At 40.8% G+C, this 72,089-nt stretch overlaps 2 protein-coding genes and 2 long non-coding RNA genes across 6 annotated transcripts in view; 2 read left to right on the forward strand and 2 right to left on the reverse strand.

The window, feature by feature from the left end:
* Positions 1-18,029: 18,029 nt before the first annotated feature.
* Positions 18,030-31,624, forward strand: LOC129768120 (uncharacterized). 2 transcript variants are annotated; one of them, XR_008741634.1, is made up of 5 exons: positions 18,030-18,235; positions 18,300-18,712; positions 18,766-18,888; positions 31,243-31,294; positions 31,351-31,624. It is a non-coding gene; the product is annotated as an uncharacterized LOC129768120 (long non-coding RNA). The 2 variants fall into 2 exon arrangements; XR_008741635.1 differs by lacking the exons at positions 31,243-31,294; positions 31,351-31,624 and adding an exon at positions 20,023-20,468.
* Positions 28,822-30,277, reverse strand: LOC129768119 (syntaxin-18). Of its 2 annotated transcripts, XM_055769552.1 has the most exons (4): positions 30,117-30,265; positions 29,451-30,061; positions 29,276-29,395; positions 28,822-29,217 (listed from the first exon to the last, which is right to left on the reverse strand). In XM_055769552.1, the coding sequence occupies exons 2-4, from the start codon at positions 29,961-29,963 to the stop codon at positions 29,029-29,031; spliced, it is 822 nt and encodes a 273-aa protein (XP_055625527.1). In that variant the 5' UTR covers positions 29,964-30,061; positions 30,117-30,265; the 3' UTR covers positions 28,822-29,028. The 2 variants fall into 2 exon arrangements, with proteins under 2 accessions (XP_055625527.1, XP_055625526.1); XM_055769551.1 differs by having other exon boundaries at positions 29,451-30,277.
* A 20,997-nt stretch (positions 31,625-52,621) lies between the features above and the next one.
* LOC129767260 (uncharacterized) lies at positions 52,622-53,317 on the reverse strand. The gene is made up of 3 exons (XR_008741499.1): positions 53,220-53,317; positions 52,924-53,163; positions 52,622-52,869 (listed from the first exon to the last, which is right to left on the reverse strand). It is a non-coding gene; the product is annotated as an uncharacterized LOC129767260 (long non-coding RNA).
* Positions 53,318-54,830: 1,513 nt separating this feature from the next.
* The window catches only part of LOC129767254 (transketolase-like protein 2), an 18,905-nt gene continuing 1,646 nt past the window's right edge, over positions 54,831-72,089 (forward strand). Inside the window, exons 1-2 of the mRNA XM_055767953.1 lie at positions 54,831-55,043; positions 71,427-72,089. The exon at positions 71,427-72,089 is cut by the window's right edge and continues 709 nt beyond it. Coding sequence (XP_055623928.1) covers positions 54,937-55,043; positions 71,427-72,089 — 770 coding nt within the window. The 5' untranslated portion in view covers positions 54,831-54,936. The remainder of the gene's footprint in view (positions 55,044-71,426) is intronic.

Below are 72,089 nucleotides of genomic sequence, written 5' to 3' on the forward strand. Positions count from 1 at the left end.
TACTCTCGACGTGTGCTAGGTAGGTGGTTGTACTTTTGCCTCTTCTAAAAGCATGTTGTCTTTCGTTTAACAGGTTTCTGTACTCTAGCTCATCAATGAGTCTTCTGTTGACCATTCTTTCTAATGTTTTGCCCACACAACTAAGGAGGGTTATAGGTCTATATCCATCTGGGTTCATGGTGTTGCTGCCTACTTTGGGAATGGGTATGATAATACCTTCTTTCCATTTTCTTGGTATTTTGCCGGTATGCCATACTTCGTTAAGTGTTTTTAGTAGTATAGCTTTACCCTTAATTGGAAGATTTTGTAGTAGTGGATAGGTTATATTATCTTCACCTGGGGATTTTCCTGTGGCACTGTTCAGTGCCCATAGGAGTTCTTTCATGTCGAAGCTTCTGTTGTAAATTTCATTATTTTCACTTATTTTTATATCCACTGTTTTCTCCTCGTTCTCTTTGAAGTTTCTGAAGGAGGTCTCGTAGACCTCATCTGACGATACTTTAGTGAAGTGCTTGGCAAGTTCTTCTGTTATGATGTTATTGTCATCTGTTATTTTTTGGTCAATATTCATTATTATTCTCTCACATTTGTATCTCCTTTACATGCTCTAACTTTAGCCCACATGCTGGAGCTGCTTGTGTTTGGGGAGATCCCTGCTAGGTATTCCTCCCAGCTCTTTTTTCTTGCCGCCTTTATTATGGTTCTTGCTTTTGCTCTCTCTATTCTGAACTTTTTCGCGTTTTCCTGGTATTCAGGTGAGGAAGGGTTGGAGTTCTTCAACTTCCTGAGTGCCTTTTTACGGCTTTTTATGGCTTGGTGTACTTCGCTGGTCCACCATGGAACCTCTCTCTTTGGCTTGTAGCCAGTTGTTTTCCTCATGCTTTTACTAGCCGCAGTTGTTATGATATCTGTTAGTCCCATGGGGTCTATACTTTCTATACCTGTTAAGGCACGTTCGATTTCACTCTCATATTTGTTCCAGTTAGCTGCTTCTGTTACCCATCTTTTCCTTCTTGTGGGAAGTACTGTTGTTTGGCCATGTTTTTGTAGTAAAATAGGGAAGTGGTCGCTTCCTCTTGTGTCTTCGTCAGTTCTCCATAAATAGCTGTTGGGCAAATTATGCGAGGCTATCATCAGGTCTATTGCCGATGGTTTACCAGAGGTTGGGTGCATCCTAGTCGGATTACCTTCGTTTAGTATTTTCCATCGATGTTTATCTGTCTCCTCAAGGAGGAGATTGCCTCTTGTATCGTTTTTGTATGATCCCCAATTTTCGTTGTGGGCATTGAAATCGCCCACTAGTATGTACGGTTGTGGGAGTTGTCTCGCAATGTGTGTTATTTCTGCAATTATGGCCCTTTCATATTCGATGTTTGTATAGTGTGGCGATATGTATATGTTTGCGATCGTAAGTTTTAGTGGGAGGTGTATAGTTACTGCTACGACTTGCACCTTATCGATCCCACTTACATCTATCCACTTATGAGGTGCGTCGTGGAGTACTCCCAATGCAACCCCGTTTTTGTTTGGGTGACTGTGATCATTGTATATTTTCCAGTCATATTGACCACCTAGTACATTTTGCGGTATTTTGGGTACCATTGTTTCTTGAAGTGCAATGATGGATGGATAGTGTTCGTTTACTAGTAGCTGTAGCTCGTGTAGTCTGCCTCGGAAGCCAAAGATGTTCCATTGTAGTATTAGTGTTTCGTTTGTGAATTTGTGATAGCTCATTATGGAATATTAAAAGTTTCACTATAGCTCCGTTGTGTCACTTTGTGACATTTCGGAATCGGAAAAGTTTCCGCTTTTCTTGTTTTTCCTTGACGGAGGCGAGGAGTCAGAGGATCTTTTCTCTTTCCTCTTTTTTTGTTTTTTGTTCACCTTGTTATTAGGTTCGCTCGTTCTCATGCCCTCATGAGCGCTATGGCAGGTTGAAGGTTTTATCAGATCGGCTTCGTTTTGAACAATTTTGTTTATCATGTTGTTCTTCTGCATCTCTGTAATGATTGATTTCAATTCTTCTATCTGTTGCTTCAGTTCTTGGATCTGGGCCTTAAGAGCGTTATTCTCGTTTATGACCTCATTGTTTACCACCAATCTTTGCTGAACTTGGCTTTTGGCTACATCAGCGTAACTTTTTGTTTGTCTTTGTGTGTTTACGTACGTTCTTTTTGCTTCCCCATATGGTATGTTTCTTGATACTTTAATTTTTAGTATATCGTTCTCTCGTTTGTAAAATGGGCAGTTTCTGTCGCCAGGCCCATGATTCCCTTTACAATTGATGCAATATGGTGGTTCTTCACAAGATGCGTTTATATGGTCTTTCGAGCATTTTTTGCACCTTGCTTCTTCTCTTTGGCATTTCTTCTGTGTATGCCCATATTTGTAGCATTTAAAGCATTGCATTGGTTTCGGGAAATAGTGTCTAGTTTTAAGTCTTAGTAGACCACATTTCAGATGTTCCGGAGGCTCTGATCTATTGATCGTAATGATAAGAAGAGGCGTGTTAACCGTTTCTCTCTTTTCGTTTTTCCTAGTGATTCTGTGTACGTTTAGCACACCTTGGTCTGCTAGCTCAACTTGTATCTCTTTCGTTTCCATTTCCATCATTTCTTCGCTGTAGACCACACATTTTGAAATGTTCAGGTTCTTGTGGTATTCTACTTTTATCTTTTCTCCGTTTACTAAGCTTTTAAGCATTAGTAGCTTTTCCGCGTTTCTGTTGTTCTCTAGAACAATCAGAAAGCTTGTGTCTCTTTTTATGTACTTTATTTCTATGATGTCTTTCGTTAGTTTGGATAGCGTTTTTGATATCAAGAAGGGGTTTCTTGTTATCTTTCCATCGGTTTTTTCTGCCGTAAGGCTGAGGTAAGTTTTACCTCCTACTCCGCTCATCGTCGATACAGTTTTTTGTTTTGGTTGGTTTTGTTTATTATTCTCCATGTGATTCCCACGAGTCGCTAGGGAAAGGTGGGGTCCTCCGCGTCAGTGCCCTGCTGTAACACGGTAACGGCTGCATACTGTGGGGTGCGCCCCGGTGCCCCACAGGCTCCGTTAACGGCTTCTCATTTATAACGCCCCTTCCACCACTCAGCTCTCGGCACGGGTCGCATCACACCTTAACTTTTGGGGCCCGTTTTCCCCCTTCCTTGTCTGCGTACGACCAAAGGTCCCACCGGGGTTGGTTACCCGATCTTTCCTAAGGTTGCTCATACCCCAGCCGGTACCTCGGGGAGGTAAGGATAGGAGTTCCAGGGCGGAAGCTGAAGGGCCAATAATTGGCACTGGATTGCGCTGTACCCTGGCTTTACCAGCCATTAGGACCGAGGTGTGTGTGTGTGTATATCTTGTTTATTAGGCTTTAACATTTGTTCTACAGTAACTAGCTGCTCTGTCATTCGCCTAAGTTTATCTCTTTTACATTATTCCCTATATTCCCTATACTCCTGTTCACCATCACTTTGAGCGGGCGTTTTTTGCTCTGTTCACTCTTTTTCCTTTTTATGAGTATTCGTGATATGGTGGGCCTATCTCTAGTCCCTAACTTAGATCATATTAGTCAAATTACAGTCTCTTATGAAATCACACGTTCTTTTTATGTTCTCAGTGCTATTTTTCAGAATTATTTGGATGTTGTCTCCTAGTCCATGTTTCCGTCTTTCAGTGTCGTACTTTCTACACTCCACAAGGATATGTTCTACTGTTAAAGCTGTTCCACAAGTTTCGCACGTGGGTCCATCTTGGTGTCTCTGGCTCATGATTGAGCTGTGCGTCATCCAGGTGTGGCCTATCCTGAGCCTAGTAAGCAACTTCTGGTCCCTAGGGTTGTCTGCTTCGGTCCATTTTTCTACGCTGCCTTTAATTTTCCTGAGTTTCTGTTCTCTGCAGTGGAACCAGGTTTTGTTCCATTCGTCCTTTATTGCTTCTTTGATCCACCTGATGGCATCTTCCTTAGGTATGGTTCTGTCTTCAAGTGGCTTGGATCGACCTTCGTTGGCTAAAAAGTCCGCTTTCTCGTTGCCTTCAATCCCAGTATGGGCAGGAATCTTTTTCCCAAGCTGTTGCTTTGGCCTGCTTCAGCCATGGGTGGTCGCAGTTTCCGCTTTCTAGCCCAGCCAGACAGCTTGCCGAGTCCGTGAATATTATTGAACCTTCTCTGGCAGCCTGGGTTGCCTTATGGAGAGCATATGCCTCAGCGGAGAATATGCTACACTGTTTTGGTAGTCTACCGTTTATGCACACGTTTGTGTTGGGGATCATTGTTTCTTGAAGTGCAATGATGGATGGATAGTGTTCGTTTACTAGTAGCTGTAGCTCGTGTAGTCTGCCTCGGAAGCCAAAGATGTTCCATTGTAGTATTAGTGTTTCGTTTGTGAATTTGTGATAGCTCATTATGGAATATTAAAGGTTTCACTATAACTCCGTTGTGTCACTTTGTGACATTTCGGAATCGGAAAAGTTTCCGCTTTTCTTGTTTTTCCTTGACGGAGGCGAGGAGTCAGAGGATCTTTTCTCTTTCCTCTTTTTTTGTTTTTTGTTCGCTTTGTTATTAGGTTCGCTCGTTCTCATGCCCTTAGGAGCGCTATGGCTGGTTGAAGGTTTTATCAGATCGGCTTCGTTTTGAACAATTTTGTTTATCATGTTGTTCTTCTGCATCTCTGTAATGATTGATTTCAATTCTTCTATCTGTTGCTTCAGTTCTTGGATCTGGGCCTTAAGAGCGTTATTCTCGTTTATGACCTCATTGTTTACCACCAATCTTTGCTGAACTTGGCTTTTGGCTACATCAGCGTAACTTTTTGTTTGTCTTTGTGTGTTTACGTACGTTCTTTTTGCTTCCCCATATGGTATGTTTCTTGATACTTTAATTTTTAGTATATCGTTCTCTCGTTTGTAAAATGGGCAGTTTCTGTCGCCAGGCCCATGATTCCCTTTGCAATTGATGCAATATGGTGGTTCTTCACAAGATGCGTTGATATGGTCTTTCGAGCATTTTTTGCACCTTGCTTCTTCTCTTTGGCAATTCTTCTGTGTATGCCCATATTTGTAGCATTTAAAGCATTGCATTGGTTTCGGGAAATAGTGTCTAGTTTTAAGTTTTAGTAGACCACATTTCAGATGTTCCGGAGGCTCTGATCTATTGATCGTAATGATAAGAAGAGGCGTGTTAACCGTTTCTCTCTTTTCGTTTTTCCTAGTGATTCTGTGTACGTTTAGCACACCTTGGTCTGCTAGCTCAACTTGTATCTCTTTCGTTTCCATTTCCATCATTTCTTCGCTGTAGACCACACATTTTGAAATGTTCAGGTTCTTGTGGTATTCTACTTTTATCTTTTCTCCGTTTACTAAGCTTTTAAGCATAAGTAGCTTTTCCGCGTTTCTGTTGTTCTCTAGAACAATCAGAAAGCTTGTGTCTCTTTTTATGTACTTTATTTCTATGATGTCTTTCGTTAGTTTGGATAGCGTTTTTGATATCAAGAAGGGGTTTCTTGTTATCTTTCCATCGGTTTTTTCTGCCGTAAGGCTGAGGTAAGTTTTACCTCCTACTCCGCTCATCGTCGATACAGTTTTTTGTTTTGGTTGGTTTTGTTTATTATTCTCCATGTGATTCCCACGAGTCGCTAGGGAAAGGTGGGGTCCTCCGCGTCAGTGCCCTGCTGTAACACGGTAAGGGCTGCATACTGTGGGGTGCGCCCCGGTGCCCCACAGGCTCCGTTAACGGCTTCTCATTTATATCGCCCCTTCCACCACTCAGCTCTCGGCACGGGTCGCATCACACCTTAACTTTTGGGGCCCGTTTTCCCCCTTCCTTGTCTGCGTACGACCAAAGGTCCCACCGGGGTTGGTTACCCGATCTTTCCTAAGGTTGCTCATACCCCAGCCGGTACCTCGGGGAGGTAAGGATAGGAGTTCCAGGGCGGAAGCTGAAGGGCCAATAATTGGCACTGGATTGCGCTGTACCCTGGCTTTACCAGCCATTAGGACCGAGGTGTGTGTATATCTTGTTTATTAGGCTTTAACATTTGTTCTACAGTAACTAGCTGCTCTGTCATTCGCCTAAGTTTATCTCTTTTACATTATTCCCTATATTCCCTATACTCCTGTTCACCATCACTTTGAGCGGGCGTTTTTTGCTCTGTTCACTCTTTTTCATTTTTTGAGTATTCGTGATATGGTGGGCCTATCTCTAGTCCCTAACTTAGATCATATTAGTCAAATTACAGTCTCTTATGAAATCACACGTTCTTTTTATGTTCTCAGTGCTATTTTTCAGAATTATTTGGATGTTGTCTCCTAGTCCATGTTTCCGTCTTTCAGTGTCGTACTTTCTACACTCCACAAGGATATGTTCTACTGTTAAAGCTGTTCCACAAGTTTCGCACGTGGGTCCATCTTGGTGTCTCTGGCTCATGATTGAGCTGTGCGTCATCCAGGTGTGGCCTATCCTGAGCCTAGTAAGCAACTTCTGGTCCCTAGGGTTGTCTGCTTCGGTCCATTTTTCTACGCTGCATTTAATTTTCCTGAGTTTCTGTTCTCTGCAGTGGAACCAGGTTTTGTTCCATTCGTCCTTTATTGCTTCTTTGATCCACCTGATGGCATCTTCCTTAGGTATGGTTCTGTCTTCAAGTGGCTTGGATCGACCTTCGTTGGCTAAAAAGTCCGCTTTCTCGTTGCCTTCAATCCCAGTATGGCCGGGAATCCATGTAAATCTTATACCTTTTTCCCAAGCTGTTGCTTTGGCCTGCTTCAGCCATGGGTGGTCGCAGTTTCCGCTTTCCAGCCCAGCCAGACAGCTTGCAGAGTCCGTGAATATTATTGAACCTTCTCTGGCAGCCTGGGTTGCCTTATGGAGAGCATATGCCTCAGCAGAGAATATGCTACACTGTTTTGGTAGTCTACCGTTTATGCACACGTTTGTGTTGGGGATCGTTATACCATACCCCACATCATTTTTTGTTTTCGAACCATCAGTGTATATTAGGCTTCTTCCTGGGTATTTGTATGTGTACATTCTGAAATTCGTTTTTGCGACGTTATTTGGGCATCCTGCCTTAGTATTGGCTTTTATTGTCCAATCAATAATTGGACATTGGTGTACCCATGTTCTTTGTTTGGTTGGTACACTTGTTACGGTTTGAGGTAGATCTTGATTTGTAAGCTGTTTAAAGCTGAAGTTTGCTCTTTCCAATAGAGGGAGGGTTTCCCATTGGTCTGATGTAAGCCTGTCTTTCAGTTGATATGCTTTTGTACAAATGTTTCTAGTGATTTGGTATTTGAGAGGGAGCTCTCCACATTCGGCATAAATTGATAGTACTGGGCTGGTGCAAAAAGCACCTGATGCTATTCTGATTCCTTCGTTGTATACAGATTCTAGAGCTTTAGTAGCTTTATCGCCTGCTCTTGAGTACAGCTCAGCTCCATGTAATATTTTGGCTAATATTGTAGCGTTTACTACCTTTATTAGGGTACATCTGTTGCTAGGTTTGAACCTTCCTGCTATTATTTTCATTACTCTTATATAACCTTGTGTTGTTCTCTTAACGTCTTCGAAGTGTTGTCTGAAGGTTAATTTTGAATCTATTGTTACTCCCAGTACTTTCATTTTTCTATCTTGGGGGATTATGCATTCTCCCAGATGGAGCGAGGGGGCCTTTCTATGGTGTCGTCTTCTGCATATATGTACTAGTTTTGATTTCTGGGGATTAATCTTGAATCCCCTTTCATCGGCCCAACATTGTATGTGGTTGATCGCTCTTTGAGTTTTCCTTCTATTCCAGCCTGGCGTTTCACCGTAGTTAATAAGTGTAATGTCATCTGCGTATACCACCAGAGACACGTTATTTGGTACCCTTTCGAAGAGGGACTCCATAGCTATTAAAAATAGCGTTGTTGACATGACTGAACCTTGCGGTATGCCGTTTTGTAGGGTTCTAGATGAGCTCAATGCTCCTTTGCAAAACACTTTAATTTTCCTATCGGTCAGGAAGTCTTTAACGAAGCTCAGAATGCGACCGTCAAAACCCCATACTTTCATTTGCTTTAAGATTGGTAGTCTCCACGTCCTATCGAAAGCTTTGGACAGGTCCAGCGAGACCATGTCTAGGTGGGCATTTTGCCTTGTGGCTGTATTAATTATACTCTCGACGTGTGCTAGGTAGGTGGTTGTACTTTTGCCTCTTCTAAAAGCATGTTGTCTTTCGTTTAACAGGTTTCTGTACTCTAGCTCATCAATGAGTCTTCTGTTGACCATTCTTTCTAATGTTTTGCCCACACAACTAAGGAGGGTTATAGGTCTATATCCATCTGGGTTCATGGTGTTGCTGCCTACTTTGGGAATGGGTATGATAATACCTTCTTTCCATTTTCTTGGTATTTTGCCGGTATGCCATACTTCGTTAAGTGTTTTTAGTAGTATAGCTTTACCCTTAATTGGAAGATTTTGTAGTAGTGGATAGGTTATATTATCTTCACCTGGGGATTTTCCTGTGGCACTGTTCAGTGCCCATAGGAGTTCTTTCATGTCGAAGCTTCTGTTGTAAATTTCATTATTTTCACTTATTTTTATATCCACTGTTTTCTCCTCGTTCTCTTTGAAGTTTCTGAAGGAGGTCTCGTAGACCTCATCTGACGATACTTTAGTGAAGTGCTTGGCAAGTTCTTCTGTTATGATGTTATTGTCATCTGTTATTTTTTGGTCAATATTCATTATTATTCTCTCACATTTGTATTCTCCTTTAGGTTCCCGGAATAAATCGCCACAGAAAACGACTGCAACAGAAACCACCGCTTATAAAATGTGTAGTAGGCTATAAATATTGTGGCGCGGTATTGTATTTCAAAACAAGAATTAACCGGGCAAACGTATCGCCCCAGGCAAACGTAACGCCCCGGGCAGACGTATACCGTCCGACGCTCGCTAGAGCTCGGTCGGACATTGCTAAAGGATCGTATCCTATGTTTCAAACTAACCGGGCAATCAGTGGATCCCAGGTTTGCGTGCGAGACACCGCCGCTTCCGACGGCGGGTCGGCGGTGGACTCGGATTGCGTCATCTTGGCGGCATGGGCCGCCTCGATTCCTTATCCTCGCCAAATGGGGACTTCGTCCCCATTACATTGTCCTCAGAATAAATTTCGAAAAACGAGAACAAGAGAATAAATTTATAATAGAAATGTGAGGCACATGATGTTTTTCCCGCGCCAAATATTTCTAGCCTACTACACTTTTTCTAAGCGGTTGTTTCTGTTGCAGTTGTTTACTGTGGCGATTTATTCCGGTCACCTCTCCTTTACATGCTCTAACTTTAGCCCACATGCTGGAGCTGCTTGTGTTTGGGGAGATCCCTGCTAGGTATTCCTCCCAGCTCTTTTTTCTTGCCGCCTTTATTATGGTTCTTGCTTTTGCTCTCTCTATTCTGAACTTTTTCGCGTTTTCCTGGTATTCAGGTGAGGAAGGGTTGGAGTTCTTCAACTTCCTGAGTGCCTTTTTACGGCTTTTTATGGCTTGGTGTACTTCGCTGGTCCACCATGGGACCTCTCTCTTTGGCTTGTAGCCAGTTGTTTTCCTCATGCTTTTGCTAGCCGCAGTTGTTATGATATCTGTTAGTCCCAGGGGGTCTATACTTTCTATACCTGTTAAGGCACGTTCGATTTCACTCTCATATTTGTTCCAGTTAGCTGCTTCTGTTACCCATCTTTTCCTTCTTGTGGGAAGTACTGTTGTTTGGCCATGTTTTTGTAGTAAAATAGGGAAGTGGTCGCTTCCTCTTGTGTCTTCGTCAGTTCTCCATAAATAGCTGTTGGGCAAATTATGCGAGGCTATCATCAGGTCTATTGCCGATGGTTTACCAGAGGTTGGGTGCATCCTAGTCGGATTACCTTCGTTTAGTATTTTCCATCGATGTTTATCTGTCTCCTCAAGGAGGAGATTGCCTCTTGTATCGTTTTTGTATGATCCCCAATTTTCGTTGTGGGCATTGAAATCGCCCACTAGTATGTACGGTTGTGGGAGTTGTCTCGCAATGTGTGTTATTTCTGCAATTATGGCCCTTTCATATTCGATGTTTGTATAGTGTGGCGATATATATATGTTTGCGATCGTAAGTTTTAGTGGGAGGTGTATAGTTACTGCTACGACTTGCACCTTATCGATCCCACTTACATCTATCCACTTATGGGGTGCGTCGTGGAGTACTCCCAATGCAACCCCGTTTTTGTTTGGGTGACTGTGATCGTTGTATATTTTCCAGTCATATTGACCACCTAGTACATTTTGCGGTATTTTGGGTACCATTGTTTCTTGAAGTGCAATGATGGATGGATAGTGTTCGTTTACTAGTAGCTGTAGCTCGTGTAGTCTGCCTCGGAAGCCAAAGATGTTCCATTGTAGTATTAGTGTTTCGTTTGTGAATTTGTGATAGCTCATTATGGAATATTAAAGGTTTCACTATAGCTCCGTTGTGTCACTTTGTGACATTTCGGAATCGGAAAAGTTTCCGCTTTTCTTGTTTTTCCTTGACGGAGGCGAGGAGTCAGAGGATCTTTTCTCTTTCCTCTTTTTTTGTTTTTTGTTTGCTTTGTTATTAGGTTCGCTCGTTCTCATGCCCTCATGAGCGCTATGGCTGGTTGAAGGTTTTATCAGATCGGCTTCGTTTTGAACAATTTTGTTTATCATGTTGTTCTTCTGCATCTCTGTAATGATTGATTTCAATTCTTCTATCTGTTGCTTCAGTTCTTGGATCTGGGCCTTAAGAGCGTTATTCTCGTTTATGACCTCATTGTTTACCACCAATCTTTGCTGAACTTGGCTTTTGGCTACATCAGCGTAACTTTTTGTTTGTCTTTGTGTGTTTACGTACGTTCTTTTTGCTTCCCCATATGGTATGTTTCTTGATACTTTAATTTTTAGTATATCGTTCTCTCGTTTGTAAAATGGGCAGTTTCTGTCGCCAGGCCCATGATTCCCTTTGCAATTGATGCAATATGGTGGTTCTTCACAAGATGCGTTGATATGGTCTTTCGAGCATTTTTTGCACCTTGCTTCTTCTCTTTGGCATTTCTTCTGTGTATGCCCATATTTGTAGCATTTAAAGCATTGCATTGGTTTCGGGAAATAGTGTCTAGTTTTAAGTCTTAGTAGACCACATTTCAGATGCTCCGGAGGCTCTGATCTATTGATCGTAATGATAAGAAGAGGCGTGTTAACCGTTTCTCTCTTTTCGTTTTTCCTAGTGATTCTGTGTACGTTTAGCACACCTTGGTCTGCTAGCTCAACTTGTATCTCTTTCGTTTCCATTTCCATCATTTCTTCGCTGTAGACCACACATTTTGAGATGTTCAGGTTCTTGTGGTATTCTACTTTTATCTTTTCTCCGTTTACTAAGCTTTTAAGCATTAGTAGCTTTTCCGCGTTTCTGTTGTTCTCTAGAACAATCAGAAAGCTTGTGTCTCTTTTTATGTACTTTATTTCTAATATGTCTTTCGTTAGTTTGGATAGCGTTTTTGATATCAAGAAAGGGTTTCTTGTTATCTTTCCATCGGTTTTTTCTGCCGTAAGGCTGAGGTAAGTTTTACCTCCTACTCCGCTCATCGTCGATACAGTTTTTTGTTTTGGTTGGTTTTGTTTATTGTTCTCCATGTGATTCCCACGAGTCGCTAGGGAAAGGTGGGGTCCTCCGCGTCAGTGCCCTGCTGTAACACGGTAAGGGCTGCATACTGTGGGGTGCGCCCCGGTGCCCCACAGGCTCCGTTAACGGCTTCTCATTTATATCGCCCCTTCCACCACTCAGCTCTCGGCACGGGTCGCATCACACCTTAACTTTTGGGGCCCGTTTTCCCCCTTCCTTGTCTGCGTACGACCAAAGGTCCCACCGGGGTTGGTTACCCGATCTTTCCTAAGGTTGCTCATACCCCAGCCGGTACCTCGGGGAGGTAAGGATAGGAGTTCCAGGGCGGAAGCTGAAGGGCCAATAATTGGCACTGGATTGCGCTGTACCCTGGCTTTACCAGCCAGGACCGAGGTCATATTCCATTATTCCATGCAAGATTATTCTCGGCCGTTGTGTGGCCTGCTTAGAGCACTCTAATTTGTTCAAGGTAATCGCAGCTGGGCAGGTGGAAACACCACACCCGATAAAGGGCACAAAGTGCCACCGTGTATGTGCACCCAGTCTTATAGTCGCAGCAATACCAGTGACCTACTGCCAACATTAGGAGTAGCACCCGTACTGGACAAGAATGAACTTCGAACGTTTTAACCGCAACAATTTTAATATACGCTAGTGGAGCTGGAATTACCGCGGCTGCTGGCACCAGACTTGCCCTCCACTGGATCCTTGTTGAAGGATTTATGCTCAACTCATTCCAATTATGAGACATCATTCAAGAGTCTCATATTGTTATTTCTCGTCACTACCTCCCCGTGCCGGGATTGGGTAATTTACGCGCCTGCTGCCTTCCTTGGATGTGGTAGCCATTTCTCAGGCTCCCTCTCCGGAATCGAACCCTGATTCCCCGTTACCCGTTGCAACCATGGTAGTCCTCTATACTACCATCAATAGTTGATAGGGCAGATATTTGAAAGATCCGTCGTCGGTGCGAGACCGTACGATCAGCGGAATTATCCAGATTTCAACTCAAGCGTCACGGCCCTGTGAAGGGGGACGATTGGTTTGCCTAATAATTGCACAGGTTCCGCGAGGTCCCTGCATTTTGCATGTATTAGCTCTAGATTTTCCACAGTTATCCAAGTAACTAGTTGTATGATCTTGTAAATTATAGCTGTTATACTGAGCCTTATGCGGTTTCACATTAAATCTGTTCGTACTTAGACATGCATGGCTTAACCTTTGAGACAAGCGTATATTACTGGTAGGATCAACCAGAATTCACTATCACTATCTACTGATGGATGCGCGGCACGCCGGCCCGCAAACAATTCGATAGGGGTGTATATTAACTTCGCACAACATCACCACAACGTTCATCCTCGGTAAATTCGTTCCTCGTTCGCATACACGATAGCCATACACTAGCCAAACGATTCCCATACACAATTACTAGCACGCATAAAAGCGTGAGAGGGGGTATTGTTCACATGTCTACGCTCGCTTATCACGAGGTAGCTGCACCACATTGATGTAAACGACCCAACACACACAGACGAGCGAGCGCACGCTTTTTTTCCCCTACTGCATACCTACAGCATACGCTGAGGAGGCATAACAAGGGAGAAAAAAAACTCGGAGCGAGAGAGCGGTAACTACCCGTGTGGTGCTACTAGCTGCACTGATGCGATGCGTCTTACATGGGAGGTATTTCAATGTTCGACACACCGTACTGCACCGGGTTCGCATGGCACACGAGAAAGCCACAATCGCCTTATGCCCCTTCGACGTTCAACGCACGACACGACACCACACACTGGAGTACGTACGTCTCACCACGTAGTGAGGGTAGGGGTTCGACACACGAAACTCACTGAATTCGATACAAGCTCAAAAGGTTTACCCTCCCGGGTGCCGACCAGACTCACTGGATTCGATACAAGCTCAAAAGGTTTACCCTCCCGGGTGCCGACCAGACTCACTGGATTCGATACAAGCTCAAAAGGTTTACCCTCCCGGGTGCCGACCAGACTCACTGGATTCGATAGACGTTCGACCCTACCGACAGTAACTTGACCCCACCCGTACGGCATCGTACTACCGAACATCCATACAAGCTTCGCAAGTTATGCCTCAAACTTTTCACTCACCAACTTTCCCCACAATAGTGTAAACATGGTCATACCAACGTTGCCTCGGTATGGGTATATACCACACTGGGGGCATCGTTATAGGAGTGCCTTGGATAGACTTGTACCGCTAGCCGAGACACCATGCTGGGTCGGGAAATGTTCACGCACCGCAATCGGTACCAGTGCCGGGTGTCGGTCATATTCCGATGGGGGCTACTATTGAACTCGTACTTGTACTTGGGCCGTGCCTAAGGTGTTGGTTGTTTCAATAGTTGGTTACTTGTTTCAATAGTTGACATTTTTTCAATAGTTGAACTTTTTTCCAACAGTTTCAGTTTTCCCGTAGGTAAAGATGATGATGTGTGACCAATGTGTGAATGTGTTGTTTTTTTTTTCAATAGTCATGTACGCGCCGTTGTCGATGTAATACTGCGGGTGAGAAATAAAACAAACTATTGTGCTGTGCTGTGCTTGATGTTGGCTTGGTGTTATTATATTATCGAATTGGACTTAATACCAGTGCCGGGCCGATGCACACACTGCGTACTGCGAGTGCTGGCTCGCGCAGTGAGAAATTAAACAAACTGTTGCGCTGTTGTGTTGTGTGCGCTGTGTGGGGGAGACTTTTCATCACACTTGACACGCGCATTCTTACCCTCGATGTTGCCTTGGTGTTATTGTGTTATCGAATTGGACTTAATACCAGTGCCGGACCGATGCACATACTGCGTACTGCGAGTGCTGGCTTGCGCAGTGACAAATTAAACAAACTGTTGCGCTGTTGTGTTGTGTGCGCTGTGCGGGGGACTTTTCCAACACTTGACACTTTGCATTCCGGGACGTGGACGCTTTCTGGGACTTAGTGTTATTGTCGGCGGGGCAGTGTTTTACACATTGCGTACTGCGGGGGTTGGCTCGCGCAGCGCTGTTGTGTGCTGTATGCTGGGGGGACTTGGACGCTTTCTGGGACTTAGTGTTATTGTCGGCGGGGCAGTGTTTTACACATTGCGTACTGCGGGGGTTGGCTCGCGCAGCGCTGTTGTGTGCTGTATGCTGGGGGGACTTGGACGCTTTCTGGGACTTAGTGTTATTGTCGGCGGGGCAGTGTTTTACACATTGCGTACTGCGGGTGCTGGTGTGCGGGTGTTGTGCACTTGAGACTTGTCATTCCAGGACATGGAATGGTTTCACACACACACGCGGTTGCATACTACCAGGCGCAGGATGAAATAAAAAAAAAGTAAAGTAATATCCAGCGAGGGGAATGGCTTCACACACGCACTTGGTGTTATAGCATTATCGTACTTATCGCCGATGCTGCGTACTGCGGGCGTTGGCTCGCGCAGACTGTTGTGTGCTGTGTTGTGCTGGGGGACAACACTTGACAGTTGTTATTCCCGGCCATGGGATGATTTCACACACACGCACGATTGCATACTACCAGGCGCAATGCGATTTAATGAAAAAAGAGAGAAGCCGCCAGCGCGGGCAGCACTAAGCTACCACGGTGGGACTTCTCTCTTACGGGACACGACGCACCCGCCCATCACATAGCGCATCGCAAGGGCAATACTGCACAAGCTACTGTGCCGCGCCGATGCTGATGGGGCATTGTTACACGTACTGCGTGCTGGGTCGCGCAGTGAGAAATTGAACAAACTGTTGTGCTGTGCTGTGCTGGGGGGGGGGGGGACTTTTCCAAAACATGCTACTTTGCATTCCAGGACATGGTGCACAGCTTATACCGCTAGCAGAGACACCTCGTTCGATCGGGGCAACTTGGGACACCGTAATCAGTACCAGTGCCGGGTGTGGGTCGGATTCCGATGGGGGTGATCCGGGAACATATTTCTTGGACTTAGAATATTGTTCGGACTTAGAATTTTTTCGACTTATGACCTCGTTTCTGGGACTTAGCCGTAGAACCAGATGTAATGCGTGTTGCATAGATTAAGGCGCAGGGGAATTTAATAAAAAAGAGAGAAGCCCCACACATTTAGGGGGGCTTCTCTCTTTTTTATTGGACGATACACAACACATAACATACATGACATAACACTGACCTAGAAGCAGTATTTACCACCGTATTTTATGACCCGCTTCCACCTCGCAGGTAGGGAATCTATGCCTCTGGCATAGAACGTAGGAGGCTTGCTATCGAAGAACTCTTTTAGGAATGCGCTCATCTCGTCCTTAGTCCTGAAGAGTTTATTCCTAAGCTTATTACTCAATGACCTGAATAAATGGTAGTCCGATGGACTGATGTCTGGTGAGTAAGGAGGATGGTTCAATATGTTAAATCCCAGGCTCCTCGCCTTATCTATCGTTTCATGTGCCCTATGGCACGGAGCGTTATCGTGTAGTAGGGGTACCGGCCTATGTTTACTCACTCCCAGTATACCAGCCACCTTTTCCAGCTGCTTCTGATATCGTTTACGGTTAACAGATACACCCTTGTCTAGCAATTCCCAGTGTATAATGCCTCGTCGATCCCAAAACACACAGAGCATGTTCCACTTGCGATTCATCCTGTCTTTGGCGATTGTCTTCGGCATGGCGCCTTTTACGATCCAATGTATGCCTCTGTGAGGCGCAAACATGGGTATCTTAGATTCATCACAAGTGACCAAATTATCGAGCATACCCTGGTCTCGTTCACTTTGTCTGAGTAGTCGTTGGGCTAGTTTCACCCGCTTTGCAAGGTTGACTGGGTCTAGCTTGTGTGGGTGGTATCCCATTCTTTTTGGCACATAGTTTAGTTTATGCAACGTTCGCATAACAGTCGCTGCCGAACAGTTGTATTTCTGAGCCATAGACCTCGTAGATTGCTGGCTGTTTTGTTTCACATCAGCAAGCAGTGTTGCTGTGTTATCGATTGCCTTCGGACGGCCTTTGCGTGGACGATCCGCGCAGTTCCTGTCGGTATCGAACCTTTTGTACCACATCGTAACCGTTCTTCGAGTAACAGTTTGTCCATATGTGGAATTCAATGCCAAGAGGGTGTCCGACACTGAATCACCCATGTCGTAGTGGTGCAAGATGAACATTCTTGTTTCAGTTCTAGATAGTCTTATGGTTTGTATATCATATTGACTAGCATCTATCGGCTCTAGGACAACTCTGAGTTCTTTCAGAGAGTCTAATTGGATCGTCTGCTGTGTATCAAACGACTCTATGTCTACAGAAGGGGACTGGGGTAGTTGCATCACTCTGGATGACGATGCTAGTGGTTCCCATGATACTGATAAGGGTGGCGTTGCTAAGGGGTGGTCAGACCATTGCTGCTCACTATTCGATTCCACGTGTAGTGGGTCTTGTGTCATTTCGGATGACGATGGCGATGCTAAGGGGTGGTCAGACCATTGCTGCTCGCTCTTCGATTCTTCGTACAGTGGGTCTTGGGTCATTTCGGATGGCGATGACGGTGCTAATGGGTGGTCAGACCACTGCTGCTCGCTCTTCGATTCTTCATCCGGATTTATATCTATAACCGGAGAAGGGAATAGCGATGAGGACGAGGACGAGGACGAGGACGAGGACGAGGACGAGGACGAGGACGATGATGATGAGGACGATGATGACGATGAGGACGACGATGCCACTGAGTTCACACAAAAAGGACACTTCTTAGGGTGATGAATACGCTTCGATCTTCGCATTGGGTTGGTTTTGCTTTTCATGTGGTTCCCACGAGTCGCTAGGGAAAATATATGGTCGACTGTGGACTACCCTGCAATACCACAGCAAGGGCAACATTACTGTGAGGTTTGCCCCGGTACCCCACAGGGTCCGTTCGCGGCTTCATATTTGTATCGCCCCTTCCACCATTCAGCTATCGGCACGGATCGTATACACACCTTAAGCTTTGGGGCCCGAGTGCCCCCTTCTCTGTCTGCATACGACCTAAGGTCCCACCGAGGTTGGTTACTCGATCTTTCCGAAGGTTGCTCGTATCCCAGTCGGTACCACGGGGAGGTAGAGATAGGAGTTGCTGAATCATAGGCTACATCATAAATGGATCATCATAATGAGTTATATGTTCGCTGTATTCAGCCATTTACCGACCACTGTTTAATATATACATGTGGCCCCGAAAGCAGTGCATAAGTATTGATCCATCCTTTCCAAAACTTTTGCAACACACCAATAAGTCACCCATAGAATATACAGATTGGAGATGCTACACAATCTAATACGGAGTCTGAGCTTTAGATGCTTTTAGTTTGTAAATTAATGAATTACTGTTACAAGTGGTCTTAAAAGAAAAGTGTTATTCTGAAAACCATACCGAGAATGGTTGCAAAGTATTGTTATGATTCGAAACGGCGAATGTGAATGAAACCAGAAAAATCTGGGATTCGTTCGATGCAAGCGGCAAGGGTAAACTGTTCAATCAAATGAAGAAAGTAGCTGTCGGCAAAGCTATTAAAAAGCTTTTATTCGGATATATAAAACTGCACTGGAAGAGTGGGATAGCGTTTGTGAGCTACAACATGTAAGTTTATTGAAAACCCGTTTCATTACAAGCCGTATTTTTAATTCGTATGCATATTCAACAGTGACCAATGCGTTCGCCATCAAGCGCAGATACTAAAACCTATCCTGCAGAAATTGAGCAGTTTCACTCCCCAGTTAAGTAGTTATCCTACGTGCGACAAATGCCACCAGGAGTTCATAACCGTCAACATTATTTCCGAGATGGAGCAAGAGTTATTGATTGATGACCGCCAGCTGTCAAATAAAGATAACATTACCGAGACGGATACAATCGAACAGAAACCCGAAACGCTAATTAGTAGACAAAATGAAAAACTCTAATATCATAAAAATAGACGAAGAAGAAAACAACACCTTAACAATTCCGGCTGCAAGAAAAGGTAGTTTGGATGGTCCGCAAAAGAAAATCCGTCATAAACGCAGAAAATCCTCGAGGACGGAGGTTTAATGAAATACCACACACGGTTACACACAGGTGAGAACATGATGTTTTTCATTTTGTAAACATTGACAGATAATCTATTTCAGGAAAAAAATCATTAAAATTTGAAAAACGCTGAAATTTAAATGCTTTAAATGCTAAATGCTTCTTGCGCATTGACAATTCGCTAAAACTTTGTGATGGCCAATTTTTACTTTACACAGAAACAGGTAAGCGATCTACTCCTATGTTTTATATAGGATAAGCTGTTTCATAGGATTTCTTCATTGTAGTAGCAACATTGTTGTTATTCTTGCATATGCTTTTGCTAGGTGTACCACTCAGTATGGTGTTATTACCGCTGCCTCCAACAATGAATTCTCGAAAGTATAAAATATAGTACTATCCTGGTTCATAGGTCCGATTGGTAATGCTAAAAGTGGAATGCATTGTGAATATCATTTTAAGATTTAAGTTTCCTGCCACACCATTTTTCAAAAATTATCTGCGCAGTTTAGCCCCAATCTTCACACTTAGTTCCTCATAGCTCTCTTCAATAAAATGATTCGAGCAAACAACATTTTTTTTCGGTCTGGACACCAGGTATCAGGCAATAACAAAACAAACAACCCCTGCTCTATAAACCGTATTTCCCTTCATATTAAAGTGACGATGATGCTGGTGTACATATATATACACACCTATACACATATATACACACCTTGGCCACAACCAAATGTAAATATTGATATTTATACCCGTCAAAAATGAAAGAGCTCTACCGGTCTACCTAATGAAACATTTCAATGAAACTCGTGTACTGCAATAGGATATTTTGCTCGTCTCGACAGTGACTGAAGCCGAGACGAGACGAGACGAATTGCTCGTCTCGTATTCTAGAATAGGTCCCTAAGACACAAGCGGAAAACTTTTCGTCTCAATCTAGGTCATACGGAGTCAATTTTTTTTTTCAAAGTTCATTTTACATGAAAAAAAACTTGCTACCTTTTCTCCCATGCACTGTGGAATGTTTCTCCATCAAATAATTCTGTGACTCTGACTTCGTTCATTTACGTTTTTGGTCGACGTAGCGAGAAGTAAAATTGAATTGAAATTAAGTATAGAACACCTCAATAATACTGAAATTTCAGTTTCGACTAAAATGTCAGTTGAACCCTTATGATTTTGAACGCTAGCATCGATTAAAGAAAAAAAACTGGTTCATTTCATCTGCTTATTTTTACTTTTAATAACAACACTTTTCCTATGTAGTGGACTATTATAAGAAAAGTAACATTCATAAAACAAAATATGTGACGTCACAGATTTAAAAATCTTCCCACCTTTCATTTCCCATCTCGCAGCAACATGCTATACAATTCAGGGTATATACAAATTTAGGGAAACACAGTTACACAGCCATTAGAAAGTTATCAGATTGATCCTTAACAACGAAGCGTTCTTGTATCATTTTCTGGAAAAATTACGGAGAGTCAGTGGAAGTGAGCACCGATATAGCTTCGACGACGTGATACTACAGGCCGAGGACCGATTTCTAAGCAATTCGTTGAGAAGCACGTCGAACAATGGCAACCAACAAAACTGGTGATTCAGAGAGGCTGATTTTCAACAACGCAACCAACGAACAAGGAATTCAGGGTTTAAACTGCAATATTTTGCCGCATATTTTGAATTTTACCAATCAATTTCTTACTTCCTTTATCTTCAACAAACCAATCTGTCAAAAAGAGAGATTCGAACGAATTATATTGGCGATCTAAAGGCTGATTTAGGGTAAGGTTACATTGGCTCGGAGTACGCACGAAAATTTGATTGTGCGATAAATGACGAAAAGAAACAAACAGTTTTATTCGATAAAAGCTGACGAATTCGAACGAAGCAAGTGGGAAGCAATGTAACCACACCAATACAACTCTATGTGGTTGTTTACTTCTCACGATTGTATGCTTTTCGTGCATCCTTATTTTCGTAAGAAGCTGCAGGCAGTATCACCGTGGCCTTAGACGATGCCAGTCAGCGCTCTAGTTGAAGTATCCAGTGAATAGAGAACAGACAATCTGTTTAAGTTAGAGGCCAATTACTTGTTTGATACTGGTACAAGTAACTTGAACAGAGTGTCTGTTCTCTGTTCACTGGAGACTTCAACTAGAGCACTGACTGGCATCGTCTAAATCAGCCTTAACGCAAAACGTAAACGATCGGTGAGACATCTGGATTTTGTTTTTGAACTAAGAAAATGATGCTAATGTAACCTAAAACTCAAAAACAAATCACGTATATTTTACTTCCGGGCTTTCCAAGGTAGTTCTCACATGCAGGAATCGTACATTTTTCTACTTGTGTTTGATTGTGCTCTCGAATTTCCTTCTTTAATTCAACCATTGTCAACATTTTTATAGTTCTCACTACTGAAAGAGGTAAATAAATAACATGTTATATATAAAATTGAGCAGAATTAAATTTCTTACAAACTTATCGCAATCAAATAATCTTTTATGATTATAACATTGTAATTCATGGAAAGAACTACAAACCTTCCATAAGCTCACATGGCAAAATTTAAAATCATCATCACTTTCACCGCAGCGCCACCTAGGTGTAGATTTGTACGTTAGATCGCCAATCCGCGTTGACGGCATTGAGCTTCGCATTACGAAATAAGGGAGTAGGCATGATAATATGGGTTTGCAGAAGAAATAAACACGCTTTTAACATCAAAAGTATGAATGAAAATTAGTTTTTCCAAATCAATTTAGTACTCTATGTAAATGAAAATCACTTTTGCTTGCAAGTAGTGAAAACATATCACACAAAAACTGTGTCTAAAGATAATGTTATATTATAATGGTAAGTTTTGGTGAGAATATCTGAAAATTCATATAAAATAATTTAAACTGAGGTCAGAACAACGTATTTCTAGTAGGCAAATAACGCAAAGAGAAAAAATTCATACAAATTTTAACAAATTGAAACTGTCTTAGAACCGACTAATCTGATAGAGAATAGTTGGCCTCATGCAAACTAATGTCGTATCTAGATGTCGACACCATTTCGACGTCAACGCGAATAGCAGTGTATTGAATGCCATCGAGTGGCGAATTGAGCGAATGACAAAAATCCTTTGACTCGTGCCAAAGAACCCACAACGAACGGATTGCCTCCAAAATCGAATATTCGACATTGGAGGTTCGTAGTTCGCCCATCGACTATACGATGCGTCGAACCATCGAACGTCCAACATTCGGGAATGTTCGTAGCATCGTGTAGCGCCGGCATTAGGTTACACTAAACCAGGTAAGAGAATATCGTCGCGTCGATATGATTAAGACGACAATTATTACTAATATTTATTGGAAAAATAGTTATTAAAAATAAGTATATTCGTGAGTGGTGTTCAGAAGGTTATTTGGTGGCAAAGTTTGATGCGAAAACAACAAAAAGCCGTTACAGTTGTGGTAATATCTCGTTCACGGTTCATTTGCCCACATAGCGTTTGAGTTAACCGAAAAAGTTTAAAGACAACAAAATTAGAGAGATTACTCGATCAAAATTCGTGTTAAACACAAACAGAGCTTACAGAATCATTGGAAGCAACTCGATAAGCTTTTTCTGAACTACTCAAATCAACAGGCTACATCCCAAAGTAAGTAGATCATGTTCAATACAAATTGAGAGCGAGAGATGTCGAACGGCGATTTTGCATTTCCGAACTGATTCTCGAACGACACAAAAAGAAAAAGAAAAGGCATCGAAATGAAACCGGGGACGAAATATCGAGTCACCGCGACAATCCAAAATGGAATATCAATGCCGAAGTCGAGTATCCGCGGTGTAATGATTTGTATTTGGTGGGATCGAAAGGGTGTAATCCACTATGAGCTGCTAAAACCTGGCCAAACGCTTTTTTCAGAGTCTCAGCTCAATAGAGGCAATCCGCTCAATGAAAGTTGATGAACGCTCATCTTATTTTCTAACAATAATAAGACAACTATATTTTACAGATGCACGGGCCGAAGGTTGTGCAGTCCACTGATCATTCAACAAGAGCCAAAGGTTGTACCGCTCATGACAACTCTACACGAGATGATGATTGCGCCGGCTAGTGACCATTCTATCTTGGATTCCTCGAGTCGAGAAAGACGCACCACGCTAGATATGGGGTACAGACTAGGGGGGCGTTGCTGATTAATGGTCAGCTGCATCCCAATAGGAAGTATCCCGTATCGGGCACACGTACAGAGCATCGAAGACTGCAACATACCAATTATGAGAACACTTGTAATACTAACCTCGAGCCAACCGCGAGTAATCGGTTACATATTACTAACATAGTTGTAAGACAAAAATTGTCAAAATATTGGACTCCCGGCCCCGTCAGGCTAACGCCACATGTGCCTTAATAAAAAATATATTTTGGGGAAAAAAAGACGGGTGGGTAATGTCGGGGACATAACCGGAGTGACGTAGGACTATACAAAGGGGACAGCTTTTGTTAAATATATATTTTAAATATATTGTTTTATTTTCTTCTCCTACGTGAATACCTACCTATCTACCTGAAAAATGGATTAGTTTACTGTTTACTCTTTATGAATATGTTGATGGTTCTGAAAAGAACCTTGGGTGTTGTGTTTTTGTTATCACTCGATATTCCCATCTTGTTCGGTTAAACCTTCCTGTTTAGCGATTGCGATTGCCACTCGCCATAGCTTTCACAGTTGGAAAATTTCTTCCCATCCAGCTCGTGACATATTGTACAATAAATTACATTCAATGGCACGTCGTATTACCACCACTCAGTGTCGGATTGGAGGTAATTTTAACCTGTAATTGAACATTTGCGATGATAGTGGTACAGTGTCGACTTTCAATGTGGGGTCATAATTTGGACCCCGAACTCTATGTTTACAAAAATGTCCAACTAAATATGTCGCATTACAGGTCCGTCCAATTAGCTAAATGTCGAGATAAGTGTAAATTACTGTACTTTCAATCTAGAAGCAATTTAAGAATTGGTGAAAATCAATAAGCTCAGAACAACTGCCAAATTCACATACTCATCATATCCTGGCAAACAAATTATGAAAAAATCAATTTGTGTTTTATTATGATTTTGGATATTGTTTTAGAAAGCATTGAACTGTATTTCCTAAACTCTTTTTTGGAAGCGCCTTGTTTTATGGAATGGTTCCAATTTAGAAAACTTAGTACTCGTGGTTTTGAAAAAAAACCATTTCGAACGCCCTCGATGCCGCCTTGTTCTGGATTTGCCACCAAAGCAGTTTGTATAAAGAACAAACTTTTTTCTTCTGCTACCTGATGCCGTTTGGCGATTGCGTTTGCCACTCGCCACTCGCTGCAACTGCCTGTTGTCTTGCTGTCCACCGAACCGAATGTGTTCTGTTCCGAATGCGGGTCGCGAGCAGCTTTGCCAGCTAACTCGATCACTTCGGCGGCCGAAACTATATAACGCCGGCTAGGTGGACTGGTGCACTGGTACTAACGCGCTCGGCCTAGCTACCCTTGCGGGGAACTCCAGATCAACACGGTTCGAGCGGGATTTTGCCTTTCCCTTCACTTTTCCTCCTTTACCATGTCCAGACATGGCTGCTTGGGTTGGTTTGTTGATGTGTTGTGATGCGAACCGATGTGGTGTACGGTTTGAATGAAAATGATCGTTACGGCACCGGAGCGGGGATTTTTAAGCTGACTGGCTGGCTCGAGAATTACGCATGTGTGAGACTGCGACCAATGTTTCGTTCATTTTTTTCTTTTTCCTTTCCAATTGTGCTTCATTCTATTTCGCTGCTGCTCTGGTTGCCCGTTTTGGTCGGTACGATTTGAGGAGCACAAAATGGACCAATCAAAAATGGGCACATAGTGCATTTTGACAATGCTTGATATTTCACAATTATTCAATTATTTATCTCAAGAAAAATGAAATGTTATTCGTTATGATAGATGCGTAGATATATTTCCTATCAATTGATGCAAAAACCTTTGCGATCTATTGAGAAATGCTCGAGTTATAAGCGTTCCAAATCTTGCATTTTTTCCTACTTGTTCAGTGCCTAGATTTCCATTTCACCCCCTATATCTTCCGGTTAGACGTAGTCCTACGTCAAAAAAAAAAAAAAGACAACTATTGAGTGTTTTAATCGAAAAGTTATTCAAGATTACCTTAGCATGGGTTCCCTCTCATTGCTCGATTCCGGGGAATGAGAAAGCGGACTCGCTAGCTAAGGTGGGCGCTTCAGAAGACACACTTTTTAAAAAGCAAATTTGCTTATAACGATTTTTTCACATTCTTCGTCAGCGCACACTCTTAAGTTGGTAGCGCATGTGAAGTGAAGATGAGTTCGGTCATTGGTTACACACGATTATCCCTAAGGTCACGACGAGTGCATGGTTCAAGGGATTGAATGTAGGTGGTGATTTCATTCGCGTGATTTCTCGGCTTATGTCCAATCACTACAACCTAGACGCGCATCTCTATCGCATTGCGCTCGCAGCAAAAAATCTTTGTAATTGTGGTGATGGCCACCACGACATTGAGCATGTTGTCTGGTTCCAGCTCTGGCTCTCAGCTCTCCAGAGCATTGAGGGCACAAGGCAGACAATCGGATATCCCCGTCCGGGATATCTTAGGTAGCCGTGATCCTGATCTTCTGCTCCATCTATACCTGTTCCTCAGATACGCCGATGTCAACGTTTTATGATGTTTCCTCCTTTGTATCCCTGTATCATATCCCTCCTATTCGATCGATAAACTTTTACTTAGTCGCGGCAATACATACACACACACATACACATACTCATTGCTTATCATTCAAAAATGGGCAGATGTCCTATCCAGGAAGTGGTTGGAGGCTCATATGAAGGTTTCGCTATCTCCAAAATTAATGGAATCTTCATGCGCAGTTGCTATACACCCCCGAGATGGACAACGAGCAGTTCGACCAGATGCTAGACGCAATGACCGCGGAATTAATCGGTAGGAAACTGATCGTCATTGGGGGTGATTTCAACGCTTGGGCGGTGGAGTGGGAAAGTAGATGTACCAACGTAAGAAGGTACAGTCTACTGGAAGCTCTTGCAAAGCTGGAAGTGACGCTACTCAATGAAGGAACCACCAGCACCTTCCGTAAAGATGGCCGCGAATCTATCATCACCTTCTGCAGTCCGTCGTTGGTGGCGAACGCGGAGTGGAAAGTGTGCGAATCGTACACACATAATGACCACCAGGCGATCCGATATAGAATCGGCCAACGAAACCACGTGATAGTACGGAGGACAACAAGCAGTGAGCGGAAGTGGAAGACGAATGCTTTCGACAAGGACCTTTTCGTTGAAGCACTTCGTCTAGATAGTAGAGCTTTAGACTGGAACGCGGAAAACTACGATGCTTATCGAGTCGTGATAGTCCTGTGACGCCCGTGGAATCGTGTCCCGAGAAGCTGAAGGCATTGTAGAAGGATTATTCCCGCGTCGAAAAGACTGCAGACGAAGGAAGCGTCCGGTCCCGACGAAATTCCCAATGTGGCCTTGAAAGGGGTGATACAGACGTTCTCGGACATTTTCAGGACAGTGCTACAGAAACGTCTGGATGGTGATTACTTTCCTAAACAATGGGAGATACAGAAGTTAGTGTTGCTGCCGAAACCAGGAAAGCCCCCGGGAGTACCAGCATCATGTAGGCCTATATGCTTGCTGGATACGCTCGGAAAATTCTTGGAGAGGATTATCCTCAACCGGCTGACGAAATGTACGGAGATTGACCATGGTCTGTCAAAAATGCAGTTCGGCTTCCTGAATGGCAGGTTCACTATTGACGCCATCCGGATGGTGATCGGAAAAGCTGAGAAGTCGTCCAAACAAAAGCGAAAGGGGGACCGACACTGCGCAGTAGTAACGATCGACGAGAGGAATGCGTTTAATAGCGCCAACTGGGACGCCATCGCCAGGTCTCTGCACCGTATGAAGGTTCCTGGGTACCTGTGCAGAATCTTAGGCAGCTATTTCTAGGACCGTGTTTTAGTCTACGAGATGAGCAGAGGGCAGGTACCGACGAATATAGCGTCCGGAGTACCACAAGGCTCTATTGGACTTCGTGGACGACGTCGCTCTAACAGTGACAGGAGAAACGCTCGAAGAGGTGAAAATGCTAGCAACCGAGTCCATCGTTACAGTAAAGAACTGGATGCAAGCAGCGAAACTGAGGATTACTCATAACAAAATGGAAGTGTTGTTCGTGAGTAATTGCAAAGCCGTGTAACGGTGAACACGTGATAACTTCGAAGCGTGTGTTGAAGTACTTGGGAGTTCTTATCGACGACCGGCTGAATTTCAACAACCATGTCGACTACGCCTGCGAGAAAGCAGGAAAATCTATCAGTGCGATAGCGAGGGTAATGCCGAACAACGCGGGACCCTGCAGTAGCAAAAGGCGTTCAGCCTGGTTTGAGGCTCTCGAAACTCATCGGAATCAATCAATGCCAACGCCTGACTGTTCAAGGAGAACACCTGCGAGGACTGCTCAAACGAATGGTACCCACCGAGAGTAGCTGTGACAGAATGCGAGTTACACAGCCTAATCGGCGCTCCGTTGGGAGGAGAAATCCTGCGAGGGTGGCTGAGACGGGGCGCGTGTCAAGTTGGAGGGCGCTTCCTAATCGGTTCACGTCTCGACAGGTGAGAAATCCCGCGAGGGTGGCTGTGGCGGATTATGCGTTAAGTTGGAGGGCAATTCCTAATCGGTACACGTCTCGATGGGTGAATGGCTGCTGGAGATAGTAAGAAACTGGCGTATTGAACATAAAAAGGCGTGCTGGTAATGTCTGAGCGTGGACTGAAATGCTGATCACTGTGTGGGTCGTTGAGATAGAGTGAGAGTCAAGAAGGATGTGATCAAAACGGGGTGTGCCCAACGAGGGTAGCTGTGACGGAGTGCACTTCATGATGGAGGGCATTACCTAATCGGTGATCCGTAGGGAAGAAAAATCCCGCGAAGGTGGCTGTGACGGGTTGCGCGTCAAGTTGGAGAGCAATTCCTAATCGGTTCACGTCTCGACGGGTGAATGGATACCTGTGAAATGGATATAAGCGTAGTGGAGAGAAAAACGAATGGTGAATAAGAATATTGAGAAAACGCTAGTATGCGTTGAAAACTCGTGAAGGGCATGAGCACAGCCGCCCCCTGAAGTAATCGCCCAGATGTGATCCCAGGGGGAATGAGGCAACGAGTAAGGGCTTGGTTTTTGCGGGTGAGATCCCCATTCGACGTCTGGGTTAACCCTTCCCAGATAAGGCCGGTAGAGCGTTCCTCACCTCTATAAAAAATCATTCAACAAGAAACAAGATTGTACCGCACATGACAACTCTACACGAGCTGAGGATTGTACCGATTGTGATCTACTCTGGATTCCTCGAGTCAAAAGAGACGCACCACGATTGATATGGGGTAAAGACTAGGGGGCGTCGCTGATTAATGGTCAGTTGCACCCCAATAGGAAGTATCCCGTGTCGGCCACACGTACATAGCATTGGATACTGCAGCATCCCAAATAAGAAAATGCAATGTAATACTAACCTCGAGCCAACTGCGAGTAATCGGATACATATTACTAACATAGTCGCAAGGCAAACATTGTCGAAATATTGATCTCCCGGCTCCGTCAGGCTGACGTCATAAGCCCCTATTACAAATATATATTTTGGATAAAAAAACTAAGGAGACTTCTACAGGTAAGAATTGATTCGTTTAAAGCGAGTTATTGCCGAAAATCGTCCAGGTTATGCGACCAGAGACGACCCCATAACACTCCACCATGACTACGCTCGACCACATGTTGCTGTTCGAGTTAAAAACTATTTGGCCTTATAGCTCAGACTTTGCCCCTTCCAAGTACCATTTGTTTCGATCGATGCAGAACGCTTTAAGTGGAATACGCTTCGCATCAGAACAGGGTATCAAAAACTGGCTAGATTCATTCTTGGTTTCAGAAGATGCACTCTTCTTTCACAACAGAATCCGTAAATTGCCAAAAATATGGGGAAAAGTAGTGACTAGCGATTGCCATTTTATTATTCAAATAAGTATATTTTTCATACAAAAATGGAACATATTCTATAGAATAGTCGCAACGAGATGATTTAAAAAATATATAAATACTCAAATTCTCAATGTTCATTCTACTTGAAATATTCGATTGTAATGCTACAATATCGTTTCATTTAGTCTATCATTTTATTGCATAAATGCAGTGATAACACACTTGAACAAAACGGTACATAACAATCAATTTATAATTGCTGTAAGAAACTGTACATATAACGAAAAAATGATTCTGTCAATCATTATACCAGTCAAGGAATAACAATGTAAGAGACATCACAATCAGAAAGAATAGAACCCAAACCCGAAGTCCGGCATTCCGTTGAATAGCTTGCTTGATTTGCTCGTTTGCATCCTTTACATTCTCGGTGGCGCCAACAACAGTATTTGAAATTCGATCGATATCAATTTTTTGTAAGGAAATCTGAAATATCCCAATAGTTAAAAGATTTTCATTAGATCGTTAGCTCATACTGTTTTACCTTTTCGGTAAATATTTCCTGCAGATGGGCAATATCGACCACATTTCTCTCTATCTGCTCGACCTCCTCCGACAGTCCTTTCAATTCATTATATAGTTGGACGTTTTCCGACTCAAAAATCTGCAAGAATATAACAAGTTTACAATACTTCTATGGAATCGCATATGAACACAACCTGAATGTCCTCTGGACTTAACTCCTCGTCATCTTCTAAAATTAAACTGCGTTCTTCGTCCTGCGAAACAAAGCTCACTCTAGAATTATCCAAATTTTTAACTGTAAGGTTGTCATCATCATCGTCGGGAGATGATGGTTCCGACTCCACCGAATTATCCTTCAGAATATCATTCGGTTTTTCATTCTCTATTTTCGGAGGGATCATGCGAAACGATTTTCTATCGGAATTCAACTTGAGGAATTTATACGATTCTAACTCGCGCTGTATCCGGAATTGCCGTTGTTCGTTTGCAATGTGATGAACGGCGTGCATATAGTTCGACAGTGCCTCAATTACCAGTTCCATAAATTCAGTCATTTGTTTGCTTTGTTTTGACTTTCGACACTCGGTTTTGAAATCATTTATAGTTTCGGTGCATACACGAATGATTGTATCGGATTCACGATCTATAACGTCTCTTTCCTCGTCCGACATCTGTGCTGACTTTTTAAGATGAATTGCAAACTGCATGTATGCCGCTCGATTTTCCACGAGTAAATTCTTCAGCTGGGTGATTTGGAATCGAATTTTTTTTGCCTTTTCTGAAAATTCATTTTTTGATTTCTTTGCTAAAATACGCGTTTTGTTAGGCACGGGAAATGAGTTGGAAGATTTCAGTCGTACAGTTTTCACGGAAGCTTTAAATAGTAATGTAATGTCCATATCTAAAAAAAATTCGACGTTGCTCTAAGCTGTTAGAAAGTTTTTGGGGAATTAAAGATAATTTCAATCGCTTGTTTTGTCGGCAACATTATCGTTCTCCCGATTCATGACGTTCATACGTAAACATTTACAGCTCAAGTTGAATAATGGATGTGGGAATCATCTGTTTACACTGAGGCTTTCATTTACTGACTTATAATATAATTAATTTTAGATTTACAAATCGATTAGTACACTGGAGGCAAACATTAGTAAGTGCAACTACCAAATCTCGCTTAACTTTTGAAAAGGTGCTATGTAACAAAAGTAAACAAATCGAGTTAATGGATGCACGCTCTTAGTTTTCAATCATTGAATGCACTACAAAAACAATCGTTCATGTATCTATCTTCTTCATCTTTTTATCGCCAATGTGCAGATTCGGATTTTAAGCACTCGGCTGTTACTTCGGACGCCACTTTCCTCCGACGCTCGGAACGTCCGAAGTAACAAAACAGTCAAAACAACACAAAGTCGTACTTCGGTCGTTTTGGGTTTTTGTTTCTTACAGGCGTTGTTAGCGATTTCAGTGCAATTCAACGAGTGATAACAACAATAATATGTCTTTAGAACGAAATGCTGATATTTGAATTGCTGTTTAGTAGTTAGTTTCAGATTCGCATTGTGCAACGTAATATGTCCAATGTGCAAACGCGGCAGTCAAAACGTCCAATGTAACATTTTTCGTTCCTAGGCTTCAAATTTTAGCTCAAATCACTGAACAACAGTTACGATTGGTTTTTCAGAGTTATTCTTGACTACTAGTGGTGAAAGTAGCGATAGAGATCGATACCTTTCAATACAATTCGCAGATTAATGTTCGGGTCTTCAACTTCGTTTTTCTCGAGTTGACGGAAATGTTACATTGGACCTTTTCAAAAGTTACGCGAGAAATCTTTAGTAGTCGAAACATTGGTAAAATGTACACATTTTTTGTACATGTTACCAATACTTTGTTAAACTGATGTCAGATGCAATATACATCTCTACCAATGATTCGTACATTTTACTTCATAGCATAAGTAAATTCGAGTATTTTTATTTCTAGCAACTGTGTGTGTCAATCGCCATTTGTCTAGTGGAAGTGAAACGATTCGGAGGTAAACATTTTGCTTTTGTTATGATTCATTTTAACTAAATATTTTCCTTTTTTCAGCTTTTATTCATAGAAAACAATAGCAAGGGTTCACGCCGTCGTAAAAATTGCACTAGCTGATGAACAATATGCGACGGCGGAAGTTCCACAATTTTAAACACATCGTCACAACACAATGATTCTACAGCGGTACTTGGCGACGATACCCAGCGAAAATCATCACAATCATTACCACCGACAGTAGCCCATAAATGCGGACGGAGGGAAAGTGATATATGTGTCCCATCTACGGTATAATTTTCTTCGCAAATCACGACTTCACGTCCGGTCGCTCTACAACAACAAAAAAACGGGTCCAAGCATAATGGGGAGAGTCAGTTTGTGTGGAAAATTTGCTCCAAGGCGCTTCATTGCTGGATCGGTACATGCTGCCTTCGCTCGGATATGGAGCGCCACATCAAGTAGTAACATTCCTGATTCTGGTCAAAGCGCGGAGGACATCATTGGATGCGCAGCCGGATAATTCGACCGCGGCGGAGGCGTCGGCTATCAACCAATCCGCCAAGGGAAATAGACAAAGGTAAAGATCCGTCAGCAAAGGCGATCGATAGTGGCAAAAATGAAAAAGATTTGGCGCTGGTTTCGAAACCGGTTGACAGTGCTACGAACGTGGCTATATTAGGTAAATTTCGACTTTTCTGTGTAGTTAGATGTGTGAAAGATGTTTGGAATATTATTAATAACAAGGTTTTTCTTACGGCAGATTTGATGTTCCGCTGTCACTTTCGATTGGGATTTCCAGTGTAAATAGGTAAATGCTTAATTATCTTTAAATTTTTTTGTCACTTTGTTATGCAATTCGTTCTGTTTTGTAGAAATATCGCTATTCTGTGTGGTTGTCATGTTTGACAACATATTCGCATAAGAGCTTCCGCAGAATGCATACTTTTTATCGGCAGAAAATTTGATCGAGTTGGCCTTTTAGTGCAAAAACCGACCCAACTGAATCGGTATAATGTGCGCATATGCATATCTCTCCATACTGATTAAGTTGGCCGATCAAACTATCGGCCGTAAAACTGTCTGCAGTCTGCGGGGGCTCTATGAGACACCTGTAATCAGCGTGAGCCACATCAAGGAAAACGAAGAGCGTGCGACATGCATTATCGAGGACTACTGTTTTGATGTCCCATCCGAGTACTACGACGTGGTGCCGATTTGAGGAAGCAGGAAGGGGAAAGAAAAACCTACAGGAAAAACTTTTCAATAATTTTATAAAATTAAGAATAGAGTAAGAATATTAATAAGAATAAAAATATTCGCAATACAAAATAATTATTTGAAAAATATCGTCATTATCTAACCAATGGAGGACCAACAAATCAGCCATTACTAAGTTCAAAATTGAGCCAACATTGGACTTACAAACTGTAGTTTTGTTTGACATTTATGGCTACCAATTTTTATTCGTAGGATGTACCAATGATTAGTAGAGTACAAAAAGACCAACGAATTGGTAATATTTACCAAAAAATTGGTCATATATACTAATTATTCCTCTCAGTGTATATATACAGCTAGGTAGTGCGGACCAAGATGGTGGAGTTAACAGGTGGCTCGTAATTTACACTATTTAGAAAAGACGTATGAGGAATGGCAAGACGAAAAGTTTGGATTTGTTTATGTTATTACTTACGTTGGTATGGTTACATTTGATTTCGTCGAAGGTATTTGAAGCAGTATAATAAATAAACAGTTGTCGTTGAAAATAGTAACCTAGTAACCTTTATGCATATGCTTCCGCCAGCTGGCTCGGCTAATGTGATTCAGGGAGTGCTTTGATCGTGGTACCGCCACTGGCGCATAATTTGCAGCTTTGTTTTTTTGTGCTGGTTCATAACGACAATCAACCGTGCCGGCGAAACTGTAGTCAATGTTTAGTGTTGTTTGGATACCATCTATGTAAATAAGTTCAAACTTACGGGATACGGTCCGAACGGCAATTCTGACATTACGTTTTACCTTCCACTTCACTTTCCTTGGTGCGGACTGAATCAAAACGGCTGTCAAAAAAGATCCAATGATCAACACTCATGATTTTTTTTATGATAATCAACACTATGAAAAAGGTATTGTTATTTAATTTTTTATTTATTTATCACCGTCTCGAATTGTTTATAATTCCACAGACAAAATCCTTATATTAAATTCTTAATCCTATTTTTAAACACAGTTTTGGACACGTTAAAATCGAACACGGCACAAGCACTATTGAATTCACGGAAACAATTCTCTAAGGGGTTATGGAATCCGTAGGAAGTCCTATGGCGATTGATAAACAACAAATCTCGCTCACGTAGTTGTCGGAATGGTACATAGAGTGATACATATAATAAGGACGAACAGTCAATATTTCCATTTAACAGATCAAACACAAATATTTTTTGAAGGTTGGCGCGCCTAGAAGCTAACGATTCCAACGCGATCAGTCTGCAGCGGCTCGAGTAGTCGGGGAGATGGTCTGGATCTATCCAAGGGAGTTGTCGGAGTGCATATCTGATGAAACTGCGCTGTACTCTCTCCCATCGTGTGATTTGGGTGCTGTGAAACGGAGACCACATGCAGGCAGCATACTCCAAAATGCTACGTACTAAGGAGCAGTATAGCGATTTGATTGCGTAAACATCTCTGAAGTTATTGGTGCACCGACGAACAAATCCAAGGGCTACAAACGCTTTAGCGATAGTGACGAAGATATGCTCATTGAACCTCAGTTTGTTATCGAGGACGACTCCAAGGTCGCGAATGGAATCAACACACTCTAGTGTTTCAGGCCCAACTGAATAACGGAATTCAATTCGAGACTGCCGGCGGGTGAACGACACTGTTATGCATTTTTTGATGTTCAATTCCATTCCGTTATCCTCACACCACCGCCGTAGCTCCTCTACGTCAGCCTGAAGCGCGCAACAGTCAAGATGAGATGTTATTGATCTATAAATTTTCAGATCGTCGGCAAAGAGAAGTTTTCCAGCATTCAGTCGAAAGCTCAGGTCGTTTATGAACAAAACGAAGATAAGCGGCCCGAGAACACTTCCCTGTGGCACCCCTGATGTGATAGGAAAGTATCGAGAGTGAGAGCCATTGATTTTTGCATACGCCCACCGTCCAAATAGGTAGGAACGCAACCACTCACACATCCAATACGGAAAACCTAGGTGACTAAGCTTCGCTACTGCAAGTTCGTGGGGAACCTTTTTTTTTATCCAAAATATATATTTTATTAAGGCTCATATGGCTACAGCCTAACGGGGCCGGGAGTTCAATATTTTGACAATGTTTGCTTAGACTATGTTAGTAATATGTAACCGATTACTCGCGGTTGACTCGAGGTTAGTATTACAAGTGTTCTCATAATTGGTATGTCGCAGTCTTCGATGCTCTGTACGTGTGCCCGACACGGGATACTTCCTATTGGGATGCAGCTGACCATTAATCAGCAACGCACCCCTAGTCTGTACCCCATATCTAGCGTGGTGCGTCTTTCTCGACTCGAGGAATCCAGGATAGAATGGTCACTAGCCGGCGCAATCATCAGCTCGTGTAGAGTTGTCATGAGCGGTACAACCTTTGGCTCTTGTTGAATAATCAGTGGACTGTACAACCTTCGGCCCGTGCATTTGTAAAGAGTGTGTGTATGTATTGCCGCGACTAAGTAAAAGTTTATCGATCGGATAGGAGGGATATGAAACGGGGACACAACGAAGGAAACATCATTAAACGTTGACATCGGCGTTTCTGAGGAACAGGTATAGATGAAGCAGAAGATCAGGATCCCGGCTACCTAAGATATCCCGGACGGGGATATCCGATTGTCTGCCTTGTGCTCTCAGTACTCTAGAGAGCTGAGAGCGAGCAGCATGGAACCGGATACACGACCAGACAACATGCTCAATGTCGTGGTAGCCATCGCCACAATCACAAAGATTGTTTGCTGTGAGCCCAATGCGATAGAGATGCGCGGGGAACCTTGTCGAACGCTTTCGAAAAATCGAAGTAAATTGCGTCTACCTGGTTTCTGAGCTCGATTTCCGTTGAAAAATGTTAGTGAACGTCATCAGATTAGTCGTTGTCGATCGTTTACTGACGAAGCCATGTTGATATTCAGATATCATCGGTTATTATTAAATTCGTTTATTTTGACAGGCTCAGTTACATAAGTTTAAAGGAGTCGAATTCTTAATTATATTTTAATTACTATACATAAACATTTTCTAAATCTAAGGTAAGTAAGGTAGAAAACCGATTACTCGCGGTCTACTCGAGTTTAGAAAGGTGACATATTTGTTCAGGAAAAGGATGGGATATAAGGAAATTGTTACAATAATAATAATCTCACACACTCAATTCTTAAATCTATTCGTATATCTATTGTGTATTTACATTTCAACTTATTCTACTGTTTATAGCAAGGGGACCAATTGCACGCAAAGGATATAAGGATATAAACATAATCACACACGAACATCGATAGCTTTAAGGAAAATATAGATTTGGGACACGTAATCAAGGTCTAACCGAGCCAACACATCTCTCACCGGCACATTGGACTGTCTTCCTCTAGCCCTAAGGGAGTTTTCTAAATTCGATCTGGCGACAAGATACAACTCGCACGACCAAACAACGTGCTCGATGTCGTGGTAACCGTGGCCACAAACACAAAGATTGCTGTCGGCAAGATTAATACGAAAGAGTAGTGCGTCTAATGGACAGTGGTTGGACATGAGTCGGGAGAAGGTGCGAATAAAGTCTCGACTCAAGTCCAGACTTTTGAACCATGGTTTGAAGCTAACCTTAGGGATAATTGAGTGGAGCCACCAGCCCAATTCATCTTCGTTCCATTTGCGTTGCCAATTAGCGATGGTATTTTTACGGACTAAAGAATAAAATTCATTGAAGGCGATTTGACGCTGATAAATATCGCCTTCAATCGCACCTACCTTTGCTAATGAGTCAGCCCTCTCATTACACGGAATTGAGCAATGAGAAGGGACCCACACAAAGGTAATGACATAACAGCGTCTGGATAAAGCACTCAAAACTTCTCGTATTCTCTCAAGGAAATACGGCGAGTGCTTTTCCGGCCTCACTGAACGGATAGCTTCGACAGAGCTAAGACTATCCGTTACAATGTAATAGTGTTCAACAGGGCGTGAGGCGACGCTGTCCAGCGCCCAGTGTATTGCTGCCAATTCAGCAATATACACTGAGCAAGGATACTGAAGACTGTGTGAGGTGCTAAAAAATACGTTGAACACTCCAAATCCTGTGGACTCATTCATAGAGGACCCATCAGTAAAGTAGATATTATCGCAATTGATACGCCCATACTTTGCATTAAAGATCGTAGGAACGATCCCCGATAGAAGATAATCTGGAATTTCATGGATTTTCTCCTTCATGAACAGATCAAAATGTACAGAGGAATTGATGTAGTCAGGAAAACAAACACGGTCGGGTATACGAAGAAGGAACAACCTGCATGGAGATGAATTCTCGCGTAACTTTTGAAAAGGTCCTATGTAACAAATGTAAACAAATCGAGTTAATGGATGCACGTTATTAGTTTTCAATCATTGAATGTATTACAAAAACAATCGTTCACGTATCTATCTTCTTCATCTTTTTGTCGCCGATACAAAAAATATCCAATGTACAGATTCGAATTTTAAGCACCCGGCTGTTACTTCGGACGCCACTTTCCTCCGACGGCCGAAACGTCCGAAGTAACAAAGCAGTCAAAACAACTCGCAGTCGTACTTCGGTCGTTTTGGAATTTGTTTCTTACAAGTGTTGTTATCGATTTCAGTGCAATTCAACGAGTGATAACAATAATAATCAGTCTTTAGAACGAAATGCTGATATTTGGATTGTTGTTTATTAGTTAGTTTCAAATTTTTATAGTGCAACGTAATATGTCCAATGTGCAAACGCGGGCAGTCAAAACGTCCAATGTAACATTTTTCGCTCCGAGGCTTCAACCTTAATCTCAAATCACGGAACAATAGTTACGATTGGTTTTACGGAGTTATTCTTGACAGCTAGTGGTGAAAACAGTGATCAAAATTGATAGCTTTTAAGACAATTCGCGAAATAGTGTTCGGGTTTTCAACTACGTTTTTCTCGAGTTGGCGAAAATGTTACATTGGACCTTTTCAAAAGTTACGCGAGAATTCATGATATGAACTCATGAATCCAGAGTGAAAATTTAGCTCGATCAGTTGCTCAAAATTTTCGATCACCAATGGGTTCATAACCTTACACCGGATGAGGAACCGAAGAGATAATAAATTGAAGCGATCTTTTAGTGGGAGTAGGCCTGCCAAAACCTCGAGACTCATGGTATGTGATATCATCGGTTGACATGCGGTATATAAAATTTTATGAACTAGTCTTTCGAATACTTTTGCCACGCAACATAGAATGGAAATGCCTCGGTAATGTTCAACGGCGTGATTGGAGTCTGATTTGAAGATCGGACATATTGAAGCTGTTTTCCACTGATGCGGAAAAGTGCTGTGACGTAGCGACATATTAAAAATTATTGTCAATGGTATCTGCAGAGACGTGGCGCATTCTTTCAGGAACAGTGGCGGAAGTTTATCAGTTCCAGAACCTTTAGACACGTCCAATTTACTCAAGGCAGACGAGACATCGTGCTGTGATATTTCAAATTTCAAAGCGGTAAATTCAAATCGAAAACTGGACAATTTCTGAGACTGTCAGGCGAGAATGCTGGTGAAATGGTGCTGTGTACCTTTTCGAAGTGATCTGCGAACAGATTGGCTATTCCTACCGGGGAATCAGCACTATTACCGTTGAAAGTCATCTCGGCTGGGAATCGATTTGAATGCTTCCGATTGCGAATAAACGTCCAACAATAGGAGGGGTTTTGCTTCGCAGTCGTCTCCAAGTGGGCGATGTAATTCTGAAATGATGCGGTTTGAAGTTCGTGATAATGAGTCTCAATTGTGAGAAGATTGTGACGATTTACATCCGTTCGTTCTTCGAGGATGTAAATCAATATGAAGAACAAACGGCATGTGGTGACTATCGATTCTAAGTAGGGCAGATGGTGGCGCGACTACGCTAGGATCGCTGACGAATGCCAGGTCTAGGGGGCGGCCGTTTGCGTTTGATAGGCTGTTGATTTGAAGACAACCGGTGGCAACCATCGATTCGACTAGCATAGTTTCTTGTTCAGAAGAAGCATTCGTTGGCAACAGAGATTCAATTGACTGTCGACAGTGCCCGTTGCGTTTCGGGTGGATATAGTTTGCCAATGGAATTCCACAAAGAACCAAAAAGGGAGTTTGATTTGTACATCGGCTCGCGACGGACGTGTGTATTTGTGCTTCTCTTTTTATAAGGATTGTGGCGATTGCGTCTGTTTTTTGTGCGTGAAAGTTGGTATTTTTGATGGCCAATATGGCACCCTGTCGCTAACTAGTGAAACAAAATCATTTGGTTTGGAGGATGCGTGAATTTTGACTACGAAATGGATATGCTTATAGCATATCCATTTGCTATAATTGAGAAAATGCTTCCTCGTCGCCGGCTCAGTTTCGGTGTGTTCGTGGTTTTCAGTTCCCTACATGAGCCGCGGATGCATGTGTTGGTGTTATGTGCAGAGAGCGAAACGAAATTCTCGCTTTATAGCCACCAACACAGCGAGTGTATGTCGAAGTGGTGTGCAAGTGAAGCTGAGAGTTCTTGCAATGGATGTTGTGAGAGTATCACCGAAAAACTCTACTTGTTCAAGAGCAGCACAATGCCGTGGGAGGCGGAAGAGGCGATGAACAGTTTTGTTCACACATATCAGCAGTTGATGTTGAATTAGCCACAACACTTGTTAAGCTAAGTAGTATCTGTATTTAGGTTTCTTCCTTTTTCTATCTAATCGAGCTATGGTTCTGTCTTTCGAGTCGACTGCTGTTGATGGTTTATGTTATGTGTTGTGTGCTGCAGGGAGCAGAGGAGAGCACATGTGTTCGTGGCATGGTGACTGGTTTCGTCGGCTGCAGAAGGTTTTGCGTCAGTGTGGAGTGGAGAGCGTGACCTTCATTGACCCCTGGAATGACGGTTTGTTTTCAGTCAGCGCTGCTTGGCTGCGTGGATTTATACAGTTTGCATTCCAAAGCGGCCAATAGACGTTCAGTATTATTGCGCAGTATTTTGGTTTGTGCGGTGTGGTTGTTCGTCTAGGGGCTTGAATATTGCCCCTAGACGAGCAATTGTATTGCGCAGACCGGGGTATTGCGCGGTAGTATTCAGAGTCTATGGCCGCTTAACGGTAACTAGAAGCATGCACATAAGTGTATCAAAGCAATAGACTCGATATGACTTACAGATGTTACTCTCATTAAAAGCATCAAACCTCAATAGTTTCTGGCGAGTCTGACTCATCATTGTTCGTTTGTGCAAGAAAGTTTTTGACGAGCTGGACTCGTCATTTCCGTTGAAACGTTGAGGATGATGTGGATGTATGTTATGTTCTCTATTTTCATTTGCTGATCGCGTGATTGTTTTCATATGGATTTGTTTCTTTGTATTGTGGGTTGCATTATGTCACGCTGTTATGATTTTGTTAATGAATCGACTTGACATGTAGATTTGTTTATTTATTACGTGGTGGGCCTGCTCTGGTGTGTGGGTGTGTATATTTTATTGAGTTTGTCCGTGTCCTATGATTGATCAAGATAGTTGTGTGTGTTGGTGTGTATGTTCCGGGGATGGAAGTGGAGTGGTGAACCCAGGGGTGTTTAAATAAGAAAAGAAGGGGAAGAGTCTCGTCCTCCGTTTGGTGGATACTGTAGCTCGCCGGCGCGTGGCCAGGGTACAGGAAGTTTTGAGTAGTTTTCGTGCTTGCTCAACAGAACGGAGACTTTTTAGATCTTTAATTCTTTGATGCTTTGGTTTTGGTATTCTTGATTCTGTTAATGCTCCAGTTCTTTAATTGTTGAATTGTTCAATGTTCATCAACTGCCTGCCGTCGTGATTGGAGGTCGATAAAGGGTCTGCTCAATGATCAACGAGGTGTATTGCCGGTCCGATTAGTTTTAGAGGAATTCTCTCGATGACCTTCTTAGGTTTCCCAAATATAGGTTTTCATCGTCGCATTTGAAGTTTGATAAGGTGTGTGTGCGATAAATGGCGATGTAAGTTTCTCATCTTATTGGTTTTACAGGAGTTTTCTTGGTTACCTTATCAGGTTTCCTGAAAAAAAACTCCCCCGCCGCGATTGGAGTTCTATAAAGCGTACAATAGTTCTCTCGACGACCTTATCAGGTTTCCCAAATACAACTCTTCGCCTTAGCAATTGGAGAGATCTAAAGAACTTGCGATAGAAATAGAATACATACAATTAGTTTTAAAGGTTTTCCTCCTCAGATTACCTAAAGAATACCATGTCGATAGCTCACGTTTACACAATCACATCACTTACCACAGTGAATCCTGATTTTTACCTCTCCCTACTAACAACTATCCTTTCCATGATAAACGCTAGGGAACCACGCTATAGAGGCGACCCTTCTGGCCTTCGGGTGGCGAATATCATTCTAACATTCCTTCCCTTCCCCTGGTGACTGTAAGGACGTGGCCGGCGTCGTTATTGATCATTTAAAGCTCGAATCACCGAAAATTGCACAACGAGAATGATTTGCTAGTCCCAAGCGTCATTCTGTGTGTTCTTTGTGCAATTTGGTTGGTTCAGGTCAATCACGGAGAGCAACTATGAATTGTACAGTCTACCCAAGCTCAAGCTCAAGCTCAGAAGAAGCATTCGTTGGCAACAATCCGTTAACATCTTCTTCTTTTTGCCATGTTAATCGGGGCAAATTGTAGTCTCCCACGACGATAATCGTATCGGAATCCAAAGCGCGATCGCGAAGCTGTTGAACAGATGAGGAGTGCGTTGAATATGTCGCTGGTTCCGAGTTGGGCCTTATGTAAATGCCACAAACATATACTGATGACTTTGGAAGTATAACACAGACAACAGCTTGTTCGGGGTTGTCGCTGTCTGCTAGTGCTACTGATTTGCAGTTGAGTGTCGTTTTAACCGTCACTAAAACTCCACCCCCGCGTTGAAGATTACTAGTGGCAGAGCTGCGGTCGCATCGATATATGACGTAGCTTGAAATGAGCTCTGAGCTGGAGATGTCTGGACGTAGCCATGTTTCCGTCAGAACAACAATGTCGTAATCGCAGGAAGGAAGTTTCAAGAACAATTCGTTTGTCTTCGTGCGAATACCCCTGACATTTTGGTAATACGCCGTTAAGAATTGTGGATTCGTACAATCGTCAAGAGACCGTGTGCGAGGGTCCTGAAGTTCAGTGCGGCAGGCAGTTCGTTCTGGAATGATTATATTTCTGATGTGATATCCTCTCGGCGATTCGAATGTCGGCACGTTCAAATTATTAAAACTTTCGACCTCTCCGTGGAGCGGAGCTGTCAAGTCCTGTCTATCTTCAGGTGCAATAGAATTATCGTCTGCCGGATTCGATTCTTCATTGCTATCGTTGATAGCTGTGCTCACATTATCTTCTGGTGAGTTTAGCGTCGTTAATGCATAAAACTTGAATGGCCTAACAGCCAATTCTTTCTGTTATTAGGTGGGTTGAGTATTTCACCACGTTGAAAGTTGATGAAGTTCGATCCAGAAAATTGCCTTTTTGCTGCCTCAAGTAATATTTTATCCGTAAGAAGGGCGCCATCGCTGGATCTGTTCTGCCGGTTCTGCCAAATACGTCTATTATTACTGTTGCTCCTGTTACTTCTGTAATTATTATAGTCAAAATTTATGTTGTCATTGCCTCTCTCGATTGGGTCTGTTTTTTCTATTTCTCGCTGCACTATCATAATCACTCCAGTCAGCTTTCCACCTTCTCCATGAAGTGTAGCGTCCTTCAATCCATCTCCATCCGGAATTTGAAGCTTGATCAAGTTCGTCAACAGAATTTGGGGTTCGATCTGATGATGGAGCGAGAAAATTTAAATTCAAGTCTTGAAGTTCGTCAGCTAAGTTTGGAGAAGGTCGTTGGAGTGGGGTGATGAAATTTTCCTCCATTGTACTGATAGCCGAAGTTAATGCTCTCAATTCATCCAAAACATCAGAGTTTGTGGGCTGTATCTGATCCATCTTTTGTGTGTGGTTTTCAAAATAATTTGTTATTTTCTCAGTCATACTGCCAATTTGCCCCAATTCTTGTTTAATTTCGCTTATCGTTGCTTTTATCGAATCCGATACGCTTTTGTTGACTGCTTCCATCAAAGGCAAAAATAATTAAACTTATAAAATGAACAAACTACATTTTTCCAATTTTATTATTGACCATTGTATTTCTGAAAAAGCATCTTATATTGCAAGGTATCAGAGCCTGACAGAATATAAACAACCTACGAATAACGCTTAGTTCACTCCAAGATTTTAATGTGGGAGCAAAATTCGACATTTGCGAATTTCGATACGTACATGCATAGCAAAAGAGAAATGTTTTGGAGACATTTTTTCCTAACGTCGGTGAAAACAGCTTTGCAAGTGAAGCTGGCCGAATGAAATCCGCTTAATTATGACCCACTAGTCCTGGTGATGAATATAACGGTAAAGCAATGTACGCTTCGTATTGATGATGGACGCAATCTTCTGAGTCAACTACCGGCTTAATTGTGGAGAAGGCATTACGGTTTCTCACGAGGTTTCTTTACCGGTTGAAATGTAACGATGTATTTCTATCAAAATAAACCTGAAAATGTAAATGAAAGGTGTGCTACCCTTTTGGTTTACAATAATATTTCAACATCGTACTTACTCCACAGATACGGAAACCCTTATTCGGAACTAGTTTGTCGTCTCCGCAACAATCGACCCAGCGAGTCTGTAAGTATGTTTCCGAGGGTATACGATAAAAGCTAACGCGAACATTTTCATTGGTATTCGGGCAGCCTTTCACTGAGCAACGCATTTTTAATGTCCACTTTTCCTGATATAATATTTCTCCGAACAAAATAAAAACAAACGAAGTCACAGTCACGTAAATGTTTACTCCTGCGATTTAAAAACATTCGATAAAAAGTGGAACGAAGAGTTGCCAGATTATTTTTGAAAAAAGTCTGTAAAAATATGTGAAAATCTGTTAAAAATGTGGAAATGTCTATAAAAGTGTGCGGATCTATAGAAATATCTTTTAACGTTAAGTTTTATAGATTCATTAATATTTTGTACATCGCGATGCACGTAAGATTGTCTTTTGTATATTATTGTATATTTTGTATATATATATACAGCCATTCAATTCCAAACTGATATAGTGATTCTCAGATTTCGATGAAAAGTGGTAGATTGTTTTTTATCGCAAAACATTAGACCCGTATTTTTTTTTATTTTTCCGTTAGGGTGACCATTTCTATTTTAGGGTGGTCCGAAAAATATTTTTTTCACAAAACTGACTTTTTTCAAAAATTTATGACTTCAGAATCACTGAACTGGTTTAGATTATCGACATATCTAAATGAAGCCAATGAGCTAGCTTTTTATTAAAAAATATTTAACTCGCAAAAAAAAAGAATTTTATTTTCGTAGTTATCGATTGTATTTGTTTTTTATTCTATTGCTTTGGACTAGAGGGCGATATATTTTGACGTAGGACTACGTCTAACCGGAAGATATAGGGGGTGAAATGGAAATCTAGGCACTGAACAAGTAGGAAAAAATGCAAGATTTGGAACGCTTAAAACTCGAGCATTTCTCAATAGATCGCAAAGGTTTTTGCATCAATTGATAGGAAATATATCTACGCATCTATCATAATGAATAACATTTCATTTTTCTTGAGATAAATAATTGAATAATTGTGAATTATCAACCATTGTCAAAATGCACTATGTGCCCATTTTTGATTGGTCCATTTTGTGCTCCTCAAATCGTACCGACCAAAACGGGCAACCAGAGCAGCAGCGAAATATAATGAAGCACGATTGGAAAGGAAAAAGAAAAAAATGAACGAAACATTGGTCGCAGTCTCACACATGCGTAATTCTCGAGCCAGCCAGTCAGCTTAAAAATCCCCGCTCTGCTGCCGTAACGATCATTCTCATTCAAACCGTACAGCACATCGGTTCTCATCACAACACATCAACAAACCAACCCAAGCAGCCATGTCTGGACATGGTAAAGGAGGAAAAGTGAAGGGAAAGGCAAAATCCCGCTCGAACCGTGTTGATCTGGAGTTCCCCGCAAGGGTAGCTAGGCCGAGCGCGTTAGTACCAGTACACCAGTCCACCTAGCCGTCGTTATATAGTTTCGGCCGCCGAAGTGATCGAGTTAGCTGGCAAAGCTGCTCGCGACGATAAGAAAACCCGCATTCGGAACAGAACACATTCGGTTCGGTGGACATCAAGACAACAGGCAGTTGCAGCGAGTAGCGAGTGCCAAACGCAATCGCAAAACGGCAGCTGGTAGCAGAAGAAAAAAATTTGTTCTTTATACAATCTGCTTTGGTGGCAAATCCAGAACTAGGCGGCATCAAGGGCGTTCGAAATGGTTTTTTTCAAAACCACGAGTACTAAGTTTTCTAAATTGGAACCATTCCATAAAACAAGGCGCTTTTCAGGGCCATTAAACCTTCCAAAAAAGAGTTTAGGAAATACAGTTCAATGCTTTCTAAAACATTATGCAAAATAATAATAAAACACAAATTGATTTTTTCATCATTTGTTTTCCAGGATCTGATGAGTATGTGAATTTGGCAGTTGTTCTGAGCTTGAGTTGGGGACTTTCCTGATTATTCAATTTTCACCCATTCTTAAATTGTTTCCAGATTGAAAGTACAGTAATTTACAATTAGTTCGACATTTAGCTAATTGGACGGACATGTAATGAGACTTATTTAGTTGGACATTTTTGTAAACATAGAGATCCAAATTATGACCCCACATTGAAAGTCGACACTGTACTACTGTCATCGCAAATGTTCAATTACAGGTTAAAATCGCCTCCAATGCGACACTGAGTGGCGCGTCGGCACGTCGCATTGAATGTAATTTATAGTACAACATGTCACAAAGCTGGATGGGAAGACATTTTCCAACTGTGAAAGCTGTGGCGAGTGGCAACAAATCGCTAAACAGGAAGGTTTAGCCGAACAAGATGGGGATATCGAGTGATAACAAAACAATAAACTCTTTAGATTGAAGATAATTTTGTGATCCTGAAAAGGACCCTTTTTAGCCTGCATGTGAATCCAACGAGCGAACAAATCGTAATGAATGTATTTTTGCCATCGCTCCCTTTTAACGCTCATTCGTTCGTCTCGTTGGACTCGCCCCTCTGGCTGAGTTTGCCGATTTGTCTCTATGCTGTGAGTGTGTACCGCTAGAGTATAAAACACGCGGACCCCAAAAAAATATCTTATTTTCTTTCAAACCGTAAACCCGTGTGGTTGTACGGCATCGGTAATGTGGGCGTAACAAAGGAGGACAAGTTAAGGGAAAGGCAAAGTCTCACTCGAACCGTGCAGGTCTCCAGTTCCCTGTTGATCGCATTCACTGATTGCTCCGCAAGGGTAACTAGGCCGAACGGATTGGTGCCGGAGCACCAGTATACCTAACAGCGATTATAGAGTTTCGGCCGTCGGAGTGCTCGAGTTGGCTTGCAAAGCTGCTCACGACAATCAGAAAACCCGCATCAAGAACAGAGCAGCTTCGGTTCGGCGCTCATCAAGGCAACAATTAGTTTCAGTGAGTGGCAAAGTGCTTCTCCGGCACGTCGCATTAAATGTAATTTACTGAACAATATGTCACAAGCTGAATGGGAAGAAATTTTCCAACTGTGAAAGCTGTGGCGAGTGGCAAACGCAATAGCTAAACAGGAAAGTTTAACCGAACAAGATGGGAATATCGAGTGATAACAAAAACACAACACCAAAGGTTCTTTTCAGAACCATCAACATGTTCATAAAAAGTAAACAGTAAACTAATCCATTTTTCAGGTAGATAGGTAGGTATTCACATAGGAGAAGAAAATAAAACAATATATTTTAAATATATATTTAACAAAAGCTGTCCCCTTTGTATAGTCCTACGTCACTCCGGTTATGTCCCCGACATTACCCACCCGTCTTTTTTATATTTTTCTTGAAAGATGAGGATGTTTGACATAACATATCTCGATTTCAGAGATGCTATTATTGTTTCGTTTTTGAGATGTGATTTTTCAAAGTTAACCGATTGTCCGAAAAATCATTTTCCCTTTAAGAACGCATGGAATGGCTGTATATATATATATATATATATATATATATATATATATATATATATATATATATATATATATATATATATATATATATATATATATATATATATATATATATATATATATATATATATCCGTTCCATTTTTACCATTTTTATTTATAAAAAAAGATAGATAGAAGATGAATGCTTTGTTTCGCCTGAAAATCCATTTCCACTATCGAACAAAGATTAACTTCGCTAGCGCAAATATCGAATGGCCTAACGAGGCTTATCATGATGTAATTTTCGGTCATATGGGAATTCAATTTTCCAAATTTTCCGACATTCCTTCAGAGTTTTCCGAAAATTTTCCGATTTTTCTCTCTACTATATTGATCTACGGGAAGAGACGAAAATAAAGAAGGCTAAAATCGGGCCATCCCTTCTTCGGGTTTTTCGCTTACGAACGGATTTGGCTTTCTATTTTATTTATATAGATAGATATAGGCTAACAGTGCGAGGTTGAATGGATGCTCATGAACTAGGATGAAACGATCTCCGTTATCGCTTGGATGTAGTCAATCTTAATATTAATATTATTTAATAATAATATTAAATGATTCGCTTGGCGCCAGCAGCGCTAATTCAGTTTACTTGGTTTGTCGCCGGCCGTTCTTGATATTATCGGTAAATTACAATCTGTTAAAGTTTACCAGTATCATCGATAATTCTCATAGGTTCTCGATTCTGTTCCCCCACTGCCATTAAATTTCGAAGTGTAGTATAGTATATATATTATATGTATAGTAAATGAATGCAATTTTTCATTCATCGTGAAGAATCGTATCGTCTCTTTCGTCTGCAATGTACTGTACTGTCGTCGGCCACTGAGCGATACTATGCTCACGACATCACTACCGTGCGACTGTGGTTACGCCGGACGGCAAAGTGTTAATGAATGACTCAAAAAATAGGTCTAACGTCATGTGTATTGATATAAACTAAATATGAAAACTTTTTATGTATGACCACTATGGAAAAATGTCATACGGTGAGTCAAATATCTTTGATGTGATGAATAGAGCCTCTCATTTTTCATAAACCTGTGAAATATTGTTATATTCAAAAAGCCTGCAACAAAAATAAAAAGTATTTTACAGATATGTCTGTGAATTTACAAACATATTTGTACATCTGGCATCTCTGGTGGTCTGATACTTTATTGCAAGAAATCGCTTGAAAAAATGCATGAATTTACTTGAAAATGAAGTGAATTGAGTCCGCACCACTTAGGTATACAGTAAGTTACATTTAATGCGACAGTTAGCTAATTGAACAATGCGATACGTTTAATTGGATATTTTTGTAAACATCGAGTTCGGGGCCCAAATTATGGCCCCACATTGAAGGTCGCTACCAGACGTCGACACTGTACCACTCTCATAGCAAATGTCCAATTACAGGTCGAAATCATCTCCAATGCGACACTGAGTGGTGGTAAATTACTGTAATCGGAAGATAGTCAACTTTCAGACAACCAAGGTGAACATCTTATATTTGTCAATTTGATATTTACGTATTAGCGCCATTGCAGCAGAATCGCAATAAAGAACAATTTAGCTGTTTGCATGCGCACGCAGTTATCATAACCGAACAAATATTTTAAGCTTGTCGTGCTTTGTCAAAAAGAATCAAATATTTGGCTTCGGCCAAACAGTGTATGAGCAAGGCACCTAGAAGTATATCCTAAGGTGGGCCAACTTGCTAAAACCACTCTTCAGCCATCTTGGAAGTCTACACAATACGCTAGTGCCGAAGCTCGCTCGTGATCAGTCTGTCTCTTTCACGTTACAAGCAAATAATTCCCCTTCTGCTTTCTTCCGTACTGTTTTCATATACCGCTCTCCTCATTAACTTAGTGACGAAACGGCCTCACCTAGTACCATAGACCCGTCTTGTATATGAACACCCTTATGGAAGTGTTCGGGGAAAAATGCTAGAGAAATAAGCGCAATGGAAAATTGTGCGCATTGAATAAGGCACACCCAGGAAAAACCTCATGGGTATAAATGCCACACGAAGAAAAGCCTACCAAGCAAACATTAAATCGTATAATTTTGCACGTGCCAAGTCTTACAAGAAATCCGAATAAATCATAATCGCATATAATATCAATCAAAGTATATGTCGTGTATATTTGAAATGGCATAAAATGTAAAAACTCGATTTTATATATCATTATCAAATTAAGTCGCAATTCGGTATAATAAACATCAATTTTATGATGTACATTGTCGTAAAAAATATTTAATCCGCATCATATGCGTATATTACGCTGATGCAGTTAGTGTGTCGTATAAGCGTATAATTTGAATCGATTCAGTACTGTAGTAAATCTGAAGAATATCATGAAACAGTAAATGTTGTTGAATTAAATTTCAGATAGCCGCGCGAGATAGCTAGTGGATGATAATCCAGACGACCGGAGTTCGAACCCACATCGGAGCAGTTTTCACCAAACATCGATCCATTTTAAGCATTCATATTCCACGCCCAACACTAGTCAATCGAACAATTATTATTTCTACAAACATAAATATACATATATAAAAATGGTGATTCGTGAGGCTATAATAAACATTTCATGAAAATATTTTGCGCCATTTGTATTTTTTTCTGTCTGTAATAAGTCGTATATGAGTATGGCAAAAGTCGTATTTGGTGCCTTGACAATTCCTGAATATATTCATATTAGATCGCAATTCAATTCAACATAATCGCTATTATAGCCGATCAAAGTTGCATATTCATCCAAACAAATTCGGTAAGCATTTGCCATGTATGTATATGGCCTCCACTTTTGCATGCATATGCCAGTTAGGCGCATTATATACCAACCAAATTTTAGGGCATATGATGTTATATATACGCTTTTTATGCGATTTAATGTTTGCTGGGTATTTTTTATGAATTTATTTTTTTGCAATGAAATTTATTCTGAGGTTCAATTTAAGGGGAACACCGAGGTAATACAATCCGAGTCGGCCGGCCATTGAAGTGGCGGCCTCTCGCAAGAAAACCTGTGTTAAATCGATTGCCCGGTTTGTTTGAAAAATAGGAAAAAATTCGTTTAGGTCAAACCATCAGATTGGTGGTCAAATTCTGCAAATTTTTATTATCAAATATAGATAGAGAAAAAAAACTTTGGGACATGAGATTCGATAGTGTTAAAGCCAGCCCTCTGTTCTTTTTCGATGCGACCGACTGTTTGTTTTTTACACATGGATGCTAGGAATGAATTCAGTAGGGGTTCAATTTGGAAGTTTTCGAACAATGGATAATTCGGTACATTTTACACTTTTGCTTTTATAAATGCAAAAATGCAAGCCTAGCCGCTGAAATTGCGTTTGTTGTTTATGGTGTCAATACTGCAACAGTAAAATACGTGCAACTTAATTTATTTTTCAAATTTTTTTTCATCAAAAAAATATTTTTTAAAATTTTTATTTTAGTTCAATATACTAAATTAAGATCTCTACTGTCAGCAAATGAACCGTTTGAAGCTAGATATTGACCAGAAACGTTCAAAACTGGCCAACAGAGAAGGTTTTGAAGGTTGTCAGGACAACGCAAGGCCACAGACTTTCGAGAGCTTGGTTAAGATGTTTTTATGCATTCACCATATAGTCCGGACCTGGCACCAAGCGATTACCATCTTTTCCTCGCATTGCAAAATTTCCAGAGCGGTAAAAAATTGGGATGAAGAGAAGATTGTAAAAATCTATTGCTAGAGTTTATTGCCAATAAGGACCAAAACCTTTAGAATGACAACAAATTTTGCAACAAAACGGTGCATATTTGACCCAAATCGGACAATCCGAAGCATATTAAAAATAGTTTTGAATTTCACCCAAAAATAATGGATTACTTTTTCCTCAACCTAATATTTTTTCGGATTGTTCCCCGAACCTGTTGGTACACGGTTAGGTAACTTAAATATTTCAGTCGTTTTTTTACGTTCGACGTTTGACATTGTTTACCACTATTGAAAATTGAAGAGTGACAAACAAAATAGTGTTTGTACAAATATCAAAACAAACTTTATCTATCAGAAAGTATCAAATATTTGACCTCCGTACAGGTATGCCAGGTGATTTTTTCAGATGTCTTCATATGGTACGAAAAAATGTCTTCACAATCATGTGGAAGGAAACTAATATTCATAATTCAATTTTGAACAATGATAGATTATTCTATGTAATTGATATTGTTATATAGTACATTTCATTTAACTTACCTTGAAGTTATTAATTGAAATAAACTGAACAAAAATTATATTGAGCAACTGCAAACTGAATTTTATGAGTTTAGAAATAATAGTTGACTTGATAAACCGGTGATTGAGTGAATATAGTACCAATGCATGCATAAAAACTGAACTGTTCAAAGTTCTGTAGGTTTGTTATAACTCTACGCCCATAAAACTAATTTCTGAAACGGTATGTAACTGGGAAATCTTCGACCTGTAATATGTAAAGTCGTGAAAAAAGTGAGTGAATGCCACCGAAACAAAAGTCTGACATTGAGAAAAAAAAAACAAGCAAATGACACTGAGACAAAAGCCTTAAAAAAACTATTTTCGGTCAAAAGTAGGAATTTAATGGAAATAATATCTCCCAAAAATTCACATACACTCATACTGAAATGTCTTCACATATTTCATAATGTGTCCAAAATGTAATCACAACATCAAATATCTTCTCAGTAAGTCAAATGTCTTCAAAATGAAGACATGTTTTCAAACATGGTATCTCTGTCTCCGTACAAACATTGTACAACCACCTTCACAATTCTCGCGTGACTTTTGAAAAGGTCCTATGAAACATTTACGTCAACCCGAGAAAAAGGAATCTGGTGATCGGAACATTGTTCCGCGAATGGTTTGAAAAAAAAATCCATCTTTATCGCTACTTTCATCACTAGCAGTTAATACTAACTCTGTAAAACTAATCGAAACTGTTGTTTCCTGATTCTAGTTTAAAGCTCAAGCCTCTTAGCGAAAAATGTTACATTTGACGTTTTGTCTGACCATGTTTGTACATTGGGCAAATTGAGTTGCGCGACGAGCATTTGAAAATAACTACTGGAAAACAATCCAGATACCTGAACTTCGTGCTAAAGGAAGATCATTATTGTTATTACTAATTGAATTGCACTAAAAACGATAATAACACCCGAAAGAAACAACTTCGTGTTGTTTTGATTTCTATGTTACTTCGGACATATCGAGGACATATTTGCAATTGGCGATCTAACGTACAAATCTACACCTAGGTGACGCTGCGGTGAAAGTGATGATGGTTTTAAATTTTGCCATGTGAGCTTATGGAAGGTTTGTAGTTCCATAAATTACAATGTTATAATCATAAAAGATTATTTGATTGCGATGAGTTTTTAAGAAATTTAATTCTGCGCATTTTTAAATATAACATGTTATTTTCTTATCTCTTTCAGTAGTGAAAATTGTATAAATATTGACAATGGTTGATTCAAAGACGGAAATACGAGAGCACCATCAAAAACAAATAGAAAAATGCATGGTTCTTACATGTGAGAACTACCTTGGAAAGTCCGGAAGTAAAACATACGTGATTTGTTTTTCAATTTTAGGTTACCTTATCATCATTTTCTTAGTTCAAAAACAGAATCTAGATGTCTCACCGATCGTTTACGTTTTGCGTTAGATCGCCAATACATTCCCACATTCCGTTTTGCCTGCCAAGATCGGGTCGATGAAATGTCAACAATCGACCTCAAATGCTGCCACCTTGCAATCGAGTTATCGACCTTTCATATGCATTCATCGAACAACTTGACGCCACTTTTTCGCCAACATGTGCAAGGCGTCGACCTGCTTGCAGAGCTGCTTTCAGCACTGCTCGCCTCTTGTTTGTATTGGTTTGTTATTGAAATGAAATAAGAAAAAAATACATAATTATTTTTCATCATTTTATTACAGATAAAAATAAGCCATTCTGCTCAGCTATTTAGTTTTGCAACTCATTTGCAAATATGTATAAATATTTTAGGTGGAGATGGTTTGCTTATGGCAAATCTCAAAATCTGGCGAGGGCAAGACTCCAATAGCTTTTCATATTTCCGTTCCTCCCGGCGATCCCATTCTTCAATGGCTTGGGGGTCACCAGCATTAGAATCCTGCACTGGAGGATACTCGTTGCGTTTTTTCTTCGTTTTAGTATTGGTGTCGATGTCTTCAGGGTCTGAAAAGACAAATTCATTACGGCATTATTCTCATAAAAAAAAATGGAACTTACATAATTGCTGATAACGATTAACAGTCTTGGATCTCATCCTCTCATCCTCATAAAGTTTTTCGAAACACCATCGATGGTCAGGTCCTGTTGTTGCTGTTCTTCGGCACGGTCACCAGGGCTTGGATGATACTGCTGCGGAAATTGTTGATGCTGTTGGCTGCTATCACAGTGGCAATCCACACTGTGGTGATGGCGGAAATAATCTCGCTCACAGGAACCAAAATAGCCTTGTGTTTATAGCTGAAACAAAATAAAATAATTAGTAAATGAAAAATAGAAATAGAATCCCAACTCACCAGTTGTATGATTCGATTGTTTTGTTATGAGATGACAGTTTGGCGGAGAAAAAAAAACAGTGATGCCGATTTGTTTTGTAAATCATTCCGTATTTTCGATCAACGAAGTTGATCGTTCTATGTTAGGTCGATAATTTGTTCGTCGACTGGATTGTGGGTTCATTGATTGAAAACTACACTGGAGATATAGTTTAGTAAAAGCAGCTACCAAATCTTTAGTAGCAAAAACATTGGTAAAATATACACATTTTTTGTAAATATTACTAAAATTTCGTAAAAAAGATGTCAGACGCAATGAAAGTTCCTACCAGGAATTCGTATATTTTACTTCATACCATTAGTAAGTTTGTTTTTATTGTCATACCTAACAACTGTGATGTGCGCACTTTGTCTTTTGTCTTTTGGAGACGAAGCGATTCGGAGGTAAGCACTTTGTTTTTATTGAATTCAATTATGTATTCATCTCCCCCGAGAATTTGTTTTCATATTTTCGGCGGGGAAAATATCACAAGAAATTTTTATCCATATTAACATAATTGACCTAATACCATTTTTTTCTTTTTTAGTTGGCCTTAAAATTATATGCAGTACAATCATTCATCATAAACAAATCGGAGATAAGTATTCGTTTTTTTTACATCATTACATCAATCACCTCGGTCGGGAAACTATTTTCATATTCCCGCCAAGGATAAACATCAGTTATATTCTATACATTACAACACTATTGACCTTTTTCCTTGTCTTTACAGCTGGCATGATCCCAGACTCGTAATACTTATTTACCAAAAACCATCCAAGCTATGGGATTGAAGGTAACGGCGAGTTTGTCGCTAAGATTGGAATCTTTCTTCAACACATCATCGACCGTAAAAAACTTAAGGTGAACATACATAATTTATTGCATATTTACAATCATTAATCATTAAATCAGAGCGATGCAGCAAGAAGAGGAACGGGAACTTGCTTTGGAAATGCTCATCAAATTGAGGTGGTTGAGGCTGCGATTGAAATTTGCCTCTTGTACGCAGTTTATAGAATGATTCCAACGAGAATTATTAATGTTGTTTATAAAATAAGTTATTAGTATAATGTATTCTAAGTAGAATTAAACGCAATTAAAAAAAATTTTTAAAATTAAAAATAATTATTAAAAAATATTGTCATTATCCCTGATGATTACCTCTCACAAATATGAAGCAAAATTTTCACTGTTATTGCACCAATGTTGGACCAACAATTTGTAATTTGTTTGACATATGTGCCTACCATTCTTTTTTTGTAACATGTACCAATGATTAGTAGGGTAGAAAATGACTAGAGAATTGGTAACATGTACCAAAAAATTCGTCATATTTACTAAATTTTCCTCTCAGTGTAGTAGTGTGCATCCATTTACTCGATTCGTTGGCATTTGTTACATGGGTCCTTTCCAAAAGCTACGCATGAATTGTTCATATTTCCATTTATCTGAGTGTAAAATAAAAAGACCACAGTATTCCTATTCCTATCATGTACAAGAAGTTAACCAGAGAAAAAACTAACTATGCACACTGGGTTAAAATGTTTCAATTTAGATGCTACGGTTTTGTATATGTCATACTAGCAATTTGTTCAATGTTTCCAGTCGGCATCCAATCACCGTGGAAGTTGGGAGTTTAGCTTTGCATTATTTGTTATTTTCAAAAGTCAAGTCATTCATTCACTCACTGCAAACATGCCTACTTATCACAAGCCAGAATCGAAAACCATACAGGAGCTGAAGGATATCGCGCATAAGTTGCGTATACATTCCATTACTTCCACTCAGGCTTCGAAATCCGGGTAAGCAAAAACATGAATTTCCCTCCAAGAATTAGGTTATGAATAGCGGCATGGGTTCGTATGTTGGGGACATGTTTCGTGACAGTTCCATGGCATTGAAATAATAATTTGGTTTTTTTGTGTGTCTGATGTAGATTTTGGAATTTATTCTGTAGAGAAAATTATTCTGCTACATCATTGTTATCGTGTTAACGCCGGCTATGAAAGGGTGAGCAAAAAGCAAACATTTTAGAGGTCAGAAAAGGTCGATCGACTTGGTGTTCATGAACTGTGATCTAGTATACTTTTCCAGTCGCGATTAGTAGGGGATGGGTGGTAAAAACGGACACTTTAAGTAAAAGTTGATTTTTATCGTGAATTTCACAAAAAACTAGCTATCTCACCACAAATTGATAGTCTAGGTCTCTTCTTATAATGAAATTTGTCTTTGAGGCAGAAATTTTGAAAAATGAATGTATCCGGCATCTTTGAAGAAATTAGTTTGAGTCGGGAATGACGGACACTTGGCGGGAAAGATGGACACTAACAGAAAATTCAAGTTTATGTACTCGATAAGTTTTGGAGGTCTTCAAATATGCTTAGGTGATGTTAGTGTAGCCTTTTTGTTAGATCATAAAAATGATCTAACAAAAAGGCTACACTAACATCACCTAGAAGGGCTTGTATTTTTTCTCATTTTTTCATGGCTAAAATATGGCTAAAATTTCATGCACTTGCAAACGTAGTGGGCATCTGTTAATAAGAGAACGAGGAGATAATCAAATTGTTTTCTAAACTAAATGTTTGTCTTTTGTCGGTGGAGTGTCCGTATTACCCGACTTGATTAGTATTTTATTTTCGCCAATATTTCTGGAGTAAAAATGAAAAAACTTCACCGCTGATTCGATAAACTAGAAGAGAAGTGATGGTAAAACATTCACGTAACGAAATATACCCCAAAGAATTACTCGATAACAATGAGGACCTAATTTTTTGCTGGCGAAAATTTAAATCGAGCTGATTTTTGTAGATGCCTATTTTTGTTTTTATTTACAATTTGAACTGAAACCCAGTTAGGTGTACACAGTAAGTGTCAAAGGTATTGATACACTGTATTGCAAGTTTGTACATCATTAAAATTTACAATATAAATGTAATTTATCAGTTATACAGCGATGTCCGTCTTTCCCGATTTTCCCCTATTTGTATTGTGCAATCAGAAACATATCTCTTTTTGTTTCAAGGTTGTCAACTGCTAGTAACGTATTTTCATGATCAGTAACAAATTACACGATTTCACAATTGTAGTCGTTTTTCTAAGTATCTGCTTAAATAATATATATTAGATATAATTGAATGAATAATATTGGAAATATTAATATTAGAGATCACAGAAAGATGCTGTCGTGCAGTACGCTCATAAGAGTTAACAAAGCATGTCTACCATAACAAACAACGTGGAATTTTATGCCAACCAATTTTTATTCAACCAATAATAATTTGAATAACCATTCAAATTGTATGGGCATCGCAATTCAGCTATATGTAATTTCAATAATGTATAATCAACGAAAAATGATATTTTAAAACAAAAAAGGATGCTAGAGTCATCCTCTCTTAAAAAGGTTGAAAGTTTCACATTCGTCGTATGGTTGTTGCTCATGTGTATCAATTTCGTTCACGCGTCGAACAAGTTTATATGTTAGAAACTGGGTTTGTGCGAAATGTAAGCGCAAAACTTCCAGCGATGTAAGGTGATATTGCCATTCACCTTAAGGTCATGGTTTGGATTGCAAGCAGTTGGCTTTGTGACTCGAGTGGCTGACTTGATATGCACATTCATTTTATCAGTGCATTACGCATTTGGCTCGAATCTCAAAGGTGTAGTTGTTGAACATAATTGATACGTTACACTCGAGATTATGCTTTGAGATGAACTCTGAATCATAGGCGTAGTGTTGATTTGTTGTATGATAATGGGATGAAAATCTTCCAGAGACAGTCCATTGATTCTTCTGGTCCAAATTGAGTTGCGGTGTGACACTACCGTGTTACGAAAAACTAAATTGGTTTTTTTTTTCTTAAAACTTCTCTTTGCTATGTGTTGGAGCTTGAAATTATCTCTAATGAGTTATTCGACCTCTGTGTCACTGGTCAAACATTGCAATATACTTCAGTTTAAAACGAGAACTGATAACGCACTTGAATATGTGCTCTTTCAAATGACAATCAGGCTGATAATTGCTCGATCGCTCGATGCTATATAGTATGCTGTTAGAAACATACATTAATGGGTAATGTGGTTCGATTTGTTTATAAAGGGAATCAACTACGAAAGATGGGTGAAAAATAATGCACAAATGCTAGGAGAGGAGAAGAAAAGAGTTATCAACTTCGGACAAAACGTATATTAACTCATTAAAGTGCGCTAGACAACGTCCCGTCACCGTAAAGTCAACCTAAACGAATTAAATGTCAAATATCCTCCAACAACGGCAACATCGACATCGGCAAGATAGTTGTTGGTACTTTCGAGAGAATAGTTGGGTACTTTCGTATTAGCGTCACCGGAGCCGAAATACAATAGATAGCAATTTTACTGGCACTCAGATATCTTTTGTATTTTTTTTTTTTTTTATCCAGTTCATTTATTTGTAAGGCTCAATCGCATAAGCTTTGCGGAGCCGCTAATTCAAGGTTTGTTTATACAAAGTTTCAACTAATTTCTATGTTTAGTAGGATTCGACCGAATACTCGCGGTTTACTCGAGGTTAAAAGGGCAACATTTTTGTAGGACGGGTCAGGTTGGGGATATGGATATGAGGTATCGTTGTCTCAACCGAGGGTTGCCGCACGCACTGTAGCATTGTGCATAATGACCAGGGATAGCATCTGGTGTTCGACTAGCTGTCGAGGGTGGGCGACGGTGAGATGGGGGGACAAGACAAACAAACTAATAACGAAAAAGAAAAACACAAAAGCATTAAATACTTATACTAGACCGTTTCACAAACATATAGATCAACTGCATATAGCAGATGTCGCGAGTTCCCAACACGTCTCTAACAGGAACATAGGGTTGTCTTCCTTCAAATTCAAAAGGTACTCTCTGGCTGCGTAATTATCCGTACATTGCCAAACTGCGTGATCGATCTCATCGTAACCGTTTCCACACCGACAGACATTGCTTTGAACAAGATTTATTCTGTGGAGATGCACATCTAGCGAGTAGTGGTTGGACATAAGTCTACTCATTACACGAATGAAGTCACGACTTAAGTCCAAACCTTTGAACCACGCTCTCGAAGAAACCTTTGGAATAATTGAATATAACCACCGCCCAAGAATTCCAGTGTCCCAATCGGTTTGCCAACTCAAGAGGGAACTCTGACGCAGTAATTGGAAAAATTCATCGTATGAAATCTGTCTATCAAACAATTCGCCTTCCTGGACACCCACCTTTGCGAGAGTGTCCGCCTTCTCATTGCCAGGAATTGAGCAATGAGAGGGGACCCAAACAAAGGTTAACTTATAAGATCTTTCGATCAGTGCACTCATCTGCTGTCTCACTTTTGTGAGGAAATAAGATGGGTGCCTACTAGTTTTCATCGACTGGAGAGCCTCAAGCGAACTGAGACTATCCGAGAAAATGAAGTAATGGTCTGCAGGCTTGTTGGAGATCATCCCCAATGCAAAGTCGATTGCTGCCAGCTCAGCAACATAAACGGAACAAGGTTCCTGCAGTTTACGGAAGGCGCTTGAATTTTCATTGAAAACACCGAAGCCAGTGGATCCATTGAGGCGAGACCCATCAGTGAAGTATCTTTTCATGCAATTGACTTTTTGGTACTTTCGGTTAAAAATACGGGGAATGAAAGTTGGTCGAAGCTGATCTGAAATCCCAAGTATTGCTTGTTTCATCGACAGATCGTATTCAATTGAGGAACTGCTGATGGTGAAGTGAGCACGGTCTGGAGTAAACGATGGAAGACAAATATCTGATGAAATATAGTGATGATAAATTCTCATAAACCGAGATTGTATATTTAGATGAAGCATTTTATCAAAGTTTTCAATCACAAGTGTGTTCGTGATACCGCATTTCACCAGTATTCTGAGAGAAAGTTCCCAGAATCGGTTCTGTAGAGGAGTTACTCCTGCCAGAACCTCGAGACTCATGTTATGCGTTGAGTGCATACAGCCGAGAGCTATACGCAGACAATGATATTGAATTCGTTCCAATTTTAGAAGGTGACTTTTAGCTGCTGAGAGAAAGCAGAAAGAGCCATACTCCAGAATAGATAGAATAGTTGTTTTATAAAGCGTTATGAGATCTCCCGGATGAGCTCCCCACGACGTGCCGCAAATCGAGCGGAGAAAGTTGACTCTTTTTTGACATTTTTGCTTCAAATACGTAATGTGGGTATTCCAAGTGCATTTTGAATCAAACCAGACACCAAGGTACTTGAAGGTCAATGATTGGGTAATGTTTCTCCCCAAAAGCTTAAGTTGCAATTGGGCTGGGGACCGCTTTCGAGTAAACTCTACCAGTTCTGTTTTCTGCGGCGAGAATTCTATCCCTAAGTTCCTTGCCCAAGAAGACAAGTTATCTAGGGAATTTTGCAATGGTCTTTGCAAGTTTTCGGCATGGGGACCTCTGACGGAAACCACACCATCATCTGCAAGTTGTCTTAGCGTGCATTGTTCTGCCAAACAACTGTCAATATCTTTCACATAAAAATTATAAAGAAGGGGGCTGAGACATGAGCCTTGGGGTAGACCCATATAACTATTTCTGGAAGTTGTCAGCTGTCCAAGGGTGAAGTTCATTTGCTTTTCTGACAACAAATTGTACAAGAAGTTATTCAAAATTCCAGGAAGTCCACATCTGTTCAGATTGTCTGACAGAATTTCTATGGAAACTGAATCAAAAGATCCCTTTATATCCAAGAATACTGAAGCCAGTTGCTCCTTGTGCGCAAAGGCCAGTTGAATATCTGTAGAAAGCAACGCTAGACAATCGTTTGTTCCTTTGCTCTTGCGAAACCCAAATTGTGTACTTGATAGCAAATTATTTGTCTCGATCCATTGATCGAGTCTTCGAAGGATCATTTTCTCCAGCAATTTTCTAATGCACGAGAGCATAGCAATCGGACGGTATGAGTTATGGTCAGACGCTGGTTTGCCAGGCTTTTGAATTGCTATCACTTTGACCTGTCTCCATTCGGGTGGCACAATATTGTTTTCTAGTAGAGTATTGAATAAGTCTAGCAAGCGTCTTTTCGCGATATCGGGAAGATTTTTTAGAAGCACGAATTTAATCATATCGCTTCCGGGTGAAGAGTTGTTCGATGAAAGAAGAGCCATAGAAAATTCCAGCATTGAGAATGGTCTGTCCAGAGGTCCACCGCTTAGAGACGTTTCTCGAAGAATATGTTGGGCTGGAACTGAGTCTGGACAGACCTTTTTAGCGAAATCGAATATCCATCGGTTGGAGTATTCTTCACTCTCGTTGGTAGATGAGCGGTTACGCATGTTGCGAGCTACCCTCCACAAGGTGCGTATTGAGGTTTCACGAGAAAGACCTTCGATGAAATTGCGCCAGTAACCGCGTTTTTTTGCTTTAACTAATTGTTTCAGCTGTATTTCAAGCTTTGAATATTCCTCGAAGTGTGTGGATGTTCCATGTCTGCGAAAAGCTTTGAAAGCATCAGATTTTTTCAAATACAATTTTGTGCATTCATCGTCCCAGCCAGGAGTGGCTGGTTTTCTTTTAAATGAAGCACTTGGAACTTTTCTTTTTTGTGCTTCCAGTGAGCTTTTATACAATAAATCGACGAAGAATCGATATTCTTCCAATGGTGGAAGTATATCTATTGATTCGACACCGATTGTTACCGCCGTTGCAAATTTTTGCCAGTCGATGTTCCTTGTTAGATCAAATGGAACTCGAGATGGTTCAGTAGATTGCGGGCTACACTTGATTGATATATTGATTGGCAAGTGATCGCTACCATGGGGATCATTGATGACCTTCCACTGACAATCTAATGATAGCGAGTTTGAGCACAAAGATAGATCGAGTCGGCTTTCCCGAGCCGGAGGTTTTGCAATTCGTGTCACTTCACCAGTGTTCAAGATAGTCAAGTTGAAATCGTCACATAAATCGTAAAAAATAGCCGCCCTAGCGTCATCATAAAGATCGCCCCACCCAGTACCATGGGAGTTCATGTCACCCAAAATTAGAACTGGGGTTGAGAGAATCGAAATTAGATTCCAAAGTTGACTACGGCTAATGGAAGTATTCGGGGGAACGTATACTGAAGCTATGCAGAGTTCTTTATTCTTTGCAGTTATTTGACAAGCGACGATTTCGACGTCTGATAGAGCTGGGAGAGGAATTTTATAGAAAGAGTAGCACGTTTTGATCCCTAAAAGTACTCCTCCATAGGAATCATCTCTATCCAGGCGAATAATATTAAAATCGTGGAAGTTGAGTTCTGTGTCAGAAGAAAGCCATGTTTCGGAAAGAGCGAATATATCACAATCATAATTTTGAAGTAAAAATTTGAACGAGTCTAGTTTAGGCACTAGACTACGGCAGTTCCATTGTAGCACATTGATCATATCTTCTACTACGTTAGATGAATTATCCATCGAAAGATATGATTGATGCAAGGAGGGGCCATGAAGCAGTCAATTGCTTAAGATAAGACTTTAAAGATGGAAGCAAGGCAGAAATAAGGCTTCTGAGGGGGTCTTGAATTTTGAACGTGTTTAGTATGAAATCCACAATGTCCGAAAAAGCTATCAATCCTCGATTAGACGCGAATTTTCTACGAGAAGATCGAGGAGCAGCGTTTTTATTTCTCTCTTCTCTGGGTAATGACGTAAAATCCTTGCTGCAACCAGGAACTGGCTGAGAAGGAGCCTTCGGATTCTTTTTTTGCTACTATTACCCTTGGAATTAGACAATCTTCCGAGGGTCATTTTAGCTTTCTTACGGTGCACCATTGGTGAAGAGAGCTTTCTTTTTGATGATTCATCCTTTATTGAAGATTCTGGTGCAGCCGAAGTATGACCCTCATCAGAATCAGAATCCGATTCTTGAGATGACAAAACCGAAAATTGGTTTTCATTTTGAGCGGCTGATGCGGTCTTTAGCATTTCAGCATAAGTCCGCTTGGAGCGTCCAGCGATAGAACGCGTCACTTTATCGGAGTGCTGTTTGTACCTTGGGCACTCTTGTAGAGGGTGAGGATTCTCGCCACAGTGAATACATTTTTCCACTGTTTGAGTGCAAGAATCCTCACTATGTTTATCGCCACATTTGCCGCAACGAAATTTGTTGCCGCAGTGGCTAACCGAGTGTCCCAACTTTTTACATTTGGTACAATTATAAACCCGCGGTACAAACAGGCGCACTGGGAAAAAAAACATTTTCTACTTTCACATAGTTTGGGAAAACAGAACCTGCGAAAGTAACTCGAAAAGAGTGCGAGGGCTTATAAACTTTTTTATTTTCTTCCAAAGATGCTGAATGCAGATTTCTAACATCCAGGATCTTTACAAGATCTCCAATCATCGAGTTTTTGAAGGAACCCGACGCTTGTTTTAGTTCATCGACACTCAGACTCGCGTCGGTTACTACGCCTTCTATCTCCACTTCTCGAGAAGGGATGTAGATGTGATACTCCCTGTTAAAAACTTCGTGGTCAACAATCTTGTTGGCCACATCAAAAGTCGGTGCTTCTACACGCAGTTTGTCCGGTCTCTCTTTATGTATCGAGACGCCCTTATAATTACGCAGCAAATCTCTTGAAATATCAAGAGTTCTCAAAGCTTTTTCCTTGGGCCGAAAGAAAACAACCCATGGTGCCTTCGAGGACTGTTGATAATAACGCGTCCGCGCAACATTGGCATCAGCAGATGTCATAACGGTTGCGCAGACGGTGCGGAGGGGGAAAAAAACTTTCCAGCTTCGATATTGTAGCGGAGGACGGACAATGTGTGTCCGTCTCTTGCAAATAATCGACGAGGAATGATCTTTTGTATTGTTGCTGCCTTGTTGTTTGTGTTGTTTTGTCCGGTTACCTACCTTTTCTACAATTAGTTTCATGGATATGGTTTGAGTTACAACCAAAATTTCAAAGCTGAATTTTTGCACTGAAATATAAATGTTATATTTCAAAGCAAAACTTAACCGGGCAAACGTATACCGTAAATCTAACTAAAGGATCGTCTCCTATGTTTCAAACTAACCGGGTAATCGATGGAACACAGGTTTGTTTGCGAAAGGCCGCCGCTTCCGATGTGCAATGTTTTTCTAACGAAAAGCTTAACGTGAGTCCCGAGGGACCGATAAGGGGCTCAACGAGTTGTTTTTCCAAATGGTCTTTCTCAAGTCCGAGAGTTTTGTTTAGTTTCCCAAATTGGCCTTTTTAACCCTCCTGTACTCGCGTGCAAAATCATAACTTGTAGACTCGCGCACGGTGTCACAGACCGAAAATTGAACTTCTCTGTAATGTTCTTCTTCTTCTTATATGGCACTAACGTTCCTAGAGGAACTCGAATAGTTAATATATGGATCCGTTCAATCCAGTTACAAAAGGGACTGAAATTAAATAAGAATAGTCCGGTAATGATCTTATGCATTATATTCAATAAATATTCCACACCACTAACATTAATTTATACATTTAATTCAACAATATTCTAGAATATGAAAAAATGCACTTGTCCAAAAAAAGACGGGTGGGTAATGTCGGGGACATAACCGGAGTGACGTAGGACTATACAAAGGGGACAGCTTTTGTTAAATATATATTTTAAATATATTGTTTTATTTTCTTCTCCTACGTGAATACCTACCTATCAACCTGAAAAATGGATTAGTTTACTGTTTACTGTTTATGAATATGTTGATGGTTCTGAAAAGAACCTTTGGTGTTGTGTTTTTGTTATCACTCGATATTCCCATCTTGTTCGGTTAAACCTTCCTGTTTAGCTATTGCGTTTGCCACTCGCCACAGCTTTCACAGTTGGAAAATTTCTTCCCATCCAGCTTGTGACATGTTGTTCAGTAAATTACATTTGATGCGACGTGCCGGAGAAACACTTTGCCACTCACTGAAACTAATTGTTGCCTTGATGTGCGCCGAACCGAAGCTGCTCTGTTCTTGATGCGGGTTTTCTGATTGTCGTGAGCAGCTTTGCAAGCCAACTCGAGCACTCCGACGGCCGAAACTCTATAATCGCTGTTAGGTATACTGGTGCTCCGGCACCAATCCGTTCGGCCTAGTTACCCTTGTCGAGCAATCAGTGAATGCGACCAACAGGGAACTGGAGACTTGCACGGTTCGAGTGAGACTTTGCCTTTCCCTTAACTTGTCCTCCTTTGTTACGTCCACGATGCCGATGCCGTACAACCACACGGGTTTACGGTTTGAAAGAAAATAAGATATTTTTTTGGGGTCCGCGTGTTTTATACTCTAGCGGTACACACTCACAGGATAGAGACAAATCGGCAGACTCAGCCAGAGGGGCGAGTCCAACGAGACGAACGAATGAGCGTTAAAAGGGAGCGATGGCAAAAAAATACATTCATTACGATTTGTTCGCTCGTTGGATTCACATGCAGGCTAAAAAGGGTCCTTTTCAGGATCACAAAATTATCTTCAATCTAAAGAGTTTATTGTTTTGTTATCACTCGATATCCCCATCTTGTTCGGCTAAACCTTGCTGTTTAGCGGTTGCATTTGCCACTCGCCACAGCTTTCACAGTTGGAAAATTTCTTCCCATCCAGCTTGTGACATATTTTACAGTAAATTACATTCAATGGCACGTCGCATTACCACCACTCAGTATCGGATTGGAGGTAATTTTAACCTGTAATTGAACATTTGCGATGACAGTGGTACAGTGTCGACCTTCAATGTGGGGTCATAATTTGGACCCCGAACTCTATGTTTACAAAAATGTCCAACTAAATATGTCGCATTACTGGTCCGACCAATTAGCTAAATGTCGAGATAAGTGAAAATTACTGTACTTTCAATCTAGAAGCAATTTAAGAATTGGTGAAAATCAATAAGCTCAGAACAACTGCCAAATTCACGTACTCATCATATCCTGGCAAACAAATTATGAAAAAATCAATTTGTGTTATATTATTATTTTGGATATTGTTTTAGAAAGCATTGAACTGTATTTCCTAAACTCTTTTTTGGAAGGTTTAATGGCCCTGAAAAGCGCCTTGTTTTATGGAATGGTTCAAATTTAGAAAACTTAGTACTCGTGGTTTTGAAAAAAACCATTTCGAACGACCTCGATGCCGCCTTGTTCTGGATTTGCCACCAAAGCAGTGTGTATAAAGAACAAACTTTTTTCTTCTGCTACCTGATGCCGTTTTGCGATTGCGTTTGCCACTCGCCACTCGCTGCAACTGCCTGTTGTCTTGATGTCCACCGAACCGAATGTGTTCTGTTCCGAATGCGGGTTTTCTTATCGTCGCGAGCAGCTTTACCAGCTAACTCAATCACTTCGGCGGCCGAAACTATATAACGCCGGCTAGGTGGACTGGTGCACTGGTACTAACGCGCTCGGCCTAGCTACCCTTGCGGGGAACTCCAGATCAACACGGTTCGAGCCGGATTTTGCCTTTCCCTTCACTTTTCCTCCTTTACCATGTCCAGACATGGCTGCTTGGGTTGGTTTGTTGATGTGTTGTGATGCGAACCGATGTGGTGTACGGTTTGAATGAGAATGATCGTTACGGCAGCGGAGCGGGGATTTTTAAGCTGACTGGCTGGCTCGAGAATTACGCATGTGTGAGACTGCGACCAATGTTTCGTTCATTTTTTTCTTTTTCCTTTCCAATCGTGGTTCATTCTATTTCGCTGTTGCTCTGGTTGCCCGTTTTGGTCGGTCGGATTTGAGGAGCACAAAATGGACCAATCAAAAATGGGCACATAGTGCATTTTGACAATGCTTGATATTTCACAATTATTCAATTATTTATCTCAAGAAAAATGAAATGTTATTCGTTATGATAGATGCGTAGATATATTTCCTATCAATTGATGCAAAAACCTTTGCGATCTATTGAGAAATGCTCGAGTTATAAGCGTTCCAAATCTTGCATTTTTTCCTACTTGTTCAGTGCCTAGATTTCCATTTCACCCCCTATATCTTCCGGTTAGACGTAGTCCTACGTCAAAAGTTAATCATATACTCGCGTCGGTGTGTCAGACCGAAAGCAGGGGATAGTAACTTCAAGCAAAAAAGTGGGACCAATTCGAGATTGCTTTTATGTAAACAGTGAACTTTTTTTACACTCTAAAAATTGCACCGACTTGCACTGACAACTGAATGATATTGTCAATTTGTGCGAGATGCCTCAAAACAGCTGGGAATAAATATTGTTTATATACAGTAAGTTACATTTAATGCGACGTTTAGATAATTGGACAGACCTGTAATGTGACACGTTTAATTGGACATTTTTATCTCTTATTGGACATTTTTGTAAACATCGAGTTCGGGGCCCAAATTATGGCACCATATTAAAGTTGCCACCAGACGTCCACTCATATCGCCATATTCAATTACAGGCCAAAATCGCTTCCAAAGCGACACTGAGTGGTGCCTCGGCATGTAGAATTAAATTTAAATTACTGTATTATATTGTTATTTATGTTCGCATCATAAGCAACGAACACACATTTATTTTTCACTTGCAACAGTATTCCCGATGATTGGATGGATGAATATACGGCTTATACAAGTATCTAGTACGACTATTGTCATGCGTATATACGATTTACTACAGAGTACAAAAAAAAACGAATAGCGGAAAACGTGTCGATAATTATAATAATTATTATAGATTTTTGTAAGTACGTGTATGTTTGGAATATTACGTTAAAAATTATTTTTAAGTCCGAATATTTCCGGTTTCAAGAGAAGTGATAGTTAAAGTTGCTATTTTTTATTTTTAACTTTTAATAACGAAACAACTTCGTCATTCAATTGCACTTAACTCAAAACTGTAAACATGAGATTATGAACTTGACAAACCAAGCTGCCAAGTATGCCAACCCAGCAAACATTAAATCGTATAACTATAGTATATAGAGCATCGAATATCTGATATTTTGGGTGGTATATGATGCGCCCAAATAGCATATGCAGTAAGTTACCTCTAATCCTCGACATACCGAGGCATTACTCAGTGTCGCATTAGACGTGATTGACCTGTAATTGGACATTCACGATGATAGTGGTACAATGTCGACGTCTGGTGGCGACTTTCAATCTGGGGCCATACTTTGGGTCCCAAACTTGTTGATGTTTGATGTTTACAAAAATATCCAATTAGAGATGAAAATGTACAATTATTTGTATCCCGTTACAGGTCTGTACAATAACCTAAATGACGAATTAGAGGTAACTTACTGTATATGCAAGGTTATTATGCAATACCTAATACCATAATAAGTCTGTTGCCATACGAATATACGATTCATCACTGCCATAAAAAATGGCGGAAAATATTAAAGTAAAATGTTCAGTCCGAGGTATCACCATTTTTGTATATATATAGAACTTCTATAAACATTTATGTTTGTACAAATAGGAATCAATCAATTGATTTTTAGGGATATAAATGTTTGATATGAGTGGTGGCGACGGTTATAAAATTGCTCCGATTGGATTTGAACTCCGGTTGTTTGGATTATCAAGCCGCAGCTATCTCGTACGGCTATCTGAAATATGATTCTAGGGTAATTAAAGCTCTTACATATGATACGAAAGTGTTGCAATCGGATACGTCATACGTCATTGTTTATTGTGCTTTAGTGGAAATATCGCAAAATTTATATAGAAATGGTTAAATAAAGTTCAGTACTACATGTTTCAAGTAATCAAATAACATGAAGTAAAAAATTTCATTCATATTTTAACAATTTAAAACTGCCATCGGGCCTGCCCAGCAAACATTAAATCGTAAAAAAAATCGAGGGGTTGTATCCAAGACACGACCGCTTAGAACGTAGGACTACGCAATCTTTTTTCTTTTGAAATTTGATGGTTTACATTTCGAATATTTGCAACTACGTCGAAATTTCATAAAAAGGTTTAATGGCTTGCGTAGTTTTGTAGAATCATTTCGAGAAGCAACGATCCTTTTTTGCCTTTGCGAGAACAATGCACTAATTGCTCATATGTCGCAATTTGTTTCTTTATATCAATGCACGCATTGCACTGAATATTAACGAGAGGCATCTTCCGTGCATCGCCATCAAAGACGAATGAACTCTCTGAGTTCCAAGTCTTTATAATTCAAAAGAAGAAGAAGTGCATCGACTTTCAATAAACATCAAACACGCGTCTAACAGATGCACACAGTTGCAATGCTAAAAATGAAACATCGCGAGAATGACCGTTTATGAAAAATCGTTTCTCGACTCTCGGTCAATACCGTCAACAAAGCTAGGAGGACAGAACCGATGCGCACGAGACCAAATACGAATGGCAACTAAAAGTATCGAAGGTGTGCAATTAACATGTACAGGAAATGAACAAGTTCTAAGTTTCGCGCAACGAAAACAAGCAACACACACACACACACACCAAACACTGATGTTTAGAAGCGATCTATAATCTTTTGCACTATTCCCTTTTTTCGCCTGCTTTGCCATGACTCGGATGGTTGTGTTAATTGCAATGCTAGATGCACTTCAAGTGAAATATTCGCTAGCGTTCACAGCTCGAGAAACATAAAACACAAAACGAGCAGAATAAGTGACCTTTGTTGTTTCGGGCACAGAAAGATTCTGAGAATTTTGCAATGAGAAGCAATACTTATACGCTAGCGACAGCTTACTTACTATGCAAGGGTGGAGTTTACTTCGCAAATATTCCCCTTCGTTATTTCTATTCTAGCGGCTGCATAAGTTATCCGTTATTGACAGCTCTGTTCGGGAAAGCACACAAATGGACAGAACAAATGTATGGGAAAATGGAAATGCTTCCAATTTTCATCAATTTAAACCAAATACAGACTATGAGATTGTAATGTATAGCATATCAAACAAATCTTAGAAAATTTCCAATTCGATTGGTATGCAAATCGTTTAAATCCGTTCGTAGCAAAAATAGTTATTAACGTTAACTTTATCTCATAAAAACAAGACCTGTTTTCTTATTTGGCACCCTTAATGTAAGACGTAGTCCTACGTCAAAAATATAAAATTGGAGGCGATATACATACATCCAAGACACATTACTTGTATGATGTGTATAACTGGCATTTAAAAATGTGCTTAACTCCAGTTTTGTTGACAACTTTTATGCATTCAATTAAATCGTACGATAAACCATATATAAACATAAACATTCCCACCTTTCATCCTTCATTGAACACCTCGTAGTAGAAATCTGTCAGTATGCATACACTCTCCTACGAAACATAGTGGAAAAAAATATATTCGTCGATGTAAACAAGCGGTGAAAAAGGAGACACTTTTCGACGAGTGATTTGTATGAAGTTCCACTGCCGTGCCGAAAGTGTAAAAAAAGTGACACACGTCCCCTTCTTATCAACACATGCGATACGCTAAACGATGACGAACGACGAATAACGAAGCTAGAGAGAATCGCAAAGTCGTAGTGTTGATATTTTCTGAGAAACGAACGAATTATTGATTTCTCGGTCTGACAGACCAATGCGCGAGTATAAAGGCGCGTCCACATTATGCCGAATGATGCCGATCGGCCTGTACAAGGCGGCATATTCGGTTCGTTATGTAATGTGGACGCCTCATCGGGTGCACGAAGCCGAAGTCCCATCGGATGCACGAAGTCGTCACGAACACACGAAGCACAACGCTAATTTACTTGGTTCGACTTTCTCGAACCGGACCCACTTGTTTCGGGTTGGGTTCGGTTTTATTCGAGTCGGTTTTCGGCACGTCGGCAAGCCTGGGCGATACGTCCACATTTAGTCGGCTTTACCGGGCGGCCAAGGCCGATTGGCGTAATTTGGACGCGTCTTAAGAGTGTTAAAGATTTTTTTATTCTTTATTTGAGAGGCTTGGCTGATTCGTCTCTTTACCGACGACATTGCCGCAGGTAGTGATGTCTAAATTTTTCATTTAATCGATTATCGATTAATCGTTGGGGCACTTTTCAATATTCGATTCATTCGAATAATTGTCTTTCAATATTCGATTAATCGAGCGAATATTTATTTCTTGTAATAATCACGTATCACGTTGTTTTTCTGGCCACGTGGTCTATCCGGTTGTCGATGTTACATGGTTGGATAAAAAAAAATATATTGCCTAATTCTTAACCTAGAAATGCATTAACCTTGAGAAAGATTCTTTTTTTCATTAATCGCGATTACAGTGACAATTATTCGATGTATTTATATTTTGATTTTAAATTATTGGATACAAAATTACTCGATTATGGTTTCAGATATTCGATTATTTGAATTAATCGAACGATTAACCGACGTCTCTAGCCGCAAGGTTTCGTTGAGATCAAATCATTGTACATATAATTATTACATAAAAGTTAGACTTCAAGTGACACAAAAATGAAACACGTATGAAACCAGATTCAAAACATAAATTGACCAAAAAGCTTGCTATTTGCTTGCTATACCAGATGGCAAGGATGTCCTCGGACCATGGCTCCAGGACAGCGGAGAGGAAGCTGTGCCGTTGAAGATGCCGGAATGTTCTTATTCACCTTCATCGTGGAGGGGAAGGAACGAGGATCTTCTTGACTGATCCATTGTCCAGATACCAAATGTTGAAAAATAGTCCGGCAGAAAGCAGAGGTCTAAGGACACTGCGTTCGATAAGCCTTGCAACCCAGAAAGTTCATCTCCGCATTCAAAAAGAGTGGAAATAGAGAGTATTCCCTTTCGAGCGCTAACTCGAAAATATTATAGACATTAGCTAACTCCGTGTTTTATTCATGTTACTATGAAGAATATTCTGGAAAAGTTAATTACTCAATGGAACATAAGAGAGATTTGACAAAATGTGGGAGATGTACAGCTTCTTACTCGGTAGTTCTCCCCGGCAATAATCCTGCTTCAAGCGACACTTGTTACGAATGCTACCTTCCCTTGGAAGACGATGAGCCCAGAAAGAGGGAAGCTTTAATTTCCTTTCTTACAGTTCAGCGAGTAAGCAGCTTCCGTCGTAGTTCGGGAATTATGCCACACGGCAGGTATACTCAAATGATGGCCACCCCCGAACCAATGCAAGCCAGAAAATCGATCTTTTTCGTTAAATTTTCTCGAAATATTCTCAAAAGTATGAAAAATATATCAATACAAAACCCGATTTGAACACGTTTTCATCGAATTATTTCTTCCGCAGACATCCAACGTCATGTGCATCTGTCGCCGAAATTATGTCGGTTTTATTCTTCAATACAATGCGCTACAAGATCTCCGCTCCACGTGATCCATCATCGGATCGATTGATTCTGTCCAAAGGACACGCCGCGCCAATTCTGTATGCCGCATGGGCCGAGGCTGGCCTTTTCCCAATAAGTGATCTTTCGAATCTGCGAAAGATTGATTCCGACCTCGAAGGTCATCCAACTCCGAGATTGAATTTCATCGATGTTGGAACTGGTTCGCTCGGCCAAGGTGTAGCAGTTGCCTGTGGGATGGCATATGTTGGCAAAAACATCGATAAAGCTGATTACCGAACATACGTGGTGGTCGGTGATGGTGAATCAGCTGAAGGTTCCATCTGGGAATCGTTGCATTTTGCTGGTCACTACAAACTGGATAACTTGTGTGTAATCTTCGACGTGAACCGATTGGGACAATCAGAACCCACATCATTACAACATCACATGGAAGTGTACCGTAAGCGATTGGATGCTTTCGGCTTCAATGCAATTGTTGTCGACGGTCACAATGTGGAAGAATTGTGCAAAGCATTCTATGAAGCTTCGATCACCAAGGATCGTCCAACGGCAATTGTTGCCAAGACTTTCAAGGGCAAAGATTTCCCTAACATTGAGGATTT

The sequence above is a fragment of the Toxorhynchites rutilus genome, chromosome 2 (genome assembly GCF_029784135.1).
Source record: "Toxorhynchites rutilus septentrionalis strain SRP chromosome 2, ASM2978413v1, whole genome shotgun sequence".
In the NCBI taxonomy this organism is placed as follows: Eukaryota; Metazoa; Arthropoda; class Insecta; order Diptera; family Culicidae; genus Toxorhynchites; species Toxorhynchites rutilus.

Coding starts and splice junctions, on each gene's coding strand:
- LOC129768119 (XM_055769551.1), bottom strand. CDS start 30,155: ATGGACATTACATTACTATTTAAAGCTTCCGTGAAAACTGTACGACTG. Junction 29,396..29,450: donor TAAGTCCAGAGGACATTCAG/GTTGTGTTCATA, acceptor ATATTCTTGCAG/ATTTTTGAGTCGGAAAACGT. Junction 29,218..29,275: donor AGGAAATATTTACCGAAAAG/GTAAAACAGTAT, acceptor GGGATATTTCAG/ATTTCCTTACAAAAAATTGA.